The 72,089-nt window shown below is 40.8% G+C and overlaps 1 protein-coding gene across 1 annotated transcript; it reads left to right on the forward strand.

Annotated features, from left to right (window-relative positions):
- Window positions 1-19,777: 19,777 nt before the first annotated feature.
- Window positions 19,778-33,038, forward strand: DACT2 (dishevelled binding antagonist of beta catenin 2). Its single transcript, XM_021544197.4, has 4 exons — window positions 19,778-20,359; window positions 26,207-26,339; window positions 27,773-28,060; window positions 30,461-33,038. Exons 1-4 carry the CDS (start codon window positions 19,787-19,789, stop codon window positions 32,254-32,256), a joined length of 2,790 nt encoding a protein of 929 aa, XP_021399872.4. The 5' UTR covers window positions 19,778-19,786; the 3' UTR covers window positions 32,257-33,038.
- The last annotated feature ends 39,051 nt before the right edge of the window (window positions 33,039-72,089 follow it).

The raw sequence follows: 72,089 nt of genomic DNA on the forward strand, positions 1-72,089 counted from the left end.
TGTCTGTCTAAGTTTTTCAGAAAAACTAAGTGCAAGCTGTATTTAAAACAAAACCATGCCATTCTAATGAAGAAAAGCAATTACAATGCGAAGTAAAATCCTTTATTGACAGAGACATGCTGAAGACACTTCTATATTTCTTATTTGAACCTACATTTGGCAGACAAATTTATTCACCCCTAACCAGTAATTAATAATAAAATATCAGTGAGTATCTCACACAAACTATGTGGAAATGAGTGTCTCAAGAACAGTGGTGACATCTGTTGTGGGTCAGGTTTCTCACATGAATTTCTTAACCATTTTCAGGAGAGAAGCTGTAAAAGGGGGAAGGGGTGGTTTTCTAGGTGAATAGGCACAAAGGAAGGTGGTTAATAGCTCTGGCATCACAGTGAAGTAATTTGGTGCTGTGCAGACAAAAGACGTTGATCACTATCCCAGCTCCCCCTGCCCAAGAAACTGAGATGAAGGAGAGATAAACAGGTCCAGCAGCCAAAGAAAAAGCTTCCTGACATGGTCCTGCCACATGACTGGGAGGCTAGTCCAAGTCTGTTTTGGGAACATTAACTTTTTATTGCTTATTTTCTTATTTGTGGCACCTTAATTATGTATTAAAGAAAATACATTATCCAAACTCACATTCACAATTTCAATGTACTTACATATTAGCATTCACTTATTAGTAGATTACATTATTTTTTAAATTTCATCTCTTATTCCACTCCTTTCCATTCAATTGCATTTCAAATAATTCCTGATCACTTCATAGTACTTTCACTTGAGGCTGAGAAAAATTATTCACCAGATTTAGCATATTCTGCTAATCACCATTCTTGACTTCAAAGGTTTAAAGAGTTTAAAAATTTCTAGCGGCTTATCACAACAGGGTACAAAACTCCCTGGAAGAATAACATCAAATTCTCTGGGGACAGATTAGCAGAGGCATGTTTACATTGTTTACATGTCAATGAACTTCTGTTTGGCCATTTTTTATGTAAACCTGTGAAAGCTGTGCTATAAAGGGGTACCTGGGTTATTTGTTTCTCAGGATTAAGTAAAATTTGCATGTTTATTTAAGAAACGTTAATAAATTGTGGATAGTTTTGATGAGTTGCAACAAATTAATGTGATTTTGACCCCTTTATCAGGAGGGCTGGCAATTATACAACTCCTATCCTTGAACCGTTTGCATATGGCCATGCAAGCAGTTGTCAGCAAATGCTGAGCAAGCCATCTATCTCTCTTAATGGAGTAGGGTGCAGTGACTCCCTGACCGGTTGTATAAGCAGGAAAAGCAAAAATTTATCACCTCAGATATGATCCTGCACGAATGATTTTGGCTACAGTCTTGTCTCTGCACTAGCTTGGGTTAGAACTAGTTGGTTGCTAGACAGCAGGGCTGTCCAACAGCCATACATTCTGGAAGATTTAGTTTTCCTCCAGGTGGGTTAGAAAGAAAACACCTGCATTTTACCAGCAGCTTGTTGAAATGAACACATTATTATAAAATGGTTACACTGGAAAACTTGTTGGATTTCAGATAAAATTTGTTTCAACAAAAAAATCTCTGCTTCTGACAGCTATCCAGCTCCTCTTTTTAAAGGTCCTCTCCTTCCCATGTATGTCTGCATCTTGTACTGTTTCTCCCCTATAATTTAATCCTGGGTATTCGCTATCCTTGAAGCTCATTTTCTCACTCCCAGCTAGTTCCTGATGTACAGACACAGTCTTTATAATATCTGGTCTCTTTTTGGTTGTCTCTTTTAAAGATGCCACCACTTTAAAATGCACCCACTCTTCAGCATGCAAGCAACATCCCTAGCACATCTAGTCCTCCTTCTGTAACTACTATTAATTGCCAAGATCTCACCTTCCTCTGTAAGGAGCCTGTCTTTACATGTCTTTACAGACATACTCACATCTGATCCCTACCTTGGCTCAATTTTGAAATCTTCAGGTGCCTTTTCTGGAAGCACTTCCATCTATCCCTGATAGTGCCTACTCTTAGCTTTCCATAGTTGGCAGCTTACCAAAGTTTTTTCTCTCCACCTTGTACAACCAAGCCAGCCTCCTGATTTCCTTCCTGGCTTTGTTCCTGATTTCCAACAGTCACCATGACCATATCTGCCCTCTCCGTTCTTCCTTCCTGCACTCCAGAAAAGCCCTTGACGAAGTGCAGATACTCCCCTGCAGCTCACTGGAAGTCTCCTACCTCAGAGCAGTATTATAAGTAGCTGTTGCCAGCTCCTCAGAGAAGCAGATAAGTGATTTCAGAGTATGAAGAAGTGCTAGGATCAATAGAGTGTTTTGATCCAGAGCAGAAACTTTTTCATTCCCTTCATTTGAGCTGTTTTTCTCTTCCAGCCACACAATGGTGAGAGATCATTTGGGGAGTCTGTTGAGTCCTTCAGACTGACTTATGTATAAGGTCATGAGATGACAGCAGCTGTGTGGAGCGCTTTAGATATGCCAGAAATAACTGGCAAACTCACCAGCTTGAGACAATGAGTAGATCCTGTGTGACTTCTTACCCCCAAGCCCACAATCTAGAGACAGGGGCTGGAGTAGGGTTGGAGTGCTGACTCCCATGTCCCAAAAAAGGAGAGGAATGCCATATTACCCTGAAAGTAGGGATTCATATAATCAAATCTCATAGGGATTCACTTGCTCCACCAAAACAAACCTAATTTTTTTAGGTGAAGTTTCTCAGCTCCAGAATTAAAATTTTAATGGGGAGAGACAGAAACAGACTAGCCCACCCCAAACAGAATAATGACTAGGACATCCAAGGTACAGAAGAGAATATGGAATGTACATAGAGAAAATATAGAACAAGGATTTAGGGGAGATCAGAAAGAAAGGAATCAAACACGCCTTTACTATAACTTGGGTGTGGGGAAGCACTACATAGGAATATATTAATGATCTTGGAAAGCTCTCAAGGCTTTGTTTCCTCTCAAGACAGAGGGGAAAAATTCAAACCTGAAGGATACAACAGCTAAAAATAAACACAGTGGGGAAAGCTACTAAGGTGTAAGTGGGGTTATAATGCTTGTTATGTTTGTAAAACACTGTAATCAAAGCATTTTAATAGATAGCATTTGCAGACAATTCACTTTAAACCTGTTGTAAGTGGCACCCATATAGACTGCATTTCTTTAATTTCCTTTCACATATTAGGATCCTTTTCTTCTTGTCATGTCACCCTAAAATCTTCTGGAATGTGATCCCTAACCTGGACCTGAAAACACGGGAGGTTATCTGATGTCTTTGTGTCATCTACAGATCTTATCAGTCAACTCACAGCTTTTTTTTTTTTAATTGCACAGAGCACCAACTAGTTTTCATAGAAAGGTTGGTTATAATTCTATTGTCTTGTTCCTAAGAAGTAATAGTGGCTCAGAATCCCAACTCACTATTTTCCTTTTCCATTTTTAATCCCTCCAACCTCCAATGACCTCCAACATCTTATTCAGAATTTCTCTAAATTATTTCCAACCCTTTAAACTTTTTAAAACCTTTTGGTTTTAAAACGGTCCAATACTTAATTACCCCAGCTTCAAAAAAGTGTATCTTGTATATGATGATATCAAGATATGATTATCCCCAAATGTAATTTTTTCCTCTAATATGGATAGGGGCCTTTTAAGAAGCCAACACAATGGCAAGATAATGTTCTTTGTGTTTCCACAAAGAGAGCCTAAAGAGCAGTTTGTGAATTCCCAGGCTACTCCCTGGATGTGAAACTATATATATAATTAAACACCTTCTTCAAAGATGAAGAAAGGGCTAGGGTCTAAAAATGTCATCTTCAGCAGCTGGATACCAAACTCTTTGTGAGATAAAGGCTCCTTGCCTGAAGGCTGGAGATGTTCAGCTGAAAGCTTCTTTGGAGAGCAATCAATAAGCAGTAAAAGGAAGCTTGAGGGTATCCAAAACATTACTTTCCCAGATATGCCAATTTAATAAGTATCTAAGATACTGGATATTAGGTTAAGGTGACATGGTCACAACAGTAACTCATTTACCTTTAAAATTACAGACCATTCATACTTTCATTAAGATAAGGAAGTGATTTCCCAGTCAGAGTTCATACACTCGTTACTTCAAGAAAAAAACAAAAAACAAACAAACAAACAAACAACAAAATTAAAAAACCCTAGCTTATATTCAGCTTGCTGCTTAAGTTGGAATTATATAAAAAAAAAAGGGAAAGCTATTACTGGGCTTTCATGTAAGAAAAATGAATCATAGGGGAGAGAGCAAAAGTGCAGCTAGAGAAATAAATTTCTGACAGTAACTAATACTGGATTATTTCTTTCTCCTATTTATACATCCATTATTTAACAATCAGCAGCTGTGGGGTTCTGAGGTCTTGAGCTGATGGAGGTACTCCAACTACATTTAATAGTCACCAGTGGACCAATCCTTCACGGATTTTCCAGATCTTCTTTTGTCTAACTATGTGAACTTTAGTTTCCACAGACTCCTGTATCAGTAAGTTCTGCAGCTTGTACTGTTTCTCCCCTATCATAAGTATCAATATATTTTCCCTTATAATCATAATAATAATATATATTACCCTATAAAGACTTTTAGGCAAAAAGGAGTAACTAGAAACTCTATTTCCTAGTGTAAAACCTGCAAAGAAAATAATCCTTTGGGAAAAAAATATGTATACATGCCTTTTAGAAATCTCCTTTAAGGAGAAAAGCTAATTCCTTTTTTCTTGATAAATTATACTTACATATTTGCAAGTTTAAAGGATTGCAGGAAGAAAGCCACTTTCTCCCTGGGTTCACCATATGCTGCTCAGCATTAAAGTCAGAACCAATCAATAGTCATTGATATGTCTTAAGTGCAAGTAAGCATTGTTTTGCTTTGTTAATTCATACTGGGGATGAAAAACCTACCTAAAAACTGTATGTGTGCTAGTGCTGACACTCTTTAAGTGTACTGTGCACAACCTACTTACTGCATTTATACACCAAGACACACACACACGCACACATACACAAGTGTATAGATAAAATGCAGCTAGATTTTTCCTTTTAATTTGGCAATTCTGAAATTAATTTCAATGGAATATCATTCAGTGTCCATTACTGCAAATAAAGCACCATCAATGTAAGGTAAACAGGGAAACAGCTGTTATCTTTGAAACTTGTCTTTAATAATGTCAAAAGTTTTCTTGATATTGTTTTCTATTATTTATTATGATATATTTTATATGTTGGTCTCTTACACTTGAACACAACACAAAGTATTTTTTTGCAATATTAATTAATGGTGCTTTTACTGGTACCTAAAAGGGAGTGGACAGATTTCTGATCTAAAATTTTCACAGTCCAAAAAATGATGTCACAACACACAAGTGGTTGAAAATATTTTATGGAGCATATTTGACTAGAATATATTATTTCTTGCAAAAAAATTTCGTTGAATCTTGTAGCTTTTTTAATAGGGGAGATGTGTATGGAAGTGGTACATCACATCAAACTCAAAATGGAATATTTGGGATTTACTCCTTTCTGGAACGTTGTCTTGATTTCTTCCTTTAATACTGTTTAGACTTACTGATAGCTTGTTAAGCTAATACAGTTTGTAAAATATTTTACATTTTAAGAAGCAGCTTAATGCTACCTTTAGACTATTTCCCAGCTTTATTTGGGTAATATATATATATCATAGTATGGCTACAAATAGTGTTCAGTTTAATACAGCATATATGGATTTTTACCCCTGGCAGAATTTACCTTGCCCTGTGAAATAATAAATGTTTGGCAATCCCAGCTTTTTCTCCACTTAGCTCTCCCCAGACGTGGTGCAGTCTGGTGTCATGCCATTAGATGTCACCATGGACCACACAAAAGAAGATGAAAGCATGAACTAGCATCTTCCTGTCTGCAAACAGTAACCCCAGTTTCAAAACAGGTATGCATCTTCAGCGACTGCACCACACCTGAGTGCCCTCTCCCATGTGTACACCTTGGCCTCCACCACCACATTCCTCTGCAGCTGCTGTTCTGACACAACAGCACACAGTGGAAAGCAGGGCAGGCACCATACAGCAAAAACCTGCTCCTGTCCTCCTTCCATTTCATAAAGGAACAATTTCCAGGGTCCATAGCACCATGAAAAACACAGCTGTGGGGTGCCTTCTGGAGGGCCAAAAGGCCATGATAAGCATGGTGTCTGAGTTCAGAGCAAATAAGTCACCAAATGAGATGTATGGTGGATTGGATCTGAAGCAAAAGGATTCATATTCTATTGCTGCACTGGATTTTTATGGCTGTTGGAACTCAAAATGTCCCTCAGACATTTTTGGATGTTCCAGGTCCAGGTCAGAAGCATTTGAGACCCTGGCAGGCAGCTGGAAGCTGCTGTGATTTTGGGTTTAGAATGATTTACCAACCTTGCAGGAAGAACAAGTCACAAAAGTTTAGATATTATAGTAGAAGTAGTCACAAAGTAAAGGGAAGAATTTTTGAGTGCTGTACAGGGGGGTTTTAAGTCCTGTACAGGGGGGGGTTTGGTTTTGTACATGGGGGTCAGAAGTTTTAAGATGTTCTGTCCTCCCTCTTTCTTCTTCCTTGCTTCCATGTTCTTGGTGATGTTGGTACTTACAGATTGGTTTAGGCATCATTTAATATAGGCTATAGGCATTGGGGAAAAACTATAAACATGTAACATGTAATGTACCATATAAAAGATAGCACCAGCCCTGGGCAGGGGGAGAGAAGAAGAAGACGAGACAGAGAGGATGTCGGGGTGTGTGTGCCTCTGCCTGAGCTGCTGAGCAAACCGCAGCAGCCTGAGAGGACAATCTTTTAGATATCTTGCAATAAACAGCCATGAGAGCAAACAGCAAGAGACTGCTGAGCCTTTCTTTGGAAGCATGGTTTGGAGGAGGGATTTTTCCACCACATGGAGCCACCCTTGACCTAGAGTGAGCTCCAGCATATGGCCTCTACTTCCTTTAGTCTTTTTCATTGTTTGGTTGGTTTGCAGTTTTTTCCTGACTGAGTTGTTCCCAGTGAAGCATTGCATCAGTTTGCTGCAACTGCCCCAGGGGAACGGAGGAGTGATGGTGACCTTGATCTCTGGGGAAGCAGTAGCAGTGGCAAGGTGAAGTGTGCCCACATCTGTCAGGTGGATTCTGCTGATGTTGAAATCCTGAGACAGAAAAAACCCACTTATTGACTTCTTGTGGCAGCAGGATCACAGTCCAACTGCAGTTATGGTCTTTCTTACATTCCAAACCATCCAGGCTTGGACATCATGGTATTTTATGCATGAACTGCAGAGAGTAGAGCTGCTGTGTCGTAACAGGAAACATTTTTAAGGTTCCCAGTTTTCCTGCTGATATGACTGTACTGGACACCGTAGCTGTGGAGTTTGGGGCGCATCCTGGAATTTCAACCAAATTGAAAGTACTGCTTGGGGTAAGACTTTTGCCCATTGCCACATAGTTCCACTAATTCTAAGCAGCTCACAAAAGCCAAAGGTGGGGCATCTTTGAAGTACCTTGTAGTACCTAATTAGGTACCTTGAAGTACCTGATCAGATTTATGTCTTTTTAGGCAGAGCACCTCATATTTTGCAGCAAGACAGGGTTGGATTAATTTAAAAGGAAATTAAACAAAGGATTATAAAATTGTAGAGGTTATTAAAGATTCCTCTTTCTGATGGCAAAGGCATTATTCCCTCTTAGAAATCACACAGCATACACACAGAGGTGGAAAGCCAAAGGAACAGGGGTTAGGGTTATAAGATCTGAAGTAAAATTATGTAAGTGAAATTAACTTTGTCTGAAGTGAGAAGCATAGCACTGCCAGGCCAAGAGCTCACATACCAGATATTACAGCCTTCATTGGAGAACTTAGCCCAGAAACTAGTTACATAGAGAAGAAATTCTTATCTGTGCTCCAGATATGAGGACACAGAACACAAATTCCTGGGGTCATGTCATATGGCTGTGCTGTTTGAGGGCATTCCCAATGTGACTGAGACAGACAAAATGACAAGCCTGAATGGAAACATCAAGGAAGCAGGAGTGCTGCAAAAAATACTGGAGAGTACCAAGTCCAAACTGATGTGTAAATATTGATATCAGCATCAGGTGGGGAGTGTACTTTGGGTAGGAGTAAAGCATTTCAAACTGAGGTGATAGGAAACTGATACCTTTTATCTTCTGACTGTTACTATAACCTTAATCATTACAGGGGACAAGCTACTGCTCTAAATGGTGGGAAAAGAGACTGTTAAATTTGCAAACCAGCTGTTCTCCAGAAAACCTCCTCTAGAATTCACATGGTGTTCTTGAAGGCTCAGAGGGTTTGTCTAAGGCAGTTACTTCTCAACCTGGAAGATAGCAAATTGAGGCTTTTTGTCCCACCTTCATTCTCTTCATCAATGTGAGAAAGAGAAGTGAGAACTTTCTCCTTCGTTACATCTCAAGTCCCAACTTCTTTTCTCATTTTCCTATATCCATCTAGGGACAACCAGAAACATACCCCAAATCTTGTCATAGGATAACAAAACCTGAAATCGCCTCTGCACTTCACCTTATGTGTTGGAGAGATGTCATGCATTTCTTCCAAAGGACTGAAAATACAAAGATTTCCTGTTGCTACCATAATTTGATGTGCTGAGAGGGCTGGATTGCTATCCTCCAGCCAAGGTAGATTGGCAACAGAATAAGCTAATTAGCAAACAAAAATTTACACAAAGCAAATTTAAATTTCTGATTTCTCTCTAGGAAAAGCTTTACAGTATTTGCACAAGAATTTGCTTACTGTAAAGGAGATTTGAATATCTAATTTTAAATATCCTATTCTGTGAAGATACAATATTTTTTTGGGTGCCCACACATGTGGAGATGCTTTGGTTCTTTGCAAGTGCTTCCCCTTAATCTGTACTACAGCTGGTGAATCAGTGTTATTTTACAGGTATTAAAAATATTCAGCAGGGTAGCTGTTAGCTAAGGTTTCACACTCTAGATAACAGATGGCAGATGTTCTTCATTGTAGCAATGAGGATAGCAGCTGCCCCTGTGTCAGAAAAGAAAATTAAGAACTTGATCCACACTAGTGGCTGAGAGAGCTGATCTTAGTGTTTCTGGCATTCCTAGCAAGGTTTAAAAACACACTTAAGGTCAGAAGAAGATGGAAAAAATATCTACCTTGCTGCTAATATGGGTCTAGTCACTTTTTCAAGGAAAATTTCAGGGTAAGGTTTTCTGCCATGTATCTATATTCTGTTGAGAAACAGCTGTTGAAGAGCTACACGTACACAGGAGAGAGAGGAAATTTATTGGTGCAGCAGAGAAGAAGAATCTGGGAAGCAGAACTGGAAGCAACCTGGTGGATAATTTCAGCTCAGTAAAAGAGAAGGCAAGAGTTTGTGCTACTTGATTCTACTTTTCTCATGCTGCTGCAGAAGGCATGGATGTGAAAGAGCACTGGTGTCTCTCAGGCAGGCTTGTACAACATTCCCAGGCATGCTCCAGCCATGGCATGGAGCCATGAGCTAGCACTGCAATTACAGACTGGCCACGCCAGGGCAGTGCTGAGGCACAAGGAGCTCAGGGACTCCAACACAAAGGCAGCCCTGCCCACAGCCCTGCTAGGACCTGAAAGAGCACCCCTGTACACAAACTGCACTACTGTAGCAGCTCACTCCAGATCTCCAAAACAGCGCAGCGCTTCCATGGTTAGTGACAACAGAAATAGCAGCAGTTTCCTGAGAGTGAAGAATATCAGATCTGAGAGATGAAGAGCAAAAGTGCAAATAGCATAAGGACAAGCTAGAAAATCCAAACTTGAGCTGAATAATTTTTGGAGGCCCAGTTAATCAAAGTGACTTCAGATTTCCTTTTTTTTCTCTCCATGTCATTCCGGATTCATGACAATGTTACTGATATTTTTTCTATGATCATTAATAAATATCTAGCTCTGGAAACACTTTCAAATAGACACTGCAACTGCAAACCCCTTCTCCGAGATCCAGGTTAAATTAATGTAGTAGGGCAAGCAGTCAAAGCTTTGGCTGAGGTCTAGAAATGCCTGTCCCTTGATGACCTAAAACCATGGCTGCTTTGTAGCAGTGCTATATTTTTCTCATTCTCACACCAATGAATGTGGCAGTGTACCAGTGCACCAGGGCCTACAGTTTTATAAACTTAGCAATAACCAAAAAACCCTTGTGAGGGGTAAATGCTCCTCTGAAATTCTTTTCCCAACTCTTTGGTATTGGTATTTGAGGGAGCACATATGCCCACAACACTCCTTCAATGGGAATTTGCTTACAGAATTGACAGTGGCCACTGTCAATTCTGTAAGATCCTCTACTCCTGTCTATTGAAGCAATCTCTGCACAATACCCTCTGTGGGTGAGTATGAGAATATTCAGCAGGAGGTGAGAGTCAAGATACTTATTTTATAGCTGACACAGGTGGGAAGAGTACCTTGTATCTCTGCAGCCAAAAAAAAACAGCAAGACAATTAAGAGAGGCCTTGTATGTTCACATTCTTACATCAGAAAAACATATGGAGAAAGAATGAGGCCATGTGAGTTTACTGTGGTGAGGGATAAGATGTTACACGTTAGTATGTAGAGAGCGTAATAGTATATATTTCACACAATACCAAAACCTCTCATGCCCAGTTAACTTTGTCATATATATTTTTGCAATCAAATTATTGCAAATTCAGGATTACTTGGGCATGGGATGCTTATATTAATTTATAATACTTACAGTGACCTTAAGAACTCAGTATTTGATAAAAAATTTTAATTATAATTTCTTGGTTCTTGTCTTTCCCAGGTGTTCACATGGTAACATACTTTGCAATCAAATTTGTTTAATTAAAAAATACAATTAAGAATGTAACCAAGGCATCTGATATATTTGCTGAAGAGGAGTAAGTTTTAAAGATGGTGATATGTCAAAATCAGGCCATAGATAATGCGTATGTGTGCTTGCATGTGTTTGTTCACAGCCTATTCACATGAAAATAAAATGTGAACAGAAATGTTAAACAAAGCATGAGCTCCACAGCCTCAGTGGCTGAGGAATTAGAGACCAGCTATGCATCTCCCATTCATCTTCCCCATCCTGGAATGTGCAATATGTGCTTTAGCCCATCCCATTGCTGAGCACACAGTCAGCGTCTCAGCATGCTTACACATTTTCCATTTGTTTTTCCACAGCTCGCTAATGACTTGTAACTGCCCTGTCACCACCCTGCTGCAAAGGTGATGATGAATTCAGCAGACCCAACATGCAAATGGAAAAGCACGGAAAATATTAACTGTTGGTACTGATATGCAACTGGAGTTTTGCAAACCTGCTGGTGTTGCATAACATGGTGAAAATGTAGTCTCAGAAAATAAGCACCATCTTCCTGCCAGCACGGTCTTCTGCAATATGCCTAAGAACAAAGAATCATTGTAAAGTAATTCAGTAGCTAGCTTAGTTAACCTTTACAGGAAAGAAGGACATGCAAAGGAAATAAATATCACTATTTTAATTTGCCACTGCTCTTTTTAGACATGACAAAATGAAGCAAAGACTTTACTGATGAGAGAAGTTTGATATCACATTGCTCCACAGATGCATTTAGCAATACCGCAGTGTTGTGGTGTACACCAGTAAACTTTGCCAATATATAATTCTGAAGCAACCTCTGCTACGGTTCTCTTAATGACTTAGCTATGGGGCCAAGATAGGCCCCAGCTTTAGGAAATGGAGACATAACTTTAGCTCTGTGAATAATTCTTTCAAGGTAGACTCATCAGGAAAGCACACTCTCATGATTTGCATATATCTGCTCCTTCTTATAAACAGGAGCAAAGATTCACAGAAACACAGGATTCAGTATATGGGTTTTCTTATACATCCATCATGGTGAAAGGAAAAGGATTTAACATTATCAGAATGAAAAAGAATTTGATAAAAATTCTACTCCCATCTCAGATGTTGCTGACAATGATGTGCTTTTGTGGGGAAATGCACATTTGCACTTTCTAAAACAAGTCATTTGAGTGAAAACATTTCCCAGTCACCACAGTGATATGTCATTTTTATATGCCATCATACAAATATTCTTCGTTCACAAAGCTCTTAAAAATATTCCCCCTAACCATTCAGGTCAGTAGTCAAAACTAGATCAGCCCCATTTTATCTTTCCTAGAAAAGAGAATGCATTTTAAAGCATGCCAAATAAAATCACAGTCCTTGCAAGCCAGCATGTTTTTGGCTTTCTTTTTAGTGAAAAAATGCAAAAGGAGCATTTCTGTGAGCATCCAGAAAGTTAAGGGTGCAGTGTCTGAATGTATTCAATGCCTGTTAGTCAATAAAAATACATTACTATGCCCTCCTCTGCATTGCAGTCTAACCCTCACTACCTGCACAGCTCTCCAAAGCAAAGATGAACACTAACTAAATCAGCATGCTGTAAAAACATAGGAAGAATTCATCTTTCTTTCTTTTTTCTCTTGATATCCTTAAGCTAACTCTTTTTATTAGAAGATGTTTAGTTCTGAATGCTCTGTTGACCCAGAAATTAGAGGTATATTTGGCAAGATTAAAATTAGTGGGTCTTTAGGCTTCACTTTAGTGAGCTGTTGAAGCCTGTGTCAAAGTTTAAGCATGGAAATAGTGCTTTTGACTTCAGTGGGACAAGTCACCTATTTAGAGTTAGGTGAGTGTTTACACATCTTGCTGAATAGGTGCCTTGGGGCCCTCTAACCTTATGTCCTGAAACCTTTTGCCATCCTTAACTAAGTTTGTTACAGTGCCATGAAAGGACCCTTTTTTCTTCCTCTTTTTTTTTCAGGCATTGTGTTTTGTTCTCATTGCAGAAAGACTCTTTGGGGTTTTTTGGCACTAACTAAACTTTAAGTTACATCTGTCAAGGAAAAAAGATAGTGTCTTTCCTTTATAAGGCTTCAGAGTTGAATTCTGCAGTAGGGCAGGATTTATACTTTATGCTCTGGAACTGCACACTATTTCTTTTGAAAACACACTCCTTTTTTGAAGTAGACTTAGATCTCATATGTAATAGGATTTGCTTTATGTTTCAGAAAAGTATGGAATTTTGAATACAGAAATATCAGAGAATATTATACACACAAAGAATGATGAAAAGACAAATCCACATAAAATGCTGGTTAAGAATGTGATGTGAAATGTACAGTGTTATAAAAAGCAATGGAACAACAATTATGTAATTGGCATAACTAGGGCTTTGAAGGATTAATTTCTTCCTGATGTTGGGCAAGTGAAAGAAGAAAATTATGATCCCTTGGACTAGAGTAAAATTAAAATCATAAATGGATAAATCAACCAAACAGCACCATGATTCAAAATATTTTTAGAAGTCAGCTGTGCAATCCAAAAATATGTCCTATAATAGCAGAAAAGGCCACAAGTAAAAATAAACTGTGTATGTAAGAATGAGAGCAGACCCGGAATGAAGAATTACAAATCACTTGGTGTAACCTGGCATACAAACAGAAGAAGTGGCTGCTTGGATATGCAAACATGATCAGCTATATTAAAAAGCCATTGAAGAGAATGAAGTAAAAAAAGCAATAATGAAGACCAAGAACTGAACTGGGAGGAGGGTCTGCAACTCTACTGCAACACTGATGGAATTCACATTTAATATTAACATACAAGAGCAATCAAGAGATTATAATTAAATCTCCATGTGATGTGAACTTGCTAAGCATTATAATGACAGCAGAAAAATATTGCTGCAAAGCCAACAGGAAATTAGGATGACTAGAAGAAAGTGGGGTTTTCTGGGGAAAAAATGCAAGCTGCAATTGGTGGGAAGAAACATGGAGAGCGGGGCAGCTCTCCATGTGAGAGAATTAGGTACTAGTATCAGGACTGACTAGTAGGCAGTTCTGAACTTTCATCAGTATGCCAATGAGTGAGACCCATAGGTGTTAAAGAAGGCATCACCCAACATGGAAAAACAATCATTATTCTTCCTGGATTCTGACAGAACAGTACCAGGCAGATTGTGTCCTGGCTTGGTGTGCCTGATTTGTGCATTCACCTGCAAACTCTTTTTAGCAGGAGCTGAGGTGGAAAAAGGCAATCAGCACCAAGTGAGCACAATCTAGTGCAAGGCTACAAGCCACCTCAGAGGAGGGTTGGACAAAGCAAGCCAAGGCTACAAGGGCATCAGAATGGTCATGCCTCCATTTCCTCTTTGTCTGAACCCCAGCCCAAGCAGCCAGCCTGGCTCCTTCCTTCAGAACTGAAAAGAGGTTTTGAAGTGATCAGAAAGGTCTGTTGTACCTCTTGGCAGCAAGTTACTGATAGTTCATCTGTGGGACAGCCTTCTGGTCTAGTTCCTCCCTTTAAAACTCTTCTATCACATGGCAGAAGCACCCACCATTCAAATCTGGCATCTCATTCTTAGAGACGCCAAAATTAAACTTTCCTTTATTTCCAAAGAGTCTTACACAAACTCTGTGTCCCTGAACACATGAAGGTGCAGTGGCTCTCTGACCACTAGCCCCAGACCAACTGCACCCAGCCCATGTGCCCCCCAGATACCTCTACTATGATCTATTACAAACATCGATCTTTTCCAATTCAAATTATTTCTTAGTGCTTCACCTTCTTCCCTGCTAATTAGGATGTCAAGGTTTTACAATAACACCAAATTGTATGATGTTTTTTCTGGCTTAACCCTTAGACTTGTGTCCTTAGCCTTATTCTGACTACTGCATGCCACTCTTCCTGCCTGACTGATTCCCTCCATTCTCCTGCATATTCTGTGCTTCTTGAGGACCCCATCTGTTCAACACTTACTCATGTGCCTTCCCAATTTACCTATCTATCCACCAATTTATGGAGAAGCACAAATTTTTACAAAATAAAGACTTTTAGCTACAAAGATTTCAGTTGGAGGGCATAAACTGAAGAGAGACAAGAATAAGCACTTTCATGCTAAGCTTGTGACAGTCCTTAGCAACACCTCCTCCCTCCTCCCTTCCCTGCAGCCCCCACCACTTTGCTGGGAGTGTCACAAGAGAATCAATCTGCAAGCCCATGAAAAATAAACAGAAATAAGCTCAAAAACAGATGGACATGTCTTAATCCCTTGTAGCTGAAGACAGGATTTTACTCATGTTTTTAGAAGATTCCTCCTTCTAAAGATTTCCATCAATTCAAATCAGGTTTTCTCATAGAAGCTGTATACATGAGAGCTACACTCTTACTCCCTTTTCCCTATCCATCACTATGTAAGCTATAGTTCAAAAAGTAATTTTTTCAATCCAAAACAAATCCTCTGTATTCAACAAAGAGCTATTTACACCAGTGATTTTCTTTTTTCTAATTAAATAATCCTCAAGACATCAGACCTTAAGAAGAATGTTTTCAAAGGCAGCTGTTCTGCTAATTAGACAAAACGCCTGAATGATGGCAATTTACTTAGAGTCACCTCACAGAGGGACACACACACTATGATGTATTCCCAGGCACAGAACTAACTCTACTGTTTGTATGCAGCCTAAGGGTTTACTACACTTTCAGGATATTCTTAATGATTGAATTTAACATTTCCAAAAGCTGGCAGAAGGCTCCAACCCACATTTTAACAGAAGCCTGTACTGCTGAGCAGTGCCTCAGTCCTTTTACATAAAAGGATATGCTCAGTACATGTCTTGGGCATACAAGGAACAAAAGTGACAGGTAAAAAAAATGCACTATGCCTTATCTTAAGTAAGATAATGGCTTGTGTTAGACTTTGTTCAATCCACATGTGACTGTTCTGCATCCTCCAACTAACCTTCTAAATATCCACCAGATGTCAACAGCTCAGAAACCCCCTTAATCATACGGGTGAGATCCCCCGCAGGATCACTGGTAGAGTAGAACAACAGGACAAGAGGACAAAGAGGCTGGCTACCAAAGTTAGGATGCTGGTGCATGCACTGAGTTTCTGTCATGTCAAGTAACAGTCCTAAACAAATAGATTAATCCTCACCTACTATCACACATGACAATGTCAATACAGTCTGAAAACAACTGAAATACAAGGAATGAAGCCTAGGCAGAGAAACTTTATATCCCTACCTAAGGAAATGTTGCTGAAAACACCCTCTGGGTGCTGTGAATTATTTCTCACAGCAAAACATAAGCAAATGTGGGAAGCCAACTGCTATTTAGCTCTTGAAGTTGTGTGGTATACCAAAGTATTTTGTGTTCTTTGGACTTCATCCAAAGCAAACATTCAACTGCTTTTTTTTTAAACACATCTGGACATCAATAAATATTATCCTTTCCCTAACATTAGTCTAACACAAACTGTCTAATATACATCCATGAAACAGGGAGTAAAGTAATATCCATGGTCACATGAATTATCTGGCTTCAATTTCAATTCCTGACATAGATTTCCTGTTTGATCCTGTGTACAAGGGTTAACCTCTTTGTACATCTCCATCTGCCAAAGAGGGTAAATAACACCTGCCTTCTTTCTGATAGTTTATGAGGCTCTGAGGCCATATTTCTACCACAGGTGCAGGCACACCCAAGCTGTCTCCATATGAGGTGCACTAATTGTATTTCTCATTTTTCTAGGGATTCAAATTAGAATGCCCAGTATTCAATTTACCAAAGTGCTGAGTGCTCAGAGCTGGAAAAGAAGTTAAAGGGAACTCTGTTTGGAACAATGAGATGGATATATGTCAACCGTGTAACACTAAGTATAGTGGAAAAGAAGGCCAAAGGCATCTCCAGTGGGCACTCAAAATGAATGAGCATTTCTGTAATGAAACACAGTGCCTCAGGTCTTCTCTTCTTAAACAAAAGCAGCTTTATACCTTTTGGGATGTTGTAAAGACACCTTTCATTCATTCACTCATTCATTCATTCATACTGTAAGGCACTTAATAGCTGGAATGCTAAATATAGTTTTAAAACACAAAAAATTCTATTTGCCAAGCACAACTTAAATGACCTGCAGTAAATAAGGCATAGGTTGGAGCATGAGGACAGCGAATGTTGAGCAGTATCTTTCATTCTATACACTTATTGAGGAATAGACCTATGGAACAACACTATGTAATAATATCATATGAATCAGAACTTAGGTTATGTAGACAAATTGCTTTATTTCCTACTGTTTTGGTGTCTGATTTTGTAACAATATCTTTCCTTCACTACAGCTTTTTTCATTAAATTTCTTTAACTCGGGATCTGTAGGTGGAAAACAGAAATTTTATTCCAAGTCTTACATAAATTAAGAGTAATGTTTCTGAAATTAATGGAATTAAAGTAATGTAAATGAAAAGTAAAAACTTCTGGTTCCTGAAAAGTGCAAGCAATATATAAGCATTTGGATTCAGTGTGCTAAAGCTAGGCAACAAAATAAGGAGTTACATATAGACTGCTTACTTTTTCCAAGTAATTCTTAAAGTCTAGGACAACTTTGGAGTATCAATATTGAACATTCTTCTCTGTAAGTAACTAAGAGTAGCAGAAATTTTCTAAGTTCCTGCTATGAAACTTTCACTTTTACCACAACCCTTCCCCCACATAATCACATAGTTTCAAATCTGGGGGCGATTCACACCTTATTATGCTTTCTCCCAGAAATCAGATAACACGAGGTATTTGTTGAGTATTCTGAAAAGATTAAGTGAAATCATAAGGGTTCTATGGAAGAAAGTAATCAGTATAACAGAGGGGATAATAAGGAAGCTGATTAGAATAAAGATACTGCTGTGATATAGCCCATTTGGGATTTCATGTATCAAAAGATAAAAAGATGAAAGAAGAGGAAGAACAAAGAGCAAGGGATAACAGTTCCTTGGAAGGGAAAGAAGAAAAAAAAGAAAAATGTATGACCTTATAATATCTAATTCTCCTAGCAACTATATACTAAATGGTAGTTGTGTTGGTGACTCGTTTTTGGTCATGTTAGAACACGGTTTGAATAAAATAAGGAACTATGCTGTACATCTGTTTTAACAAGTGCCAAGGCAAGTGATTTACAAAAATGCTTCACTCCTCATACCTACAATGGCATTTTGAAAATTCTTGCCACATGCCGCACAGTGATGGTTGTTTGGTTCTTTGCCCCCATCCATCTGAGAGGTGGCAGAATTTCATGCTGTCTTTTGCCAGCACCTTCAAGAGTATCTTAGCATTGAACTCAGTTTTTCTTTTGACCTTGTAGATTAATTATTCAGTCATCATGGCACTGAGGCATTGTTCTGCACAGGTGAGCCCCATGAGAAGAATGGGTAAGGAAAAAAATCAAAAGTATTCATTATAGAGAAAAAGAAATAAAAAACAAACCAAAACAACAACAATAAAAAAAAACATTACTAAGATGATGTCATACAAGTCATACTACATACACACTTTAACTAAGAACTGTATGATCACCAGTCATTCTTGTTCCATCTGCAGCTGGAGACATTTGTGAATATTCCTACATAATTTGCCAGAGTAGGACCTCTCAGGACTCCTTCTGACAAGCTCAACTTCAAAAGGTAAATATTGTTCTCAAATCTTCAGGTTACAGGAAAACTGTTGAAAACGACACAATGAAAGCAAGGCTTGGGTCTTACTGAGACTATCAAATGTATTGCACAGGACTCTGAATAAACACATGAATAATTTGCCCCTCTGCCCCCAGCCAGGGGTGGATTTGGCATTGCTCTATTACTTCTAATAGTCCTAAAGCTGGAAACTGGTACAGGAAAAGATAAACTGGCTGCAGTCTCAGTGGTGGACACAGCTACCCACACATGGCATTGAGAAGACACTACCTGACAAACAGATGACAGAGCAACTGGTTCCCACTCACTCAACTCCTATCCCAGCACAAAGACAAGTAGCACTCAAATTAGAGGTGCTAGCTTTTAAAGATACACCAGAGACTGAAAGCAGGATAACCACGGACAGATGGGCTTTGCATGTGATCTCTGCTTCGTGGAGAATAATACACCTTCCCTGACATTATGTCAATCAAGATCCCTGTGGCACACAGGGATCTTGGGATTTGTAGATGCCTCCTATTTCTGTGTAGGCAGCAGAAAAATTATGTCTCCTTATGTAGCATAGTCTCTACTGTGTTCATCAGACTCTTGCTATGAGGGCTTCTTGTCCCCTGCTGCATCACTACAGATTATTCATTCTATGTTTGCTGCCTGCTAAGCAGCTACCTCTGAAGAAGCTGCAGCTGCCAGTCTTGGGAACTTTAAATGCTAGCATTTCTTGGTAGGAACAGTACCATAGTCTTGAATTTCCATGGCCAAATGTATTTTCATGTCCCATTCCTGAGCCCTTCAAATTACTTTAGGGGGAATGAACTGCATCTTGACCTCACAAGACAGAATTCTGCCCTGCTTTCAAAGTGCGAATCAACAATTCAGTACAAGACAGAGAACTTGTGCAGTGTGATCCCAGATGGGTCGGTTTCTGGAGAGCAAGATGAGTGCCAGCGCTGTGCCTGTGCCTGGCAGGAGGCACCACTAGCCAGAAGAAGGGATAGAGTTAAAAGCGCCACGTTCTTGCGACGGAAGCGTTGTTGTACCCGCGAGGTACAACAGGACGACCGGCTCGGCTCCGGTCTCCGCAGCATCCCCGGCGCTCGCTCCCGGCCGGAATGGGCGCTCTCACCCCGGCGCTCAGTGCCGGCTCGCCGGCCCCTGTCTCTGCCGGGAGAGGGCGGGCACCCTATCCCTTTTCGCTGCTGGGGCGGAGGACGAGGCGAAAGCAGCCCCCCGGGCAGAGGCAGGGATGGGGATGGGGCAGGCAGGAGCCGCCCCCGCGCGGGGCGGAGGGAGCGCTGGGTACTGGCTCCTCGCCCCGCGTATCCACCCGAGAGGTGGCCCCGGCGCTGCCTGGAGCCGCAGCCGCTTCCCTTCGCTCCCGCCCTCCCTCTCTCCCTCCCCCGTCCCCACCTCTCCTCCAAAACCGCCGGAGCCGCTACGGCTCCGCTTCACTCTCTCCGGTGCCAGCGGCGGAGGGGGGCGAGGGGAGCTCAGCGCAGGCACGGCCCGGGCCGGGAGCAGCCCCGCATCCTCCCCGCCGCCCCCCTGCCATGGCCGGTGTCGCGGCCCAGCCCTGACGATGCTGCTGGGCGCCCCACGGTCGGGCGGCTGGGATCGCGGCCGGGTGGGCGAGAGGCTGCAGGCGGCCCTCGCCGGCCTCCAGGAGCTCCAGGTGCTTCGGGAGAAGCAGCGGGAGCTGGTGCGGGCCGCCCTGGCCATGCCGCAGCGGCCGGCGGCCGGCGGAGAACAGCAGCCCCTGTCCGCCCACAGCAAGGAGCACCGTCTGGAGGTCACCCTCTCCGCCTTGAAGGAGCAGCTGGTAAGGGACCGCAGCGGGACGCGCCGCTGCCCCGCTGCCCGGCTGGGCTCACAGCCGCAGTGCCGAGCGCGGGCGGACGGAAGCGCCCCTGGGCTGTCAGATGCCCGGCTCCCCTTCGGCACCGGGGGCAGGCAGGGCGCTGCAGCCGCGGCCCCTGCGCGGTGCCGCCCCGCCGGCCGCGGTTCCTCCGCGGGCAGGGGCGGGCGGCCGGGCCGGGGGCGGCCGGGGCTCGCCCCGCCACAGCCGCTGTAGAGGGCGGGTGCTGCCGCGGCTCAGGCGGGGCTCGCCCGGAGCGGGCAGCGCTGGCGGCGGGCGCCGTGCCAGCGGGAGCGCTGGGGAGAAGTTGTTAACCCGGCACCGCTCAGCGGGCCCGAGGAGTAGGCGATGATTAACTTCAGTAATACAGCGCTGGGCTCTCGATGGCAGCAGCCGTTTGCATAGGAGATCAAGAGACGCGCGGGCTGAGATACACCTTCATAAGCGCCCGGGGGTTTGGGTGGGTGTGTGCGCGCACACCTCTGCGCCTCCAGCTGTGAGCGCGCACCGCTGTGTGCCCGCGCGGCTGTGCGCCAGTGCGAGTCGATCTGCCAGGAAACGTTTCGTGGGACGGGAGTACTTTGTTCTTTCCACGGATTGCGTGATCAAAAGGGAAGAATAACTGAATGCCAGACCTTGTATTTGAAGTGCTGCACCGGCCACTTACACAGGTGGTTGGTTGTTTGGTTTGGTTTTTTTTGTTTGTTTGTTTGTTTTTGGTGGTTTTTTTTTTTGTTTGTTTTTTTTTTGTTTTTTTTTTTTTAACTAAAGAACAATTCTGAATTGTAGCTGAAACACGTTTTATGTGTGAGACAATAATCAAAGGGTAAAGGGCTTTAATCTCTAGTATAGGCAATTACACACTTCAGTAAACTCAGACTTAATTCAGAATCCTTTCCCTCACTGTACTGGTGCGAGTCTTGGCCATCAGTTATCCATCAGGTGTGAAAACAGAATGGTTATTCACTCCCCATAGGCAGCTTTCTCCGGCAGCATCTCAGGATAAAATGGGCTTTAACCTTCAGGGAAACCTAGCCACCACTGTGTGAAGGCACAGAAGCGGGCATATCTTGATTAAATTAAGAAAATACAAGACAAATGGACAGTCAGCCACTCGATTACCCATCATTGATAGTGTTAACTAATGGCTCTTTTTTTTTTTTTTTTTTTTTTTTTTTTTTTTTTAAATTGAGGAAAAGAATTGAAGGCATTTATTGCCTGTTTGAGGCCAGCGGGGTAACAGAATCACACAGAGCTCTGATCATAGTGACTGTACTTCTTTTCATGTCAGCTGTTGTGCTGTAATTACTCATTTGTCATCATATTTTTCAAATAAAATATTAAAATAGAAGATTAATTTGTCAGGATTTTACTTGCACCTTACAAGGCTTTCCAAGAACGTGGAAGAAACTAGCCATTAAAGTGGAAGGAAAAAAAGACTGCCCTTTAATTGCTGCCCTTTAGAAATGCAGGAGTTGAGTGGACTCAAAAATAACTCTGCACACCTCCAGAGAGGGACAGATTTCACCGGTAGGTGCCAGTGCAATTATAGGAAACGTATCTCTTGGGATGCCTGGGAGGGAAGTGTTCATAAAGCTTCAGAAGAATGACTCAGAAGTACATAAATCCAGGTACAGGTTCTTCAGCGAAAATACAGTTGTGTGATTGCTTAAAATAGTAATACAGAGCTCTTCTGATTGACTCATTGCTGCTGGAGGCTTTTCAAACTGTACTGTTCAGGCCTCCTGGTAGCTTTATTGGTTTTACCCCCCTGCAAATAGCAGATGTGTATCTGAGTAGAGGTGCATACCTCAAATTTTCTTAATAGCTAAGTAAACCCAGTTGAAAGCAGGCTTTTCACAGTCATTTTAGAAGTAGTTCACAGATCTAGGATCTCAGTGACCACAGGCTGAAAACTTTCCCAGATACTCATGAGCAGTGTATTGCACTTAAAACCCATGAAAGTTCTGTTCACGATTGCAGGAAATTAAAAGGAAGTTAAAACTGAAAACAACAGAAAATGCAAAGCACAGCATTGCTCAAGGAGTGATATGTCTTCATCAACAACAGCAGCTGTTCTTGTTGGCTCATAGAGGGTACAGTATGTGATTGCTGCTCTATAAGGTTTCAGATTGAGAAACTCATTAACAGTGTAAATGTGACTTTTCCTTGCAGTGCACCTTGCTCCAGATTTCAAGGAGGAGCTTTAGTGTGGTCACAGTTTAATTCATAAAAAGTTTTGTCTTCACAACATAAAATGAGAAAGCTGTGTCAGCTGAAAGTGGCTCAAGGCATCTTAGCAATGGAAACAAAGCAGATAAAAGGTCAAGACAGGCTTCTCGTATAATGGTAGGGAGAGAAACAGGAGAGCAGAGGCAGAAACCTTAAGGACTTGAGTGTGACTAGTGGGAATAATAGAGCAGAGCCATCAATTGCCATAGGCACCACATGTTGATGCCATTCCACAATCTCAGTCTCTTCCCCAACAACACTTACCAGAGGCAGTGATCAACTGGCCTTCTAGGCAGTCTGCTACCCCTAACAGTCATACACTTTTTTGCCCTAACCAGTGGCTCTTTTTGGTGGCTGAAGTATTTTCTGGCAACTGCAAATTGCTATAGTACAGGTGGGGTCAATTCTGTAGCAGAAGAGGAGCCAAGTTAAGTGATGCCACCCACTATCAGAGATCCTGAAAGTGCTAAACTTCTCTTAGCCAGACTGTATCATGGTGACAAAGAGAAAAGAGATGCAAATTCAGGCTAATGCAAAGGAAGAAATCTATGATTGCTGTCAGTGTAGGTGGATATCGAAGGCTGCAACATTCACTATGTTCTCAGCTCTTTCCTCAGAGGACATATTTATAAACCTTATTTTATTTTATTAAATCTGTTTTTTTTTTTTTTTTTTGCAAGCTTTCAGGTGATTTATGATGTTATAAAAATGTGAGAAGGGACACATTATACTGAAGAGATAAAAACAAACACTTGGTACCCTGCATTTTAGACTGATTTTTCTCCTCTTTAGATAATTTTAAATAGAAGAAAACATCTTTTAAATCAGGGATTTTATTTTTCTTTTTTAATAACAAAATTTTGTCAGCTGAGAGAAAGAGGTCCTTCTGCAAGGAATTTACCTTGCTCTATAACAAATGTCTGGGATAGATTATAGTAATTTCCCTCTGAAACTGGCTGCTTTGCACCATCAGTTGCAAAAAGACCCATATGTGGGCAAAACTAGAAAAGAGTGCTATGTTTTGTGCATTCCAGAAGGAAGTCAGTTAATAGAATTATAGAATGCTAATCTACAACCAAGAAGTGTGAACAGCTCCCCTTTGACTTTGAAGAGATTAATAGTTGAGAAGAATAGTCAAGTATGACCAGTGGGTTTTGGTGCCTTGATTTGTGGGGCCCACTTGTGTTGGTGTAAAGGAACCTGAGTGTTCTTCCTTCAGAAAAATGGGTGGTATAAAGATACTCCAGATTTGCCTCCCCAAAACTGTAGTCTATTGATAGTACATGTTGATTGGGAAAGTTTGGTCCCACACTGTGCAGTGTCCAGAAGTCTTCACAGCTGCATTGTCCAAAGCAAACAGATGGTTTTACCTGCGAGGTTTTGTCACATGAAAATTCATGTTGTGAATAGAGAAAGAGTGTATTTAGAGGTTACTGGTTTGAGTGCTGTCCAGTGTGGGTATTGGAGCAATAACAGCTTGAAACAAACACACCAGAAAAGTCATTCTTATCCAAATGGTTTGAGGAATGCCTCTCTTCTTAGAATGCAGAAGTAGTTAACTGAAAGATCAAAGCTGGGCCAGTGGCTGGAAACATGAAAACCCAGTGGTGTGAGGCACCATAAAAGGGTTAAAAACGATGATGTAAATCATGTGTGTTGGTTAAAATGCTGTGAAAGCGCAGACAGAACCTGGAGGTATAATAAATAATGTTTGAATACCTGAGAGCCTTGTGGCCTCTCTGTCATTAATCAGAAACCACAGACGGAGGGATTGGCTGGCCAAACATTAATCATTAAGCAATTAATTCCAGCCATGGAAACAAAACTTTGTGATTTCCTGAGTAGCTGGGATTGAAGAAGGCGCGGCATGGTTTTGCTTTTTTACCACTAAATAAAGTACTGAGAAGGTCATACATTCATCATTCAGATGGAATTGAAAATCTCCTTTATTATCCATTTCTTCCCTTCTTTTTTCTTTATGTGAAACAGGAAGAGGGAAAATCACTATGGATTTCCTTAGAATGTAGTAATGAGTCTCTTGAGTTTAAACCTTTCTAGATGTGTGACTCCTAACAAAAAGGGGCTTTATTTCTTGTGTCTTATATGTTCCTCCAGTCCTCTTTAAAAGCATGCTAAAAATAGATGTTTTTTTTTTCTTCTCAGCAGCATCACCAGCCTCAAGAGTTCTGTTGTGAAACTCAGGGCATCTGTGGGTTTTTTTTTCTTACGGTTTCTAATAGTTTACTAATTACCTTAAGATCTTATCTTTCTTTTCTTTTAGTATTTATAGCTATGGAGAAAGCTATGCAAATGTTAAAAGCTGTATAACTCATACAAAAGGAAGGAGGCAAAAACATGCACATACTGCTCTTGATTTTTTGCATGTAATTTAATTTTAAGATACTTTAATTGGTTCAAGGGACCTAGATTTTTTATTTTTATGTATTTGAGGTTGGAAATGCTGCTAGAACTGCCACTTGTGTTTTTAAATATGAAATGTACACATAAAGAAGCATCTTAATAATGTTTTTCTTACCATTACTGAGTGGAAACCCATCCACTTGAGGCCTTTGAGCACAACTTTACAACCAACTTCAAGAGACCACCTTTCTATAAAGTACTGTAGGATGGATGGTGAGGTGTGATATAATTAGAAGCAGCCTAAATAATGCAGGGCTTTAGATAAATTGCCAGGTGCCACGTGGGAAGTTTGTGACAGAAACCAGCTATGCTTCTTTGGCCAGTACCTCACACCATGACCATCTACCTTGCCAAGCTGACAGCATAAATACTGGGGCAGCAACTGCAGCAGCTGTTACCTCAGATCAGCCTAGTCAATGATTGTAGTAGGCAACAGATCTAGTTGCTACTTTCTGAAGGATTATGCACAAGCTTGAAACACCATTTATTTTAAATACAGTAATTTCCCCACCATATTCAAATACCTTCTCCTTCCAGGAAATGGGTGGAGATATCTGGCCACAAGATAAGCAGGGAAAACCTGCAGTAAAATAGATGTCACAATTCTTGCAGCATATCCTTTCAACTATGAAGATGTGTCATCAAAGCCGAATGTTTTACTGGAGTGGGCATGCTGCCTTTACTTGGTAGGGCAATAAGATACCTCAGCCACAGTGGTTTCCTTTCATCTGGCAGATCTTAAGAGTTCATGCAGACAATCCATAATGTTTGTCTCCTCTTCTGCTCATAGGCAGCATATGGCAAAGTGCAGTGCAATAAGGATATGTTAATAAATTAAAAGATTTCTGTCATATTTAGAGATATACAGTTCCTGTCATGGGTCTAACAAGAAAGCCAAAAAATAAAATAAGTATCTTTAGAGTGAGTTTTGAGAACATGTTTAGCTGGGCAGAAAATAATATATACTAAGAAATGAAATGTTTTTTCCTTGTCTATCAGGTCAGTTTCGTTACAGAGAGCCAACTGTAACAGTCCCTAGCTAAGGAAAACACTTCATGAGAATAGAAACTTGCTGGCATAGATGGCCTGAATTCATGCATTGCTGCTGAGATTCTAACTGTGATTATTCTTCATTTCCTCCTTCTTCCCTTGATTTAGTCTCGTTTGAGGAGACAGGATGTCGGCTTGAAAAGCCATCTGGATCAGCTAGACCAGCGAATCAGTGAGCTGAAGTTGGACGTCAGTAAGACCTCCAGTGAATACTTGGATAGTGACAGCCGGCCCAGCTCAGGTAATGTGCACTTGACTATTTATTCCCAAGAGTATGGTGCTAGGAGAATTGAAGAGTGTCAACTGCTGAGCAAAACTGTCTGTATTATTTGGGCAGAAACAGTGCCCCATGGCCAATGTGGGTAATAGTAATCTGGCACAGAGTGGGCTCACAGAGCTGCTATGAATTTTCCTGAGAAGTTTATTTAGTTGGAAAGTGCTCTCTCATTCAAGCAGTATTCTTTCTGGATTATTTATTTTTTTTTACTTAACCTTGTAGCCACACATGAAAGGAGAAGGAGACATTTACTTATTAATTACCTTGTGCAGTGTAGAATGACCATTGGTAAAATGGCTAGAATACTTAAAAGAAGTGGAGACCAACATCAATATCAACGCTCTGTTTGAATCCAGGAAGGGTTTTGAACCTCACTAAGGCTTTGAAAATCATTATTGCAATTCTCCTGTCAAATGAATTTATGTAGAAGCAAAACAGCACTATTAAAAGACACTGAGGAAAACTATGCCAAGAGAGTAAAGCTCTCATGGACGGAAAGATACTGAGTATCAGGTTTCTGGTCTGATTCACAGAGAAAGCTGTACTGCAGACTTTTATAGCTAGGATGTCTGTCAAAACCAGTTTCTGTTATCTAGTCAGAGACAATTAAAGTAGTTCTTCTAAACAGAATTTTTGCAAAGCCTCAAGTCTTCAGTGACAAAAGGAGATTTTTTTTTTTCTTGAATACAGTATAAAGATTTGTAGCCCAGTACTTAGAGAGCATGTAAAAAGTGCAAGTTTCTGTTGTGAGTTTAAGTTCAGGAGTTGTGCGTTTAGGCACATGCACATAGTTCAAAAGAAAATATTCCTTCTCTGCTATAGAGAGAAATAATAAATTTTCCTACCTTGAATTTCTACAAAGCCTTTTTTAATGCTTTCACAATTACTGGAAAATATCTCAATACCTGGAGAGGGAAGATAGTCTCCATTCTCTGTCCTTAGGCATTCCAACCATCATAGATTTGGCAGCTCTGATCACAGGCTAGTTTTGCTCCATCCAATCAACTCATCCAATCCATGCTTGTATGCAGCTGGTACAAGTTACAACAGTGTCAGAGGTCCCTGTCTTACACCAGTTGCATCATAATCCCCAAAGACATTCCCCAGTGAAGAACTGGGCATGATGATGCAGCACTTCATCTCATCCCACCCTCAGAACTAAGCAGGCATGTGTGTGTGTGTCAATCTGGCTCAGGGCCTAAGTAAATATGCAGAAGCCCAGTAAAGGTTGGTTGAATTTGAGTATACCTCTGCTGATGTTACCTTAATAAATGATCACATATTTAGGTTTGTGGCACATAGCAAATGAAGATTTATTTTATTCTCTGCACTTTTCTTCTACAGAGTATGTTTAGTTGCTGTAAATATGACATACCCTATTTATTTTAACTCTGCAGGATTCTATGACCTGAGTGATGGTGGTTCTTGCTCACTGTCCAATTCTTGCACCTCTGTGTACAGTGAGTCTATCTCCTCCTCCCACACCAGTCTCTTACACAGCTCTCAACACCCTAAAGCGAGGCTCAGTGTGTTTGATTACCGACCCAAGTCTGCAGATGAAACTACTGTGCACACCACCAGCTTCCAGCAGCAGGGAACCTATATCAGCGATGGATGTCGGACTGCAGCTAGCAGAGATGTTTCTGGGACTCCTGCCAGGTCCAGACCAAGGCCAGTTTCCACAGGTAATTGATAGCAGAACTTCAAGAGAAGGGCAGATGCCTGGTTATTGCTCTTAGGACCTTGTTTAGTCATGTGTAATCAATATATAGTTCTCATTTTCAATACACAAAGTGAGAGTGGATCAAAACCACAGAGCCAAACCATTTACTGTCCCACTTCCCCATGTCTCCATACTCCAGATACTTTTAAACAGTAACAAATACTAGAATGAATCAATAAAAATATGTGGATGAGACAGTAACAAATACGAGGACCTATGCATTTAGAAATGGAAATATACTGTAGTGTATGAGATAAAATTATACAGATTGTTGAGATATTTTTTTAAAGTTCCAGTATTTGAAATACCTTGTGTTAAAGTGCAGGGATGTATGAAAGATTTCAAGTAAACTCAAAATTCCCTATTTACACCAATTAATGTTGACTCACACAATGACTCTTTTTCATAACTTATGATGTACAGTTAGGGACAACAAATGCCAAAAGTTTATTGACTATCTAGAGAGCAGTCTTGAATCTTAAAGTGGATCAGCCATAAATTTGCATCATACTTTCAATGAAATGGACAATTCCAGATCTCTTGTTCACCATCTGTAAAGTGACATCATATCACTTCTTATCATGGCTTCTTCCATAGCCTCAAAGCAATCTGATGTTAGAGGGATCCAGCAAGATGGGTAGCAGTTCCATTATAGAAACAGGGAAACTATGGGAAACATCATTTCAGGTACTGTGCCACTCTGGCATAATTGCCACAGATGCTTGACCTGAGCTTAACTCACCTCTGGCTTGCTTGGAACAGAAACAAAGACCACCTATTCTATACTTAGGTGTGTAGACACACCTGAAAGGATGACAGTAATTACAGCATAAAAGCAAAGTCTTCTCAAGGCTTTTCAAAGGCTGGGGATGAAGCTGAGCTTAATGACCCATGGCTTCCATATTCAGATTGCAGACATTTTGCTCTCTCAGAAACTTTCCTTCCTTGAAACATGTTGCTGAGACTCCAGGGGATTTATGCTTGTTTTTTGTTTTTGTTTTCATATAGACTAGCTCAAAAAAGGATACTGAGCAGGGGTGTGGGAGAGATACTGCAGACCTCCTTCAGCCCTTCTTCCTGGCTAAAGCCTATTACTTCCTTCATAGTGAAAAACAAAAGTAGTGGGGTAGTAGTGGGTATAGCCTTGAAGAAATAATTCTTATAAAGTTGGCCACATTGCATGAAGTGAAGCAAGATTTTACTTCAGAAAATTATCTTTTGGAGAAGGGAAGAAATTTCTCTTTTCCTCTCCTTTGAGAAAATTACAAGTACAGACCTATGGCCTTTTTCATTGGCAAGCAGAAAGCTTGCTGAGACATTGCAAGCACAACATGCTTTTGACTCATTCCTGGTTTGTTTGCAAAAGAGCATAGCATTACACACTGCCAACAATTTCCTAAAGAATTTTCTTTATGAAATTAGGTTGTTAGGCTGTCATCCTAACCTTTGCTGTGGCAGGTCTGTGCATAGATAGGACACTGCAGACCACCCCAGAATTTTGTGGTCTTTTAAAAGCTGGCTGTCACAGGACATAGATAGTCATCGTGTGACTATTCACATTGTTTGTGAATGATGTGGTTGAATGTGATGGTTTGGTTTCATGATAGCATGAAGCACCTGGGAAATTGCTTAGCTAAGGAGTTGTTGGCACTGAAATCTGTGTTGTAGTACAGAGAAATCCAAGCTAACTGGTTCCAGAATTCTTGGTCCCAGAGGTAACACAGCACCATAGTGCTCTGTTGAATGATATGTCTGGGTGGAACAACCTTTCTTTGCACTAGAACACAGCCTCTCCTCTCTGTGCACAGGAGATGCTTCTGGGAGGAGGGTGCTGCAGTCAAGAAGAGTAAATTACAGCACCCTTGACTGTACTCCAAAATAGGAGTTGTTGTCTATAAATGTCATCTTCAGGAACTACACTTTCCACTTGCCTGAGTAGTTGGCCTTAGATTTTTTTCCTCTGTGACAATAAAGATTCTTCAGTTCATTCTTCTATGGCTTCTCTGCTAAGAAATAAAAATAATCCCTTGTTTTTGTCTATTTGGGTTCCTGCTGGTCTGTGACATTTTAGAACTTTTTTGTATATGCACAAGTTTACTTTCATCCAAGTAGTTTAAATTTCCTGCAAAGGTAGGAGTTTTATTATTGGCATTAAAAGGCATTTTAAATTCTGTTATGCTTAGGTGATAAAAGCTCTAAAGTAATTCATTTGCCTTGGAAGACTGAAATTACTTTCTTTATCCATGCTACAGATTTTAGTAAAAGCTATCACATCTCTCTGATATAGCACTTCTAGCATGAACCAGGTTGAATGTAATTGCCTGTGATTTAATTAGGTTGTTTATTTTCGTCCACCATATAGGTGACTTGGAAAGACTCGTTCCAGCGGACACTAGATTTCAGAAGGAAATGGATCCCAAATCCATGTTGCCTCTGTGCCATAATGGAGACCTGCACTTGCTTAGCATGGATCCCAAATTCCAGAATGACTTGGTCTCCAAGAATGGCATTGATGTGTATCCTTACCCAAGCCCCCTCCATGCAGTGGCTTTACAAAGTCCACTTTTCTCCCTGGTGGGAACATCCCCAAAATCAGACTTCCAAGCTCCTCCCAGCAAATCTGTGCCTAGTACAACAGGTCCCAGCTTGATTAAGACTAGGCCAACCATTGAGGTCAAGCCAGGGGGTTACATCAGTAAATTGCTGCAGCTGACGAGATGCAAAGGGAGCAGTCAGGCTGAGGCCAGTGAGTGGGTTTCACCAAAGAGCCAGCCAGCCGCAATGCACCAGAGACTCATTATAACCCCCAGCCCTGGTGGAGTGAAAATTAACAGCAGCAGTAGCCAGCTGGATAAACAGAGTTCTCTGGAGAGTAACAAAGCCGGAGGGAAGCTGTCAAGAGAGGTGCCAGAGGGGGAATGTGCCAAGCAGCAGGAGACCACGAGTTGTATGAATGAAGAGCAGTCATCCACTCGGCCTGACACAGAGCCATCAGCTGTGAATAGTTGTTATCCTGCCAAGTCAGCAGCAAGGGGCTCCCCTCTGGCAGAAGAAACAGAGTGCAGCATGGAGCGCAGTTTGTCCTACTCGCAGCTGTGTCAAGAGGACTCTAGCCCAGACACCTGGAATGCTAAAGCTATCCCATCCAAAAAACTCTCCATCAAAAGGTGTGGGAATGCCAAGTTATCTTACCCTGGTGGTCATGAACGAGTGGCACAAGCTGAGTTTGTCCATGCTCAATTTGTCCCTGCAGAATCCCATCAAGTCCGGGTAAAGTTTGCCAGCTCCAAAACAAAGGCAGTGAAGATAAAGAGAAGGAGCAGTGAAAAAGTCATTCGGCCTGGGAAGCAAGCCTTCTGCATGGAGAAGGTGAGAGGGTCTCATGGGGCCACCAAGCTGCCTGTTGAGTGGAATCAACTCCAAAGACCACAAGGAATGAAGAGCCTCATGCGGAGACCTTCGTATTCTGGTGACATGGCTGGCAGATCATGCTCAGAGTCGAGCTTGTTCCCAGTGCAGGTCAGGCTCCCCACTGTGCCATCCAGGCCAGAGCTCTACGGAGCCTCTGCCAATGCACTGTATTCCCTGGAAGCAGCTGCTGTAGACACAGCCAACAGGAAGAAGCAGCGCAAGTGGCAGTCCACAGTGGAGATCTCTGCCAAGGCCCACCCGGCCAGCCTGTCTCACGGCATTGGCCTGGGAGCGCCAAGGCAGCCAGCGAGGAGAGCCGGCATCCCACGCACTGTCAGCATGAGGAGTCACTCCAAGGGTCAGCACCACGGAGATTGTGCCAAAAGTGAGTCGGACCACTCTGAGTACTCTGCAGAGTGCGCTTCCCTCTTTCACTCCACCATTGCAGAGACCAGCGAAGGGGAGGTCAGTGATTTCACAACCAACCGGTTTGGGGACAGTGAGTCCAGTGAAGGTGACTGGGATGGCAGCAGTAACAGTAGCAGCCTTGCTCTTGACTATGATGAGGGGGATGAAAGTGAGCTGATTTGGCCTGAAGGTTCAGTCAGACAATCTGTGACTGTCCAGGCCTCTTCCAAGCATCTTCCTCCAGTGCCCAAAATCTGTCGCATCAAAGCTTCAAAAGCACTAAAGAAAAAGATAAGGAGGTTCCAACCTGCCTCTTTGAAGGTCATGACCATGGTGTAAGGGAGAGCAAGTGTCTATTTCTTTCATCCTGTTGGCTCTCATTTGCAAAATAAAAGGACTTATGTGCAGAGAAAAGGACTTTCTTAAAGGATCTGTGAATAATCCCTGAGTCTACATAAGGGATCTCTTTGTCAATGCCTGGACATAAATATCACTGTATGTAATTCCCTCTTTTGCCATTTATTCTGTAAATATGAAACTCTTATGTATATTATGTTATGACTTTTTTAATTGTCCAGAAGGGTCAACATGATGAAAATGAAAACAACCTCTGCTGTATGATTTTACAGACAGCCCTTGGTAGTTTTTTAACCATATGCACCCACAGTATCAGTCCAGACACAAAGACTTGCTAAGGAGAAAGTGTACTTCCCTCTTGCTGTCTGAAGTCTGTATTAACCATCTAGCTGTTATTGTGGTCATATGGAAAAGCTGTTTTCGACAGTTTTACTTTATTTCAGATCAGCCATCCCATACCTTCTCCCAGACATCAGGAGGGTGAGTCTGTTCTTCCATAAAAGCATAGTATGCTTAATCAAGAAGGCAAGTGTATTTGTGAATAAGAACAAGACTTCAGTTTGCTTCCTTTTTTTTCGAAATAGCATAGGGTTGTTTTTTCAACCCCCCTCTTTATGCTGTTCATATTGTTGTTCATTTGTTGAATGGATGAAAGAACATGAGGGCCACATGCCACAGAGTGTCATTATCTGGGACTGAGATAATAGCTTTGCCCCTGAAATTGCAAACTCAATAAATACTATTTAATGTACTTCTGAAAATTATGCTTTGATGTCTGAAGAAAATTATTCTGGTCTCTGATATGAAACAGTTCTGTGTTTTTATGATCACTGTGCAGAGGGGTTATTTTATATTTTCAGAGGATCACTGTAGTTCTATCAGAACCAGGGTCTGCTCACCCTCTACCTCAGGAAAGCTTTTTCAGCACCTGCTTCTAAATGAAAGGATTTGAAAATTTTATTGAAGACAGGGTAGTGTTTAACTGATGCACTTAAACTGATGCAGTTTCTTCAGAAAAAACTCTTGATTTAAAACATATATTTATGTATACATAATGTGTTTTGAATGCGTTTGAGGACACTAACGTGAAGCTTTGTATCGGTGTCTAAATTGAAGAAGTCCATTTTTTTTGTGTTCAGATAAGCAGTCCTAATTATTTCCTCTGAGCACAGCAATCTAGAATATTTGAGCTGAGGTTCACCCTGAATTTACAAAAGAGCAGGTACCCTCCTACCCTATTTCAGTGCTCAGTCTGAGTACATACCCAGCCTAGGAGATGTAGGCATTACCTCACTCAGCTGCCTGAACTGGATCTGAAACAAAAGGTAAGTGCTTTGCAGAAACTGGGTAAGAGAGTGGTTGTTTACTTACTCCAAGGATTCAGTAGCAAACAGAAATATAGAAAGACAACTTTCACACAATGCCTTCTATATAGAAGCTATTTTATGTTTTGAAACCACTCAATTTTCAAATAATTTGTGGAAATTGAGGAGAAAAGTAAGAGGTATGTAAAGTAGTTTAATTTACATATTCTAACTAGCACATAACATCATCCTTACTGTAACTAGGAAAACATTACATTTTAGTTAGTGGAATATGTTTGAACACTTTTTTATTGTTCCAAGAGTATTGGACATAATCATTCTGGTAGGATTAATTGGAGAATTTCACAGGTATGGCAGTCAGCATGTCTAGCAACAGAACAAACAAAATAGTGATTTATGCTTTGTTGACTTTCTACACCATGAAAGAATTCTTTTTTCCATTTACACAAAAGGCTTCATTTGGGGGAGTGTGTCAAAAATTACATATGATCTTTTAATCCAGGGATTTTCTGTGTTGGGGTGGGGTTTATTGGTTAGATAGGAATTTTGAGGGTGTTTTTTCATGAAGGAGGAAATTGTTCTTAAGTAGAAAAGTGCTCTGGGTAGGAGTGTTCTGAAACCTGGTAAAATGTGCCACCCAGTAGCTCTCTTCCTTTTTATCAGAGTAAGCTCAAACAATAAGTTTGTGGTCCCACAACTCAGTAAATCCTGCTTTAGGGCTGTTAATACTCTGTCAGAAATGTTGCCAGACACATGATGAAAGTGCTGATACAGAATGAGCTCAGGCTGCCAATTCAAATAAAGAAAAGTTATGACTTAATTTTGTACTGACGGGTTTTTTTGCCAGATGAGGTATCATTGCCTCTATGACTCACGCTTTCTGCCAGGTCAGATACTGTCTCTTCTCCCAGAGCCAGCATAAACCCAACATAAATGCATAAAGCTGGCCCAAACATCATCCTGTGCTTTGGCTAATTTGACAGAAATGCGATTATGTGCCCACAGTTGATCCAGGGGAAACCTGTGGTGCTGGAGAACCCCAGCAATGCAGAGAACCTGCTGTAAGGTGTTGAGGCATTGCTGTGTGCAGTGATGCTACTGAGCTGTGACCTTTTCGTAAGGGTGGTGCTTCCCCTCTGTACTGCAGGACATTGGATGTTCTCCCTAGCACTGCCCTTTGGAAACACTGCTTTTGTCTGCTGGGGCAGAAAATGCACTTGGACCAGAGCTCTGGAGGAAAGAAATAGGATAGTGCAAAACAGGGCAGGAGACTTGAGTGGCCAATAGTTCAGGTATACTGACACAAAAACATGATAGTTCAGTGTACTGTAGTTTTGTTGCCAAGTACACCAAGAATTTTGGTAACCACTGGGTAAAAGTGTGATGCCTCTGTTCATCAGAGATTGGGCTAGCTCTGCAGACAGGACCCTAGAATACCTGCCACCTAAGCAAACAGAGCTGAAACAGACTTAAAATCAACAAATGTCAATAAATATACTCTGATGTGCTATTCTTTTGTGTGTAGGTACTAAACATCATAAAACTACCACAAAAATATCATGCCCAACCATGGGATCATGGCCATACAAAATAGAAGTATTCACTGTTTGTTTTCCTTTTTAGGAGAAATCTACAAAACCTCACAGCATCTTGTACTATAAAGGCCCAAGAGAATGCAAAAAATGTCAGCTGGTGATACAATTAGAAGTCTAGCACCAAATCTGATAAACTTTGGCAGTGAGAAGTTTAGCACTTTTACTGTGACTTGATTAGCAAGTGTATAGATCTAAAGGCTGCTTCAGAGCAACTTTATGCAGAGTTTCTGTTGCAGGAGCTAACATCTGTCATCATCACTCCAAGCCTAGTGAAACAAAATTATCTACTGCTGAAATCTATGTGCCAGATCAGCAGTTTCCTTCTGTCCTAGGCAGACATTTACACTTCAGTGTAGGAGCAAATTGCTCCTAGACCACAAAGGAAAGAAAAGAAAGTAAAGAAGAGAATAGAAAGGGAATTAAGGAGGCTTTAGGAGCAATTTGCAGAATAGATCATAATTATGATTTTAAAAACTTTTGTTAATCCTTTTATTGCACAATTTTAGAACTGGATAATTACCAGTTTTCTTGGCCTTGGCACAATCTTAGATTTTGCAGTCCACATTCATGACCCAAACCATGGGATAGAGTCAGAGAACTGATGTTTTGGCAGAGGCACCATCCTTCAAACCTTCATTTGCAGTGACCTCTGGTCAGGCAGGGCAATAGGCAAAAGAAAGGCAGCAGTAAGTCTCAAAATCAGCTGTGGATGATTCTCATGCTGATGAACTTGAGCCCATTGAACATTTTAAGGCTATGCTGGAGTCTTTTGTGCTTTCTTCCCCATCCTAGTCTGAAGTGCTGAAGGAGAGAGGTGCTCCAGGAGCTGCTGAAAGGCAGGTGGTAACTGCAGCTCTTTGGGGAGTGAGTTGCTGCCAACAGGATGAAGCAGGCTAAACATGGCACCAAAGGGCTCTGGTGGTTCCAGCCCCACCAGCCTTTGCTGGGTTCTTTAAGACCCTCTTAGGGCTGTAACGCAGCCCCACCACTGCTCACATGGCAGTGCTGTGATTTGGATGCTGCACTTGAAATATGGGCCACCAGCACCCAAAGCTCACCACAGATCCATTACTCATGAGCTACAAGATACAGGAGTCCAATCCAGAGGCCTTCCAGACTACCAAGTACAAAATCCCCAGATATGGCAAAGAAGTGTACAGCAAAATAATGCATCTGTGACTGCTGTCTGACAGGGAACAAGACAACAGCATGCCAGGGAAGGACTATCCTACTGCTGCTCTTCTGAAGCAATAGCAGTGGCTTTCATTTTGCAGCCCCTTTTGAGCCCTTCTCAATTCCACTGAGGCTGAAGGATTCACTCCAGCTGTGCTCAGTAAAAGAGAGCAGCTCAGCTTTTAAGTACAGCACCCCCACCTCTGCCCTCACACCACAGCAAAGCCTTTGGCTCCTGCAGAAATGTAGTTCCTATTGCTCCCTCATCACAAACTCAGTCCTCCTCATTGAACATGCTCCCAAGGAAGCTGCCCTGACATCAGCAGCTGGAATGACCATGTGAAGGGAAGAACATCATTATTCTGGAAAACAAGGAATCCTTTGTCTGAAACTTGCCTGTGAGGAATGCAAACATCCAATGACACCAATACAGAATCCAGGCAGTTTTCCCATGATCGATCTATCTATCTATCTATCTATCTATCTATCTATCTATCTATCTATCTATCTATCTTCATTTCTTTCTTTCTTTCTTTCTTTCTTTCTTTCTTTCTTTCTTTCTTTCTTTCTTTCTTTCTTTCTTTCTTTCTTTCTCTTTCTTTCTTTCTTTCTTTCTTTTTCTTTCTTTCTTTCTTTCTTTCTTTCTTTCTTTCTTTCTTTCTTTCTTTCTTTCTTTCTTTCTTTCTTTCTTTCTTTCTTTCTTTCTTTCTTTCTCTTTCTTTTTCTATCTTATAAGGAAACCTGGAGTTCCACCATTAGCTGCTACTCTGTACACACAACTACTGTGATACATCACTACAGATGAAGGGTGATCAACAGGAAAATGCTCAGCTAAGGCTTGATTTTTGGTATATATGCTTACGTATTGAAGCCATCACAGTATGCTGCTTATATTGCAATGCAGAACATCAACAGAATAACAGCTGAAATGAGCAGAAGTCCAGCTTCTATCAGTTCTATTAATTCTGTGTGTTATCATGATAATAAAGCCTGGAGACTTTCATTAACTAATACTGATTTTTTTTTTTCCCCATGCATTCTAGTGTTTGTCCAGTCTCAGCATTTGCATCTAGGGGTGGAGCGCATCAAATTCACCCATGACACAATGCCTGGGAAGTCACTAGAGCTGTTCCACAGATTCATTTATCTTCCTCATACTGTTCTCAGGATGTCAGCAAGCGGGCTGATTGGCATAATAGATGGAAAATAAGATTTCAGACCTCACTTTCATTCTTGAAGGTGTTGCGGTCCTTGGAAATAACTGTGTTTATGGCTGTCTTGGCTGGGGAGAATGCTATTTCCATGTCACATCTGTGTTAGTGATGAATCAGGGAAATGGTTAGGGCTTTGCAAAGTGATGGAATTTCATCTTTATTCTGGTTTTCAAAACACAAACTGAAAGAGTATCAGCAGTGTGCTGATCCTGTAAAGCTACAAATCAAGAGGAGAAAGGCCACAGATCAAACTGACCAGGCAGGACTAATCAGGTAATGTTGAACCCAAATTGTAGTCTTAGAAGCCCCCAATGAGGAATCTTAGTTCCAGTAGATTTGGGCAACTGAATCTGCTCAAAAGCTCTTTCAAATCATTCTGGATGCCTACTCTTCAGCCCAAGATGGATATGTTAGGCTAGCAAGTTGCTCTGAGGAAATATGCATTAATGCAAACCTTCACTCCTACATTTACATGCAATATTTTCTCTCCACTCCTTTTTGTATTTGTATTTTGTATTTTTTGTACAAAAATAACTTTTGGTACAAAAAGTTATTCTAAAAAGCTAAATCTTCTGACTTACGCAGTGTGTTATTATGTTTAAGACCCCACCAAATTCTTCTACAATTTGCAAGATGGAATTATATGAATACACTGACTCTGTAGACAACAAGATGTATGCTTCATCAGGAATCTAGAAATTAAACTTGCACTCTGTAAGACAAGCTGTAGCATCAACAGTGAAGCTTTCCTCCAAGACTGTCCTGACCACTATAATGCCAAAACACAAATAAAATCTTACATTTTCTAAGATTATTATCTCCTTCACTAATGAAAGCCAAGAAGTTCAATTATGAAGAGTTTAACCACTGTCTGAGTGTACAGAATTTGGCAGAAAATGCCAGTAGTATGGGCTTTTATGCACTTTCCCCTGTTTTCTACTTAACTTTCCCTAAAGAATACAATTAAGGGACCCAGAAGTTCATTTTCATGTTCTTTATTAGAAGTGTCGTTTAACTTGACACACAGAAGAACAAGAGCAGAGACAGTTGCAGTCAGGATGAAAATTGGTTGTATCTTAAAAATGCAATGCAGAAAGCTACTTTTTAACCTATTCAATGGCAAGAAAGTTAATGTCTAGGGCATACACAAAGTTTCCTATTCTGAGATCATTTGAGTTAAACAAATTCCTTATCTCAGATGCAATTTATGGCTACATGAGGGGCTACATGAAGATAAACCATTCCCAAAGGGAAAATTGTCTTGGTCCTATACCAAGTGTGCTCACTAACTATGTTGCTCAACGTAACCAAATTGGTATCTTCTGTCTCCCTAGTATTTCTATTCCACTGTGCTTTAGTGGAAGAACAAGGTGCTTATCAACCTCTGACTGATCAGAATTTCACCTTGGCACAGAATTCTCTATTCTTCATAAGGACTGAGGTTTATGAAGTTATTGCTTGAAATGGAAATTTGCCATGCATCTTCCTAGCATTAGATGTATGTATAGATATTTGGGAAGAGGCAGTTCATGGAATGGATGGATATGATTATGTCCACAAATGGAATCAAAGCAGAAAGGGTTTTTGGACTACTTTGTGTCTTGTCATTGACTCTGACTGTATTTTCCAGAGAAAAAAGGTCACAAAACTGAAGAGTTTCTAAGAATGAGATGTTGATGATTAAAATTAATACTGTGACTATTCCCCTTTTTTGTTTGAATCACATGTGCTGAAGCTAATGTCTTTGGGGATGGTTTTATTAAATATGTCTTTGGAGTGGGCTGAGTTTCTTGAAAATAATTTGGTGATTTTTTTTGTTACACTAAGATGTTCAGGAAAGCTTCCTCTGTGCTTACCTTATTTATACCTGAAAGCTGATTAATCATCTGAAATGTACATTTAACTCTCTGTTAGAAATTTGTGACCCTTTTACTCCCTCTAACAAAAAAGTGGGCTTATGTTGTACATGTCCAAATTACCTCTAGTAAAATGGATATGATTGCATAATGGCTTTTCTAACTCTTCACACTACATTTAGATTCTATGATTTTGATTATGTTTCATCCTGGGTTTCCTTGTTGTCACTGGGGCACTGAAATTGATATAATACTTGTATGTCTACAACCCCAGCTTTATAACCAGTATTTATAGAGCACAGCCTACTTCTAGAAGGTTAAATAAAGGTAAGTATGAATAGCAAGCCTAATGCCAGCAGGCCTAACTACACTGTACCACCATATGAATTTACATTACAAATTTTTAGAAGCTCACAAATCACAAAAGGCTGAAAACCCACATGTTGTCTCCTAGGTGCCTGAGATGAAAAGAGCTTCAGAACAAATCTACAAAACCAGAAATAGGAAGAAAACCTGGAGAGCTGAGATGAGAGGAAAACAATTTCAAAGTCTGATGTTAAGTTACTACAAATCAAGGGGAAAAACTCTCCACAGATGATGTTAAATAAATACAGAGGACTGACACAGGCTGCAAGATAGGAAGGGAGGGTGATAAAAAGGGACACTTTGAAGCTCTGTTTATTATAGGAGGATTAATAATTTTCCAACACTGTGGTTAGCATATAATCACAGCAGCCTCCCACATTAAGTAATAGCATGTGGTTGTCAGGAAGGTGTGTGCACCACAGAATCATGCCAGGGTTAGGAGCCAAGCATCCCAAATGCATTTGCATCATCTGCAGCCAAAGGCACTCTCCCAAGCCCAGCCTTTGGTGTCAGCTGCCTGGGGGTCACCTTCCCTCTGGGCTGCTCCTGCACCCCATCCCCTCCACCCAGCCTTCATCACCTCCCTGCCTGCCATATGTCCTGTGCCTGCAGTCAAGAACTTTCTTCCTTTCCTCCTGAGGAATTTTTTTTTTTTTTTTCCCCAGAAGAATCATCAAGTTATAAAATTTAACATTAGAGCATGCAGAAAACTTTTTATGAAAAAATGTTTGGCCACCTCACCACAACCAGCCTGCAGAAATGTACTGTTATAGCCCATGTTCATTAGTATGGTTGTCTTGGGTATATGTAATCTGGGGACACTTGATGTTAACTCCCTAGAAAGCAAGGAAGCTACTGCAGAGAAGGATGCAGCTGGGACTAGAAATCAAACTTAAAAGGCAACAGACAGGTCCTCCACTGTCCCTTTTTTCAAGTGCAATCAAATACCTCATGCAATGCAGCCACCAATCTTGGCTTGCACATCTTGGGTTGCACAGATATCTGGAGCAGTGTAATGCAGGGGAGAATGACCCCACTTAACACCATCCCAAAGTGTCCTCACTCACTACATCAGTTCAGCTCTTTGACAAAGGTATGTGTGATCTTCACCTTTACTAACTGGAGGAATATCAAGCCCTTTTTCTTTGGTATGAGATGAAAGCTCCACAAACATCCACAAGAAAGAATAGAAACAAAATACATCTATTTTGTACAAACTGTCCTCTATACCATTACTATAATTACATACTGTAACTCAAGAACTAATTTCACCCACTTTCCCCTTTACACAATGCTTTTCCAGACTTTTCTGAGATGGCCCCTGCAGGCTCAGAGGTAAGAGCATGCCATGTGGAACCAGCTCTGTGCCTTCTTGTGTCTGTCTATCCATCCCAACATGTGCTAATAAGCAGAGACATGACCTACAGTTTCCTTTGTGACAGCAGACTTTGCTTCTTGAGTGGCCTCTCTCTAAATTTGAGGTTGACACTGCCTGATTCTCTGATACAGAATAGTACTTTTTGCATATTCCAACACTAATTTAGCCTAAATTGCACTGAATAAAATCACATTTTATAATAAAATTCATTGTAATAATTTAGTTTGTGGCAATGAGCCACTGTTTGTATTTCCCTATGGATTCAGATCACATCAGCTTTCCAGGTATACGAAATTTTTAGTCTGTAGTCTGTATGCAGACTACAAAGGCTATACTATATATATATATATATATATATATAAAAGTGTTTACTGTGTATAATGTAAGTATACAGACTTACACAAGACTGAAAGGAAGGCAGCTAGGACAATGACTGTCTTCACTAGACATATATTGCCAAGAGGAATACTACAAATAAAGTGTCTATTGTAGTAGATAATGCAGTTATTGTATGTTTGGCCTGAGTAGCTGCACAATGCCACCGTCAGTTTTAATTGCTTTCGCTTACTCAAATGCCCGTAGGAAAAGCGTCTTGTTCCTGTAAAGCTAAAGGGCTGTCTTTGAGATACAAAGTCTCCTATCTATGATTTACTTGGCTTCCATCAATAAAAAGCTGTAGATTAGGATTGTGGTTTCCTTTGAATATTCATCTGAGAAGTTAGAAAACTATGTTTAAAAAAGCAATCAGATAATTAAATCTTCCTCCAAACAAACCTGATTTTTAAAGAGACCTGGAGCCAAAATTATCTCTGTGTTTTACACTCTAGCATTTCAGTAAACATTTGTGAGTTCAAGCCAGATCAAACCAAATATCTAGAAGAATATATTGTTTTTTCTATAAAGACTATAAAGTGAAGTTGTATGTTGTCAGGAATTTGACTCCAATGAAAATTATTCCATTATTGTATTGAAAGACATCTTTTCTTTAAAAGTAACACTTTCTATGTTGTCATTCAGAAAATAAAAAAATCTTTATTGTCTCATGTGTAGTCTGTGGCTTGAATATGCAGGAGGTCAGACTAAATCCCTCTATAATCCTTTTGAGCTTTAGTCCATGAACTTTTTGTTTATTCTGTTTCCTATAAAGTATTTCCGTTTTAAGGGAAGAGCAATGCTTAGATAAGAAAGCAGGTTTAAAAACTTCCCAGCAACCTAGGGGAAGAAGTCTCTTCTAATGCCTTAAAGGCAAATAGCAATGGATTTAGGAAGGAATTTGTTACATCTGTCTAAAGGCATCTGAAATTTAGGAATCTGAGCTAAACCAGTCTCCTAGGGACCTCATATTGCCAGCAGAGTGAACAGCACCGACGCCAGTAAGGAAATTACCTCATTCCAAACAGGGTCTCTCAGATAGGTGGGCTGAATTGCTTTCGGGAAGGACTGACTGTGGGAAGCCAAAATGACTCAGTTCGGCAATACCTGACTTTTGAATAAGTAACATCAGATTAGACAAAGGTGATTTCTGAGGGTGTGGATAGCTTCTCTCGATTGTATATGGCTGTCACTGAGCTATCTAAGGAGTTGTTAGAAGAAATGAAAGAATATTCGGGAGGATTTTTATTAAGAAGCTACTTAGAGTGTGTTGGCACTGCTTGTAATAAATTTCAGGGTAGACATAGCACATAAATGTACAGATGATACAAGTAAGGGCAAGCCATAGTATATGCACAGTATAGAGCTGTGATGCTGTAAATAATCTCCAAATCCTAGATTAATCTAAGAATAAAGAAATAAAACAGGAATCTATAAATCAAAAATTGTAACATTAAAAAATCCCTTGGACTTGTGCTTTTCTTTCTTCCTCTATTTTTGCAGACATAATGAAGTATTTTTTACTTTAGAAGACACTATATCTTGAACAGACTTGCAAAAACTCAGTAATACTTAAACATGTCTGGAAAGTTGCAGCATCTACCTTTTTAGACTTTAGCACATAGTGCTGTGTCCCTCTCTCTTTGGGCATTTAGTTACTGTTTTGCTCAATAGTCTGTTTAAGAATCAAATAGGCCAGATTACCATTCCTGTGAACCTTATGTAGTCACTTAAATCAAATCAAAGGGATTTTGCACATAATTGGTTTTCACAGGCTTTGAAAAGCTCAGCTGATTTTTAAAATGGGTGTTTCTCATATGACTTTACACTGCTCCAAAACAAAAGGAATGAAAACTTCCATTCTTTCCTTAGGGGAAAGAAGAAATTAAAAAAAGGCAAAACACACTTTCTCTCTGAATGACTTTTAAATACCAGACATCCTTTAATTCAGGGTAAAAGGAACAAAAAGTTAAAAAGAAAAAATCTCAGATTTTGATTTTTGTACAAAATCCAAGGCATGACCATTGCGCCATTCTTTACCTATATAAAACTGTTCATTGGAAAGGGAAAGTATGTCTTTGGTAGCCTGGATGTCTACTAGTCCCATATATATTCTATCAACAGGAAAAGTATCTATTTTACAGTGACTCCCCACAAGTATGACTATTCTTTCACATAACAGCTCTGTTTTCATACTGTTTGCAGTAGTCTGAATTACCACCTGTAATTTATCTCTGTAGATTTACCCAAACACACAACTGCATGCAGTGAACTCAGATTTCCTATTGCAAACATCCATGTGAAAAGTAGACTTTAAGCATGAAGTGCAGTATCTCATTTCATTTGCTGATACTAAATGTGTAAGTAACTAAATTTACAATAACGTTTACTCTGGTATGAACACACACTCAGTTTTTGAAGCCCTATGATGTAATTTAGAGTAAAAACAAAAAAGCAAACCTTGAAGAAAAGAAGTTTAAAAGGGAGAAGCTTATGGGCCCACAGACAGGGATTTTACCAGCAGGATACTCCCTTGGGTGGGCTGAATAAAGGTAACAGACATTCTTTTTCTTTAGTAAGAGGTGCACTTTCCTAACTTGTGAGGGAAATTGCTGAATAGTTTTGAGTGTTGCACTGCTGTGTTTGTTTCTGCTCTGCAATGTAATTCGGATATTGTTCGAGAGTTAAAAAAAAAAAACAACACACTTCAGAGTGAGTTCCTGCAAACTCCACGAGTTTCTAGTGTACATATGAATGGGAAAGGACAATCTTCCTGCATGCCAGAGGAGAAGGACAGCTTTTGATGGCAGGTCATTCAGCTATAGGGTGCCACAGGAATTAACTGTATCTTATGCAAGAGATAGCTTCCTCTGAAAGCTCCCACCCAGGGGGTCTGGCAGGAATCTCAGCAGCATTACTATTTTGTTCAGCAGTATTTGGTTGACCTGTTCAATTGCACCTGTTTTCATAGAAACTGTTCTCTTTGTTCAGTGTACATTCCAGCACAGTATTAAAAACCACTGAACATGGTCAAAAGGTCACTGGTTATGTCTCCACATAGCTTATGTTCCATTCTATGAACTGATTCAAAACTGCTATTTCTCTCCAGCCTGCTGTAGAGCATCTAGGTAATAATAAGGAAGCTGCACATACTTGCATAGGAATACTGGGGAAGAGCAGTTTTCCAATCAGTTTTACCATTGTACCAGATGCAGAGTGCCTGGGATAACCAAACCTCAGACCAGTCAGTAATTTATTGTCACATTATAATTATTCCTCAGATGGCTTTTTTGGCTATCTGTTGACAAAGTCCCTGCTCTTCTCCAGAAATGTTGCAGCTGGTGTGATTTCATGCTAAGGGTCTGACAGATTTTTTTCCCCACACTCTCTTTCCCATGACTGGACAAACCTGCCTTTGGTTTAATTAGAAGCTGTTGGATATGCCCAGCCTCTATCATAGTGCTCTATGAGGCCCTGGTAGACTCTGTGTGGCTTTAATTGCATAGTCAGCAGGAGTGGGAGCAAGTCTTTCCTGTATCCAGTCAGGGCTTGGATGTGTTTTATCCCTCACTTCCTCTTCCCGTGTTCTGCAGCTACAAAGAATTCCATACGGCAATAGTCTTCACACCCAGCTCAGTGCTCAATGAGACAACAGAGTTTGAAAAGGCTAAAGTTAAAAGAAAAAGACCTAATAAAACAAATGACAGCAGCCAAACTGCTGTGCACAGAGACTCTGTATTTTCAGAGCTGCTTTGGTAGCTCTGCCCTACCCAGAATTTCTCATGCACTATGAATAAGACAGCTCCTGCTCTCAAAGATCTGTAGATCTCAGCTTCCCTCAAATGCTTGCTAACCTTTTGGCATCCTCTACTTTTCTCATGCATTTCCCTAGCACCTGCCAAGCTTCCTGTGATGTAGTTGGTGCTGTAGGGCAGAGACCCCCTATTCATCTTTGCCTGCATCTACTTCTGTCTTCCTGGTTTTGCTTGTGGCTGGCACATTCCTGCCATCACAGTTTACATCCATGTAATAAAAATAGTAACAACAGAGATTTGATGAAGGGTGAAGAGGCGCTGTAAATGGAATAAACAAACTTAACTAGCTTAGATCCAGCTTGCTGCTTCAGTAAAACTAGCCCTTTGCTGGCATAATAATTTGTATTTCATACTCCTCCTGCACTGCATTTGGTGTGTGAGATCTGAGATAAGTGGAAGATCATTTGTTCACTGTGATATGCTCGATTACCTTGGTTTGCATAAGAATGTACTGGTGTGTCTTTGAAATGCTTATTTGCTTACAAGGTGATAAGGAGGTTGAGATTAGAGTCCTGGGTATGTGTATCTGGTCTGCTTGCTGCATCTCAAAAGAAGAGACTTAGAAGCTATCACAACGACCAGACTCAGACTACATCTGGAGAGTCACGCCTGCAAGGAGAAGGGGGGGGATAAAAGGAAGGTTGGGACAGAACATTTTTGTGCGCCGTTGGTGGAGCAGGAGACTCCCCGGCCGCCCAGCGCTGTGCTTTGCCTGCCTTACTCGCTTGCTGTTTTAAATAAAATTGCTTTATTGAATTAAGACACTTCAAATTGCCGTGTCACAATTTATAACAATTTGGTGCCGTGACTCGGATGGAGAAGTAGATCAGTCGCTACGGGACGATCGGGAGGCGCCCTGCCCTTATGGCGGCCCGGCTGCCCCAGGCTTTCTGATCACTCTCCACCGACAAACCTAAATTGAGTAACGGGCAAAGGAGAACCGGTTACCCCTGTAATCTTTGTGCACGAAGAACCAGCGAAGACGCAGGACGCGTGAGTATAGGCCGGTTTCCTGCTCGGTTTGGGGTGGTTTTCCCGGAGTGCTGTGTGTGAGAGGTCTCGTAGAGACCAAGTGAGTGCAGACTCTGTATTAGTGCGTTTTCCATTCCCCGCGAGGGGCTGGGCCACGAACCAGGGGAGCACGTGTGTGAGAAATTGAGTGCACTCCGGAAGATGGGACAGAGGAAAAGCAAGCCCTCTGGTCCCATGGGAGAGGGGACCCATGCTAAGCTTCCCCAGATTCCCAGGGATAGCCCCTTGGGTTTGATGATAATTAATTGGGATGCTTTCCCATCTAGAAAAGGGAAAGACAAAGTTAAAATGATACATTATTGTATGGAAGTGTGGGGGGGGAAACAAATTAGGGGAGACCATTTGTATTGGCCGGTATTCGGGTCCTTTGAGGATTGGATTTGTCAGGCTCTAAATATATATGTTAACTCAAAGGAAGCCTTTGATTCAGAAGAGAGCGAATATGCTTCCCTGTGGACAGTTGGGGAGACAAGGACAAAACTATTTGCCTTATCAGCCAGGGAAAAGAACAAGAAAAACAAGGAGGAAGATAATATGCCCCCCTACGTTCCTCCTCCATATATTCCTCCACTCCCACCCCCTGCTAGTCAAAATATATATCCCCAGCTGCCTGCGGACCCGGTTGGCCCCGGGGTCCCCACGGCTCCTTCAGACTCTGATGATGAGGCAGAGAGTGGAGGAACAAGGGAAAACAATCGTAGGGTAACTAGAAGTCAGACTAGGAAAAAGGAACAGGAATTGGGGATGTTTCCCCTAAGAGAACAAAGCATTGGTATGATCCCGAATCCCCAAGCGGGACAGGAAGGTCAGCCACCCCAAATAGCAGGGGTTGCCTATGTAACTGTGCCTTTAGACTCTGGGCAAGTCAGGGACTTTAAGAAGGAAATGGGACATTTGTTGGACGATCCTCTAGGAGTGGCAGAACGGTTGGACCAATTTTTGGGGCCCAATGTGTACACATGGGAGGAGTTACAGTCAATACTAAGGATTTTGTTCACGGCAGAGGAAAGGAGGATGATAAGGGAAACGGGTATGAGGATATGGGATGATGAACACCACCAAGGACCCTTAGCAGATATGAAGTGGCCCCTACAAAATCCCCAGTGGAATAACCAGGATCCCTTGCATCGCACTCACATGGGTGATTTGCGAAACATCATCATTCAGGGAATAAAACAATCAGTTCCGCGGGGGCAGAATGTGAAGAAGGCTTTTGGATTACAACAAAAAAAAGATGAGGATCCCATGGAATGGTTAGAGCGCTTAAGGAAAGCCTTCCGCTTGTATTCTGGGATAGACCCTGATACCCAGGAGGGAGAGGCAGTGTTGAAAATGCAGTTTGTGGCAAATGCATGGGTAGATATTAGGAGGAAACTAGAAAAGTTGGACGGATGGCAGACTAGAGGATTAGAGGAGCTCTTGAGGGAAGCGCAGAAGGTTTTTGTGAGAAGGGAGGATGAGAATTTCAAGAGACAGGCGAGGATTATGGCTGCAGTTGTGCGGGAAGGGCCTAACCCTAATTTCCATGCAAGGAATGTAGAACAAAGGGAGAATTGGAAGCAGAGTTATATTTCTAGGGAAGGAAAAGAAAGAGGTCATGAAATTGTCTGCTTCTACTGTGGAAAGAAGGGACATATGAAGAGGGGATGCAGACAACGGATAGCGGATGAGAAGGCCTTTAAGGAAGATTAGGGGTGTCAAGGGCTGTATTTGTTGGGGAAGAAACATCTTAAGGAGCTCTTGGTAAAGCTTAAAGTGGGACCCCAACAACAAGAGATGGAATTTTTAGTGGATACCGGGGCTGAAAGATCCACGGTGCAAGCCTTGCCGCTTGGATGTAAAAAGTCATCTGACACTGTACATGTAATTGGGGCAAAAGGAGAGCCCTTTGAGGTATCTGTTATCAAGGATGTGATGGTAGAAACTGATTCCAAATTTGGTATAGGTTCTTTACTACTGGTACCTGAAGCAGATTACAATTTATTAGGGAGAGATCTGATAATAGAATTGGGTATTAATTTAGAAGTTGTAAATAAAGAATTACAGATAAAGCTCTGCCCTTTAAGGGTGGAGGATGAAAAGAAAATTAATCCTGAGGTGTGGTATACCCCGGAAACAGTGGGGAAATTGCAGATTAAGCCTTTCTCAGTGGAAATAAGTAATCCTGGCAAACCCGTAAGAATAAAACAATACCCTATCCCTAGGGAGGGAAAATTAGGACTAAAACCTGAAGTAGATAGGTTATTGGAAAAAGGGCTTTTAGAGCCCTGTATGTCTCCCTTCAATACTCCCATCCTGCCTGTAAAGAAGTCAGATGGGTCCTACAGATTGGTGCACGATTTAAGAGAAATAAATAAGAGGACTTTGGCCCGGTTTCCAGTAGTTGCAAATCCATATACTTTGTTGAGCCGTCTGGGACCTGAAAATCGATGGTATAGTGTTATTGATCTAAAGGATGCCTTTTGGGCATGCCCCCTGGATGAGAAAAGTAGGGATTATTTTGCATTTGAATGGAAGGATCCAGCAACACACCGACGGCAGCAATTAAGGTGGACGGTTTTGCCGCAGGGATTCACGGATTCACCTAACTTATTTGGCCAAGCTTTGGAACAAATTCTTCAGGAATATAAAGTAGATGAAGGGACAACCCTGATTCAGTATGTGGATGATTTGCTTATTGCTGGGACAGGAGAAGAAACAGTGAGGCAAGAAAGTATTAAATTACTAAACTTCCTAAGCCTAAAAGGACTAAAAGTATCCAAATCTAAATTACAGTTTGTAGAGGAGGAGGTGAAGTATTTGGGGCATTATTTAAGTGGAGGGGTAAAGAAGATTGATCCTAAAAGAGTAAAAGGAATCCTCTCGATTCCAGCCCCCAGAAATAAAAGGCAAGTTCGTCAGCTACTGGGGTTAATTGGATATTGCAGACAATGGATTGAAAATTACAGTCAGAAGGTCAGATTCCTCTATGATAAATTAAGCCAAGATAGCCTAATGAAATGGAGCCCCACGGATGATCAGCGACTCCAGGAGCTCCAGAATGATTTGGTAAACGCGCCAGTCCTCAGCCTACCTGATTTAAAAAGACCCTTCTATTTGTTTGTTAATACGGAGGGAGGAACAGCATACGGGGTTTTAACCCAAGAATGGGCGGATAAATAGAAGCCTGTAGCATATTTATCTAAATTACTGGATCCGGTGAGCAGAGGATGGCCTACATGCTTGCAGGCTGTAGTAGCCACTGCCCTTTTGGTAGAAGAGGCTCATAAAATAACTTTTAATGGAAAATTGAAAGTGTTATCCCCACATAATATCAGAGGAATCTTACAACAGAAAGCTGATAAATGGATTACAGATTCTAGGCTTCTGAAGTATGAAGGTATTTTAATTGATTCCCCCAATTTGTCACTTGAAGTGGTTACCTCGCAAAATCCTGCCCAATTTTTGTATGGGAAACCCTGTGATGAAAAGTTAGCACATGACTGTTTTCAAACTATTGAAAGTCAAACAAAAATTAGACCCGATCTGGAAGAGGAAGAATTGGACGAAGGGGAGCGATTGTTTGTAGATGGTTCTTCTCGGGTTGTAGAAGGGAAAAGAAAGTCAGGATATGCTATAATTGGGGAAAAAGATTTAAAGGTAATTGAATCCGGACCACTAAGTAACTCCTGGTCTGCACAAGCTTGTGAATTATATGCAGTACTCAGGGCTTTAAGGTTATTAAAAGGAAAAATTGGAACAATATACACAGACTCTAAATATGCATATGGGATAGTGCACACATTTGGAAAAATTTGGGAAGAGAGGGGACTTATAAACTCACAGGGAAAAGATCTAATTCATCAAGAGCTAATTGTCCAAGTTTTAAATGCCTTAAGGGGCCCGGCTCAAATTGCTGTGGTCCACTTAAGGGGACACCAGAGAGGATTGGACTTTAGAAACAGGGGAAATAATTTAGCTGACCAAGAAGCCAAGAAAGCAGCCCTACGAACTCGGGGGGACATGGGGCAGAGTGACACTGTATCTGTGGACTCCCCCAAAGAAAAATGGCAAATATATAGTTTTACCACTCAAGAAAAGGAAAAATTACAAAAGATGGGAATTGAGGAGGGGTCTGAAGGGCAATGGAAGCTCCCAGATGGGAGAACTGTTTTACCTAAAAGCAAGGCCTCAGAAATTTTGCAAAGATTGCATGACCAGACTCATTGGGGAACTCAGGCATTAGTAGATCAATTTGCCACTAAATATATGAGTATTGGAATCTATGATTTGGCTAAAAGAGTAGTGGGAGATTGTCTGATCTGTCAAAAAGTAAACAGAAAACATCTTAGGGAAAGGCCCATGGGAGGAAGGGAATTAGCTCACAGGCCTTTTGCCAAAATACAAATAGACTTCACTGAATTGCCTAAAGTAGGTAGATATAAATATTTGTTAGTAATAGTAGATCATCTCACCCATTTTGTAGAAGCTTACCCCACTACTCGGACTACTGCTCAGACAGTGGTCAGAATATTATTAGAAGAAATAATCCCTAGATATGGGATAGTAGAAACAATAGATTCTGATAGGGGACCCCACTTTGTGTCCAAAATAACTGAGGATATCTCACATGCTCTGGGAATTAAGTGGGAATACCATACCCCATGGCATCCCCAAAGTTCGTGAAGAGTGGAAAGAATGAATGGGGAACTAAAAAGGCAATTAACCAAATTAATAATAGAAACAAAATTGACATGGGTCAAGTGTCTCCCTTTAGCCCTATTGTACATAAGAACAAGACCCAGAGCAGATGTTGGGATTTCCTCTTTTGAAATGCTATACGGGATGCCATATGATTTGGAGGAACCCCAAGACCACCCCCGGTTGAAGGACTATAAAATAACCTCATATATTATTGCCTTAATGAAACGCCGCAATGAACTTTGGGAAAAAGGAATCATTACGCAAAGACCCCCTTTAGATTTAAAAATACATAAAATACATCCAGGAGACTATGTGTTAATAAAATCCTGGAAAGAATCTACACTAACCCCACAATGGGAAGGTCCTTATCTTGTGTTACTCACTACAGAAACTGCAATTCGGACTGCAGAAAGAGGATGGACACATGCCAGTCGAGTAAAAGGACCAGTTAACAACACTTGTGTGGCAAGTAACCAGTCCTCCCGGGAACCTGAAATTGAAGTTACAGAGAAACTAATGGACTCTTATCAGATTGAATACACATCAGACTTATATTACTTAGATAGTGGACTAATTAGTAATTCAAGTGTTAGAGTAAAGTGTAAAAATCAAAATTGTAATTGCTATCCTTTTGTATGCTATATCTGTAAGGTGTGTGGGGAACGGTGGTGGTCACATTGCAACAGAGGGTATCCTCCATTAGGAACTTGCAATTCCTGTTGGAACGTACAAAGAGAGATTACAGCTTGGGTACTGACCTGTAAAGTGACTAGAGGGGAAATCCGATTGGAATCTAAAGAGTGGTGGGAAATTTTCTCAAAGGGCATTCATCCAGACTATTACTGCTACCATACAAACGAGCCGAGCCCATTTGTGGCAGAGATCATAGAAGGCCTTTGTAGGAAAGACCTAAAAGGGGTCAGTTGTACCGCACCAGAGGTAAAAGATCAGAATTGGCGTTCTTATTGCATGCGGCAAGGCACCAGAGGGCATAAATCCCCTCCTGAAGAATACTCTTGCTGCCGAGATGGTACACCCTGTGGCTCGAAGCACCCGAGTCGACGGGCGAGGCAGAGGAGTAAACAGCTGTGGAGGAAGGAGCCCTCAGGATGGAATACGCAAGCAATATTTGCGGAACTACCCCGGGACTGGGAGTAACAAAGGCAGAAATAGTTTTTGGGCTCAAGGGTATTTTGGTGATAACCAGCTAATAGAGGGAAAGAAGTCACAAGGGTATAATTGTTGCAGTGTGAGAAACCAGACCCCACATGCCATTTGCTTACTGCTTGTGATTTTCCTTTGTATATCTTGTAATACTGCGTAAGTAACAACTCATGAACCTTTCAAGTGGACTTTAGGAAGATGGGAGGATTCACCAGTTATAAGGAGCTGGAACTGGGGTGGCATCCCTAGTAAATCAACAAAAGGAATTTAAAGCATTAAGAATTTCAGTAGATGAAGATCTGAGTAAAATTGAGCAGGCCATCGATGGATTGGTAAAATCATTAAAGTCCCTATCTGAGGTGGTGTTACAGAACAGAAGGGGTTTAGACTTGCTATTATTACAACAAGGGGGATTGTGTGTAGCCCTGAAGGAGGAATGCTGTGCATACGCTGATCATACTGGAGTTGTTACAGACACCATGGCAGAATTAAGGAGAAGATTAGAGCAGAGAAAGAGGGAAAGAGAGGCACAGCAAAGTTGGTATGAATCATGGTTCACTCAATCTCCTTGGTTAACTACCTTGTTATCCACCCTTGCAGGACCTCTGATACTGATAATATTGGGACTGACCTTTGGGCCATGCATCTTCAATAAGGCAATAAAAATAGTGAAGGGACGCTTAGAGGCAGCACATTTAATGCTCATTAGGGCAAAATATGAACCCATACACGATGTAGATGAGACCCTAATACTAAGTCACCAAGAGTTACAAAGATTCAGTGAACAAAATAAAGATGAACAAGAAAATGGGGGAATTGAGATAAGTGGAAGATCATTTGTTCACTGTGATATGCTCGATTACCTTGGTTTGCATAAGAATGTACTGGTGTGTCTTTGAAATGCTTATTTGCTTACAAGGTGATAAGGAGGTTGAGATTAGAGTCCTGGGTATGTGTATCTGGTCTGCTTGCTGCATCTCAAAAGAAGAGACTTAGAAGCTATCACAACGACCAGACTCAGACTACATCTGGAGAGTCACGCCTGCAAGGAGAAGGGGGGGGATAAAAGGAAGGTTGGGACAGAACATTTTTGCGCGCCGTTGGTGGAGCAGGAGACTCCTCGGCCGCCCAGCGCTGTGCTTTGCCTGCCTTACTCGCTTGCTGTTTTAAATAAAATTGCTTTATTGAATTAAGACACTTCAAATTGCCGTGTCACAATTTATAACAAGATCTATGTTCTGAAGAAAAAGGATCCAGCCACAGCCTGTTTGTACTAAGCTACCAAGAAGCTTCAGAAATCCCATTAATCATTGGACCTTTGTTCCATGTCTGCAGCATCCTGAGGATTCATGCCTCACCTATAGTATCTTCACTTGCTGTCACCCTCCCACTACAGTGAGGAAGAGGACTGAAGTGTCCAATAGTCCCGTTTTGACAAACTGAGGGATAGAAAATCCTTTAAAATAAGTCTAAATATCCAAGTGCGCACAGTCTACCTCTGCACTGTTGCCAAGACCCGCTCGGTAAACACTAGACAGCCCCACCCCAGCTGGGAAAGAAGGGTTCGAAGCTTTTAATGAGTGTCATGGCCATTCCTTCAGGGGCAAACCCAACGTGTTCCCTACTTTGTATCGAGCTCACTGTAGGTCTGCATGGCACAGAGTCTTTTCCAGTGCATAATGGTATGCCTAAGTGGATGCCTGGTTGTTGCTCGTAAATTAAGCGTCTTTTGTTTTTCCACCGGGAATCTTGGAGTGTCGCACTGATTGTCTGTTATCTGTCAAGGCATCAGTCAGCAACCCAGCAGCTCTCTGCTGGAGACTGCCCTGCTTTTACAATTAGCAATAAAAAGCTTTTGTCGCTGCACAATGATGCTTCTGAGGTCTGGTGCAGGGTTTTAGGAGGGTTTTCTTAATCAACAATAAGATAAAAAGCATACATATTCTGTTTGCTTTAACAGTGAACTGGAAAAGAAAATATTTAGCTGAAAGATGAAGAAACACTTCTACATTCTAGAGTAATTGTACTGATGCAGATGAATGAGGTTTCTCTTTTCTTACCTTTTCATGCATTGCCTCGATCTCTAATAAATTTAATGTGAAATGTTTTGAGGTACACTTCTACAAGATACATGAATAACTGAAATGTTAATTTACAGTTATTAATTTACAGTTATTATTATTAAGTTACAATTTAATTTTAATTTTAAGTTTAAAAGAAACTTAACCAGAACAATATCAGCTTCCCTTCACTGTGTTATTTATATAAACAACTCTTTCAGAAAAAAAATCAAGCACTTAATAGACAAACTGGACACAATTAGGGTCACTTGATCCTCCTCCTAAGCAATATTAAGGCCCACACATACTAATCATGAATCAGTCAGGGGATAGCAATGTTGATCCTAATTATGTATAGCTTATTTGAGTACATTAAAACTGCAATTTAAGGCTACATCTGTCAGGACAATTCTAGGTACATTACTAGTTTGTGTGCAGCATTAAGCCTTCTCACTTCTATCAGCTGTGGTCACAGGATCTTGTATGTGTTGAAATATAAGTTATGCAGACTGTAATTCTGTCTTTAAAGAGCCTCTTATTTTGTGAAGGCATAAATTTGTATTAGATATCTGGGGCTGAGGAGGAATTTGACAAAGAGTAGTAGACTTCATTTTCTTGTCCTCTCAATGCCATATTTGTGCAATGAAAAAATTGTGAGTAGAGTGTGTGTACTGGTAGTGTAAATAATGGGAAAAGATGTAAAGAACAAGAATGAGGAGAAGTAACAGGAAAATTTCATGAAGATATTGATAGTATATTGCACCTCATAAAATGGATAAATGGTAGGAAGATGGGAAAGTGCAGAAGAGGAAAGACAGTTTAATTTAGAAAATGCTACAAGACAGAACTCGTGAAAATAAAAAAAAAACTGTCATACTTTTTTTTTTTTTACTTTTGTAATCACCTACAAAAGGAATAGATACAAAAAAATTACATAAAACAATCCTTGAAAATCTGTCCCTTTTAATGGGTTCCAAATTCTATCAAAAATCTGTTGCATTTTGTTGTAATAGTAATAGAAACTCAAGTGAGCAAAAAAAGTGTTGGAGTGCACTGCAGTTATCCAAATATAAAACACTCTGTCAGGATTATAATGAGTTTCCAACAAATGCTGCAGCTGCAGTTTTTAAATCAGCTTGACAGGAAAAAAGCTTTTATTAAACACAGAAAGTCTCCTATAGACAATATACTGCCCTTTCTGGGTGAGAGCCATCACTCATTTTTAGCTTAGAATAGTTACATGTACATATATATACAGACATGTGTATGAGGTCTGCATTTTAACACTTAGTGTTCATTGACCCCCCCAAAATTTGTATAAGATTACTAATAGTTTTCAATGTATTTGTATATGTAAGACAAGTTTATAGATACAAACTACATTTTGTTTACTTACACAAAGATTTTTCTCCCCATGTAGTGGACATGGGGCAAGAAACATTTGATGCAATCAACAAGAAAAATAGAATGTTTAGAGCATTCAGCTGTACATAACAAAATCTCTGTTTCAGTGAAGCTGTGTATTAATTTGGTTTAATTTATTATGTTTTGCCTCTACCATTTGAATATGTAAGTAATATAAATAAGATTTTTCTTACATAGTCTCTAGTAACTTTCAGTCATGCATTGTATGTGATATTAATAGTCAGATTTCCTATAAAATGTACTGTCTAAAGAATATCCTTGGTAATTATGTTTCAGTAAAACTTACTCAAGCCAAGAATTCTATCATTAAATTAATTTCCAGCTTGAAAAGAAAACACCTGATCTGCGTCAGGAAAAGACATGCAAAAAACTCCAACTAACTCATATCAGTATGCCAGTTTTGGGGAGCAGAGGATGTGACCTCTGAGAGTTAATGATTAAAGAGAAGCAGCAAATCCTCAGCTCTGACATGAAAATTGGCCTGACATACATATGCAATCCATACCTATGACCATCTTCTCCTCTTTCCTCACCAGTACTTACCTATCCTTATCTGTTTCTTTTCATTTGTCCTTGATTCACATTCCCCCTCCCTGACCCATCACTGACATGCGTTTCCATATGGGAAACGATTCTTTTGTGTTGCATGTGTGCCTCAAGCACCTGGGGGTACACCACTACTGCCAGCTAAGTGTGGCTGGGAAGCTGCTCTGCAAATTGGCCTCTTTGAAGATCTTCAAGACCTCACCCAGCAGGATGTCTCACCTTTAGCCCTCCCTTTCATGGGTATATACATGAACATATGTATATATGAACATGAACATACAACAGTGCAGTCCCCCTTTTTACTCACACAGTGTGGCAAGGGCACATCCATTTGAATTTCCATGTGCTCTGACAGTAAATACACCAAGGTCTACTTTTCCTACAAACAATGTGGATCCTTAGAGCAGAAGCTGCAAAACCAGGGAGGCTGTCAGCAGTTTTAGACTTGCTTTCCATGTTTGGGTGCAAAAGTTAGATGAATGTTTCAGGCCCTTTAGGATGCCTGCAAGTAGAGGCAAATTATATTGATGACAAGTGCTGATGAAGCAGAGATGCAATGGCCAGGCTCTTTACCTTGTATTGAGCAGCTTTAAGGTAATTTAATGATGATGTGGAGGTGTAACCATGCCAGGGCTGACTTTGCAGCTGGGATTTCCAATGCATTTTTTACAAAGCAGAACTACCTGAGGCTTCTAGTAAATTATTAACTCATAACTGAACAGCAGTTTTGAAGTAGAAAGGGATGATGTTGTCATACATTTTGAGGGAAAGCCAAATGAAAGGAAATAGGTAAGGATCAGAAAAGCAGCTTTTTAATTTTGACTTGGCCTATTAAGAGATCATTGTGTATGTTAAACTACACAGGACTCCTGAATTTAGAATCAATTACTTCAGTTAATTAATATGGCATTAAATTCTCAGTCCTCTCTTTTGTTTTTCTTCATTTTTTCTTCTTTTTAATCTAGTGTAGCAAGACATTTGTGCTAGGTTGTCCTGAGGGTCACAGGAGACTATTGTCTAAGTTCTATCTTTCAGAAATTCCTCTCTCAGATCAATCAGATGTTTTTCTCCAGTAAACAAATAACCTCGTTTATTTTCTATTTCCTTGTTCTAGTCCTCCTTCTGAAATTCTACTGTCTAAGGTTACCCCTGAAGCCAGAGTTTTGGAGAAAGCTACACAAGGATGCTCTGATTTGCCAGGGAAATACTGACTGTGAAGAAGTGGTGTCTGAGAAATGTGTAGAAAAATGAGGTGCAGATGCTGGGTCTCAGCACTTCCCTGCAACCTACCCATAGCAGAGATTGCCCTTTTTTCAATCCAGTCCTTAAACAGATTAATTTATGAGGTTTGCTTGATCAAATATGTCCCATGGTGTTTCTGTGTTGCCTCTCCTCCTGGCTCCTCCTTTCCAGCCACATTCTGCTCTAGAGGGTATTCAACCCCAGGCCAAAGACTAACCAATATTTGTTTCACGTAATTAAATTCACTGAACCACTCTGTTCTTGGCCAAGGTGAGCACTGTCACTCCTGAGTGCTCAGGTCTTCTGCAGTGTTTCTCCTACTTTCTCTGAGCTGAAAATACTTCTCTGTCACTGATGTCCTGAAGAAATTTAGCTAAAATAAGTCCATTACAACATAAATGTTTTGATAAGCTGGCATTTTCCAGTGGAAAAAAAAAAAGTGTCATTGTCACTTATGGTGAGAAGAGAACCTGCTAAATGCAAGTGTAGCCCAAGGTACTGTAATAGTGCACAAGATAACTTCATTTCTCTGTTCTTCTTTAGCATTTGTACCATGCCTTGATCCTGACTGCAGAATTGAGGCTGTGCTGAGCTCCGTAGGAACGCATTTATCTGGTTTGAACATAGTTTTATTGCTTAAGGCATTAATTATATTTGGACAGATGATTATTTTGACTGTACTTACATTGATAGACTCAGTTGCTCTTCAGATTGTTTGGTCACTCAGAGGAAGTGTGCAATATATTTCCCAACGGTACTGTGCTTCCCTTGCATCCTCATTCATGGAGTGGTCCGTGGGTTTTGAAAAGCTTCTACCCTCAGGAACACCTACAATTAAAATGTCTGATTTGGTGCTTATTTTTTATAATGCTTCCTATGATGACCCAGATACATGCAAATACTTCAGCCATCACTGATCATGGATGGCTCTCATCTTCCTCCTTGGGAGTATTTAGGGTCTCAGGGCACAATAAAACAATGAAGCAATTCTTGCAATTTATAACAGAAGATAATGTCCCTGGCATATCCTATGAGATTATAGCCTGTTATTAAGATATTACAAAGAAGAGATATGTTCTTGATATATTCAGGCTACCTTCAGTAATAGTCTCAGACCTTGAAAAGCCTGTGAACTGCACCCAGAGAGCTTGCTGGGAGGGAGAACAGCAGCTATGGTCTGTGGAAATACTTATTTATTCTGGGGAATTTATGTGTTTAATATTGACTTATTTTACTGGGGATTTTTTCTTTCTGCTACTAATGTTTTGTAAGTGGAAATGGAAGTTGCCTCCTTCTACCCTTCATTTAAACAACTGTGTATGAGTTTTCTACATGTCAAATCAACCTAATAGATCAGTGTGAAACTGACTATATAAACTGGATAACTTATCTTTCCTATAACACTACAGCTTTTAAAGAAAGAATGCTCTTTCTTATATTTTTCTCTCTCTGTAGAGAGAAGATGCAGAGGAGTAAAGACTGGGCAGTGTAAGGCCTCATGATAATAAAAATGTGTGTGTGTAATTTGAAGTTGTTTACAGAGTGACGTTGCAGGAGCACAGGAGCGGGGCAATATTCACTGGATTCAAAGTCCAGTTCCTGGATATTGCATCTATATCACCGTATCATCCCCTAGTGCTGTGCAATGTTTCCTCTGCTTCTTCCACACAAAGCTGTTCCCCCTGGGTACCTCCTTATCACTACTTACCTGGTTTGTACATACATGTCCTTGTGTCAATATTGTCCTTTTGTTTAAAGCTTAGAGGGATTATATCTAGGATTTGGTCAGTCTCTCAGATTTCTTTGAAAAAAAGAAGATAACTGTGAAATTCTTATTAAAAATAACCTGGATCAATCGCATTATAATCTTTTAAAGCACACATGGAAGGAGACCTTCCTGAATCAATTATAAACTCTTCTATGGCTGTGAAAGTGTTTTTAAGTTCCTATTTGTGGTCAGGTCAGATTATACCCTACATAGTAGTTAATATTTTATATAAACCTGTGCAAGGTCAGTATTTCTGCTGTTACATGATGCACGCCTTTTTTTTCTCTTCCTCCCCTTTTTTCTCTTCCTCTCTTTCAAAGCAAGTCAATAACAAGGAAAGGAAGAAGGGCTTTAAGACATTTTCCTTATGTGCCCCGTGCTGCTCTATAGCAGAAAGTTTACAGGACAGGCTCAGGTTTCCTGGCACCACCAGATGGATGCCTTGTGTTGTTGGGCTGTGTGATGCAGCCAGGATTTGCTCTTGCATCATCCCTTGTCACTGGTGCCTGCATGCACATCAGTGAGCCAGGCAGGGCCAGCACACTGGCTCAGGCGGAGGTATGTGCATATCAGGCTTCCCAGCTAGGCTTGTTCTCATGCTGGTCAGCCTCTCTTAGAAGAGGGATGGACACATTTTGGGGAGGCAGAATGGGCCAGAGTCTGTTCCAAATAGAAAATTCAGACCTGAAAAACCATTTAGCAGTAGAGGAGTTTAGCCATATGGCCCCAAGCCTTGTGTCCTTTTTCTGGTCTCTTTAATTCACCTTTGAACTATAGGTACTACATTCAACTAAGTCAACATTTGTTCCATCAGCTAAAAAAGTAATTATTTTCTAATTTATGGCCAAAGTTTTGAAAACAGCTGTCTGATTCCACAGCTGCACCTGTGAAAGCCAGCAATGTGTTTCATGCTTGGACACATCACTTTTGCAACCATCTGAGTTTTGGAAAGCATGAAACTGCCCTGAAAGGTTAATTTGTGTTTATCACTGTCTAATTGCAGGCACAGATGTGAAACACCAATTTGCAAAGCTATTCACAGGGGTCAGTCTGGAATGTGCTGCCTTCTGCTACATAAACCTGCAAGAAAACGAAAAGCAGGCCATGTTACATTGCTGAGGGTGCCGAGTGAGTAGATAGGTCAGACACAAGTTTAAGACAACAGTGATTCTTTAACATCTGAAATTATTCTTCACATCACTGCAAACAGCATGAAATCACTCTTCATTCTTCTCTTTCTACATAATAACACTCATGTTCTTTTAAAGTATATATGTACTAAGAGAAACTCATCTGAAATATGACTACAATTAGTTGGTTCTGTTCTTCTGTTCCACTTTATTTAGAACCACTCAAAACTTATAAAATTGTGGCTGAAATCCTCAGCTAGGTGTTCATTACATCACATAATTCACGCACATGAATTTTCAGTACACAGTCATGGTGGTATAGATTTTAGCTGCTTTATATTCTCATCTTCTCCCATTGATCCCTTCACACTGCTGAATTTTGCTGTTAGTTGCACACAGCAATAACTTATGCTTGCTCTAGTGAAATCAGTCATTCTATAATTTCAACAGTTTTCCCTTAGCTGCAACAAGATAGATCTTTATTTGAGAGATGAATCCTTCTGAAAAATTTCAGCAGCAAAGTTCTTTGAAACTTCACATTTAGAGAGTAGTCAAGGTAATCTAGAAACTCACAAACTCATGTGGTAATCTATCTGTCTGAAATTTTTTTTCTGATCTGCTTCCAACCAGAGCTGCATCTGAAAGCCTTGCAAATGTTTCTGTGCAAAATCTCATTTTTTGGGGAGGGATTATCCTTCTTTTAGAAATAAAATGCCCTGGGTGTTTGGATGGCAGAAGTTTCACTGTGTCCACACTACAAAACAGATCAATGCTGCAGATTTGCATTCATATAGACCCAGGGCCAGGTTTAATAATCTGTAATTCAACTGGGATGTGACCCTCACCTGCATCCTAACAGGACCTCTTCAGCTTCAGGGTTACAGAGACTTCCATCTCCCAGAAAAGATTCCTTATAAGTACACTTTTTATGTACTTTTCCATATAATCAGGACTGTTGTTATGGACTGAGAGTGTAACAAGACATGGAGAAGGAGGCAAGGGTCAGCTCTGGTAGTGGGAGGAGGCAGCTATTCCATTTGTACATAACTAGGGATAAGGTTGGCTGCAGATGGCCAGAATATCAAAGCAGAGCTTGGTATATTCAGTAATCCACCAACTCATCTATTTTTTCATCAAAGTGGAAAGCATGTGAGTGTCATGAGAGCGGACCTTTGAGTTAAATTGACAACAGAGCAGTGTTGGCTGAGAAAAAAAAAAAAAGCAGGAGTGAAGTTGTGCCATTTTCAGCTCAGAAACTCATGGCAACTGCTCAGCTTGCTGGCAACAGAGATCAGCTGAGAGGCTGGGAAGCACCTGAAGATCCTGCTCTTCACTGTCCCTTCACTTCAGATCTCTGTCCTTCCTGCCTGAGCAAAGGCTTGAGCCAGTGCCCTGCAGAGCACAGAGCAAAGCAGAGCTTGACAGAGGGCTGGTGCAGAAATCCAGGCTCCCTGTGCTTCATCCTTTGCCAGTAAGATGCCAAGGACCCCAAGCACTCAATAGCCATCTAAAAGTCAGTCAATAAAATGAATATAGTTTGTTTAACTGCAATTTTCAGGCAGACATATATTAATATAGATTTATCCTCAAGACAGTTTAAGGTTGAATTTCCATACTGAGAAATTCTCACTGTGAATTCCTTGCAGCATTACTCAATTTCTATCAGCTCAACCACTCTGCACGATTCAGAGTCAAAAGCACAGCTGTAGAAACAGCCATCACTGACTGCTGGAAAAGTGTCTATATATGCAATCCACTCACAGGCTATCAGTGAGAAAACCAGAGTAAAACTCATAATTTCTGGTGAGGTGCATGTGCTTTACAGCAATTTAAAAGAAGAGCTGCAGTTAATGCTGCTGCTGGGGAAGACAGCAATATCATTGACTCTACATTGTTTAGCATGGCATGGGCTTGGGACCCTATGCATGATCTAGCCACCTTAATTAGAAAAAAATGTGAGAAGTGATGAGTATTCCTGCTAATCCCATTCTGCAAAGAGGTTTATGGCTGCAGTCAATGGTGCAGATAACAGCAGGGACTGGAATTTCAAAGGGCAATGAAAGGTGAGAAGGCACCTCCTAGACATTTCTTTCTCAGCCCAGGAATCAGCCTTTGGGCTATGGCTGATACACAATTTGGAGAAGTAACAGTCTTCTTCATATCGATTCCCTGATTATCAGAAGAGCCAAAATATATTTCCATTTTAAGGGAGATGAAAAAGCTGAGTCAAAGAAAAACTGTAGTAGGATCAATTTTAGAAGTGAAGAAGTTTTATTACCACTAAAATGAAAGCCTCAAGTTATAAACAAAACTGTTAATTTTTTTTTTTTCATTATGTATATTCCTCCAGCAAGAGAATATGAACCAGTCTATTCAAAATCTCATTCATGAAAAAATAGAGGGGTGCTGGGTGGCACCACTACTGTGTGGCACTAATAGTAACTATAAACACAGTCTTAGGAAAAAGACAGTAAACATTTGAAATATCTCCATTTCAGAAAGGACTCAAATATTTCAATAGGAGGCATGTCTCCCTCCTATTTTCACTCAAGTAGTGTTTACTTCAGCTAATGGAAATAGTCTAGCTATGCAGCCTTTTCGTATGCAGGGTGGCGAGTGTGCAGAGCAACTGGGTCAGGGTGTGTCTCATGCCTTTTCCATGAAGTGTGTCTTTTGTTTATATTGTATTGCCAAATTAGTCAGAGAAATTGTGTGTATGTGTCTGACACTGATCGGGACAGCCTCCTCCCAGCCCGGTCCTCTGAGATTGAAAGAATTCTCTTAAAGGTCAGGAGTATGACAACAGGGAAGCCTGGAGGCTCAGGGAGCAGCCCCAGAGATGGATGCTGTCTTCACTCAACACGGACTGAACCATACTGATTTGAGAATCCATGTATAAATATGATAATGTCACTGCTAGACAGTGGATTGCAGGGAATTGACTCACCTCTCCAGAGATGGGGAGAGTTGTTTTCACTGAGGGTTCATGATGAGGTTTTGGGTGGGAGTGGAAAAGAAGGAATTTCTTATCTGCACCTAAAGAGATAACTTAGATGAGGAAACCACTTTGCACATCTTCGGTGAGTTACTTCCAAGTTAGTTTATAATTTATTTTTACAACATCTTCATTGAAAAGATACAGTGGCAGTCTCAATATTTGAAAGTATAATGGAACCTCCATCCAGATTGAAATGGTAGTATTTTCTATAAAAATCTTTGAATAATAACTTACTCTTGTACTGCCCCATAGAGCTTCAGGATGCTCTTCCTGCCAGGTAGCCCTGTGTGAGCTCCCTGTCTGACCCCTCTAGAGGGGTTTAGCTGATCTTAGAAGCAAGAATCAATGAACAAGCATGACCTAATGTGAAGCTTGCTGGGACTTGACTGAATAAGCTTATTTGTCAGTTTCTTTCATAGGCAAGGTCTCATATCTGGTGCATCCAGCCGTACAAGCTAGCAAATGTATTCAAAAAGTATTCAATGTCATATGCCAGAGAGCTTCACAGCCATTCTATAGGGAACATTTCTTCCCAAAGCTGAATACACATGTGCCTTTGTTTACTAATTATCTTTGCTGATGAAGTTATGCCTTCAATTTTTTTTTCCCCTTAAAGGATCCAACATTTTATACCATATTAACTTAAGTCCTGAAACCAGGTGGAGAAAATTCTCCCCTATTTTCTGATGAGACACCACTATCTCATTTTCAGTGATATGGAGATATGCATAAACGTATCTCTGACTATATCTAGTCTGCAGGTCTGCCCTAGTCTTTTATCTATATCTTGGTATGACTGGAGTGTGTTCCATCTAACTACTTGCAGACTGCATGCCTGGGTTTTTTGCTCAGAGATTTGGGACTGTTGCGTATGCCCGAGACCTCAAATTAGGCTCCAAGTCAGGAGTTTGGGTGAGGCTCAAGCATCCACTTCTGAATGCCTTAAAACAGTATTTTGTTGGATCCAGCTTTAAATTTTGTTCAGATCCTGGGTGATCAATCAGCTCCTGAATGTCCCTAAACTCCCAATACTTTCTCCATCAAGCTGGACAAGTTGCATTCTGAGACTGCCAAGCAGTACAGAGACCAGACAACCACCTAAGGTCCAGAAGGATGCTCAGACTCTGCTTTTCCCAATCAATTGCTTGAAGGACAGTCTCTACTTCATCTTCTCAGATCATCTCCCTGATAACAAGCAACTAATGTCACCAATTTACCTCCTAACTTAAAGCACTCTCCTGCAACCCAGGAGACCCCATTTTACCTTGCTCAGAAAGGGACCAGAATACAGATCTGGTGGGAGAAGTAGAATTTAGGCTACAGCAATCAGGTGTGAGCTCTTCCTCTGAAGTAAAGTCCAACCTTCAAGAACAATAAACATTAATCAGATCAGAAAACTTTATAGCATGGTGGTAAAAGTACTTGACAGAGATGCAACATGACAAACCAAGTATTTTCCCTCAATCCTGAGTTACACAAACTGGAAACAGATTCAACCAAGAGGACAGATCATCCAGCATGCAGAAGTGGGGGTACTTCCTGTCAACATGTGAAATTTGGAATCAAGGTCCTAATTCAAAGTCAATGGAATCAGGAATTCCTGTGCATCTCAGGTCTTTGTGAAATAGAGCCCTCCCCATGTAAGAGAGATGTCTCTTTTCCCTTTGAATCCTATATTGGGCTGTGGATTGAGGAATTGCTGGTGAAAATAGCTGCCTTGCACATACATTGTATGCCCACACCTAGGCACCCACTATCTTCTTGACAAATATTCCTGCCTAGCTTTGCAGGTTCTTGCCCTGCTTGCTGGGATCTCAGTGAAGGACTTCCTGCCCTGGTACAGAAATCTCTAAGAAGCCATAGGGAGCAAAGCAGTCAAGCTTCAGCACTCACCAGAGAATGAGACCCAGCAAAATTCCCTCTATTTAGACAGGATACCTATTCAGTCTGCATAAAGCAGAGCTGCTCAGTAGATAGGCTGAAGCAAGCCTAGGCAAGTGTATGCATTGCAATGTACAGAGTCCATCTCCACCTGCACAGCATATGAGGAGGTACAGGGATAGGAATTTTTCCAAGTTTGAGGCATGAAGCATCACAGTGTCACAAAAGGCTGTGTGTCCTGGCTGAAAATGCAGATCTCTCCAGGTCCAGCTGATTTACCAGCCTTCTTCTCCATGTGGCTATATGTGCATGGCAGCACAATGTTTTGTTGCCTTCATGGCACTCACTCATCTGCTTACAGGGATGTGGGGAGAAGATGCTCCTGCTGCCTCTGTGTGGCTTTGGACAGGGGGTGTTGCCTGTCACATGCTGTAGCCCCACCAGGATGTTTTTATTTATGCACTGGGGATGGGAGGAGCAGGCTGGCATGTAATTTGACAGATAGAGCTGTTAGGAAGAAGAGCTTTTGAAAACGAAGCTCTTTACAATAACTAATCTTCCCAGCTTCTTGGCAAACAAGAATGTAAAGAAAGGTTGGAACAATTGTTGTCTAGATTTGGACAAGAACTCCTCCAGATCCTGCGAGCAAGCATCAGGCTCTCTGTGCCAGGGCATGAGGAGCTGGGTGATGCCCCCTCTTGCACAAGCTCTGACATTGCTTAACTAACAACTGTACAAGGGCATAGGAGTGACTTTGAGCCTGAAACACAAATTATAAATAAAGATACTTCAGAGGGACTTTGATTAACTTTCATGTACAGACACACTGAAGGGTGTGGATACACACTGGGAGAGTTTGCCTGCCTTCACAGGTCATTATAGCCTGGAGTCAATCACTGTTGTCAGCCTTCTTTTGTCAGAGGAGACAACAGCCATAGGCCATATATTTAAAATATCTTGTCTCAGTGATGATATTGCCTCAGGCCACCTTTTTCCTGCCTCTGTGCTCCCTCTCTGCCCACTGGACACAAAATCTGTCTTTCAGTTGAAAGATTAGCTCAAAAACATTGGCGAATCAGAGTTTGGTGATTATTTTTAGTCTATTTTTTTAAAATACAAAGTTCTGTGATGATGTGTGTGAACCTTCCCTTCCAGTCTTAACCTCAGACACCCATGTGGGGTGCTCAGGTGGGCATGTGCCGTGTTTCTGTCCTTCTGACTTAGGTTAGCTTTCTTCAAGCCAGTTCTTAAGTCAGTCCTCAGAGACAAATGTGGGGAATAAAAGAAGAAAAGAAAAAAAGCCTCTCAAGATTTAATCATCCCCAAGGGTGAAGCAGTGTGCAATTGGTAAGAAAGGTCACTGAGGGTCAAGAGGATTTGGGGAGGAAAGTGCCTTTCATGAGGAATTGCAAATGTTTACTTTAAACAAGTATTTAAAAAGTCAAGATCCTGAAAGAAGCCATATGTTTTGATTTTGAGACCAATTAGTCTGCCTCATCTGCAGTTTATTCTGTGGACTTTTGGCCTTCCACTTCTGAAGGCAAGGAGGCTAATTGTGAGCACAACTGATAGGCAAGGGAAAGTTGGGGCAGCTGCCTGAAATGATTTTGAGAGATGCACTTGAGAATGGTTTTCAGAAAGGATACAAAGATTGACTGGGCAAAGAAAGAGGAATTTAACTGTGCCCCTGGTGGAGGAGAGCTCTGGCAATCACACATCTCAGCACTGATCTGTTTGTGTTTTATAATGCATTTTGATAATGAGAGTCTTTAAGAATTCATTAGGGTTTTGTTGGCATATGTTTGCATATATAATCACTCCATTTTCTCTATTTCTGCCTTTCCACAAGGATTATTTGATTTTTTTAACTTCAGGAAGGTGGTTTTTCACAAGCAAAATGTCAAGAAAAAATGAAAACGTGATGAATAAGAGGTGTCACTCCACCAAGTCACCTAGCAGCATTATATTTGACCTGGCCCCTGTCAGAACATGTAGCCTCTAAAAACAACTAAAGACAAGACAAAGCCAACCTGAAACAATTGCTCTCTTCATATATAGATGTTTCTGTTACTCTCTTCACCTGGATCAGTGTTCATGTGTACCACAGCCAACATTTAATGCCCTGGGAGCAGGAACCATGGCCAATTGCTGCTCTTAAACAGTCCAACAATATATAGATACACGGTATACATCAGATGATTTGTAAAGCAGGAGTGGAAAATTCCACAGCACCAAGCACTTAAGCATGCTGCATCATCACCATTTCTTCAGCAAAAATATTCTAGGATTGAGTGGCAGTCTTGGCTGTAAGTCTCTTCAATCCAGCTATCCAAATTCAGCCATTTTAATTCATCAGGACCCATTTAATGAATACAGCTGTAACTCAAGATTGATTTAAAGTCTTGGTCCCACTCAAATCCACAATAAAACATGGTAGAGCATGACCTGGGTTTCACACAACATCTCACTTCCCTGACTGCCAGTCTTGTATCATATGTTAGGTTGCACTTTACTACTCAGAATGATCACCAGAGCAAGGACAAAAATCATGACAGATTTTGAAACCTCAGCATTTAAAAGGTTTGCTGATGTTAGAGAAAATAAATATAAATGACTCATTTAGAGAAGAAAGCATGTGAAATCTCTGGCTTTCCTCTAGTTTGGAATATTTGAAACATTACCAAATTAATACTAAAAAAGTGGAATGTGTTTTATAGGCAAATAAAGGGTAAGGATTTGTCTGAAATATTTAAATTCTCATGAAGCAGGAATCCATGTAAACTGCTTGTTTGTTCTCACCAAAATGAAAATTTAAAAAATCCTTGATTTTTTCAGTGCCCAACAAACTGCTTGTTTGTTCTCATTAAAATAAAAATGAAAAAAATCCTTGATTTTTCAGTGCCCAGCAAGTATATGAGACCTACCAGTTTCTCCATTGAGAATTATGCTCATATTTTTTCATCTGAGGAATTCTGAACTCACCAAAGCTTAAAATCCCATATATCTATAAATTACTATGTGAAAGAATTCTTCCTGTAAAACTGATATTTATTACCAGTGTAGAGACAGCAAAATGAAACTGAATTAAAGGAACAGCTCAGACTAACATTAAAGAATATAGGATTTTTAGCTACAGTTCAACTCAGCATTTTACAGAGTCTGACAGTATTGAGGACTGAAATGAAATGGAACAAAGTAAGTATTTATTAAAATTCCAGAGAAGTGAACAGAATAGTGTACCATTACCTAGACGTAAGTATTTTGTTAAAATAGGGACAGATCGTCTGGAGAGGCAAGGAATCCCCCAGGATCTTCTGACAGGGACATACACTTTTAATTGCAGTATCTATTTCATCCTAGATTCACCATCTTATACCTCTTAAAGCAATGGCGTGTCTGAAACAGGAAAAAAGCCACCATCTCTTTTAGTAAAAAGTAACTTGCTCTGACATATTTTTCTTAAACGGATACTGACTTGAGGCTTTCATTTATTAGGGTAAAATTGGGTGAATGATTTTCAGCTTAATTGAAAAATAAAACAATTTATTGCAGAAAGATAATAGGTTCATTGGTAACTCAATAAATTAAGCATGAGAGATTATTTTTCTCCCCAAGTCACTTTACAATATGTTCTGAAGCTTGCCCAGTTCATGAAATTGTATCATAAATCCAACAGCTGAGACTTCAACTTCAAGGGAATGCTGTTGTATAAACACTAAATATGATGGTGCTGAATAGTGCATGACAGCTCCCTAAAGCAAAATATCTTAAGGGTTCATCATTTGCCGTGGTCTCTGAGGAGACCTGATGAAGTTCCTGAATGTGACATTGTATTTTGGACAACTTTTGTTAAACTAGATGTTTCCTAACTTGGTGTGACACATTTGGAAGATGCTTCCAAATTTCTGCACTTAGTTTCACAATATTTCTGGGTGTCATGGGTTCTGTCCTTCAAATTGTACAGAGCAGACCGCAGTAGTCCTTCCACAGTCAGAAGCAGTTTTCCCATGCTAAGGTCCTGTTCTGTAATGCTTCTAAAGGGACCAAAAACCCTCATACAAGGGTGTTAAGTAGGCATTTGGAACTGTGAAATCTTATGCTACAAAAAAAAAAAAAAAAAAAAAAAAAAAAAAAAAAAAAAACAAAAAAACCCCACATATATATTATTTAATATAAAATAATATGAATTGCAATGAGTACAAATTCCTTGGGGCTTGAAATGTGATCATAGAGATTGAGGCTGCAAAATGAAAAGGTTTCTTCCCTTATCCTGAGCCTTTCTGTTCATGGCAAAAGGATACACCAGAGATCAGCCAAGTATAATTTTATGCCTGCAGAAACTTTTTTGTCACCCTCTCACAATCATGGGCATCAGCAAGGCCAGGAGCATGGTATCTGCATGCTGCAGCAGCTGAGCAGTGCATGCCCGACCAGCACAGCCTCGAACATGCCAACAGAGCAGCACCACGTCACACACACTGTGGTCTTCAGTCCAGGCTGCTGGGTGCCCACTAGCCACGACAGCCAGATGTCAAGGAATCTGGCAGATCATTCCACTGGAAGAGCAGGGGGTTTTCACTGAGTGCAGGAAGTAGCTGGCAGATGGTGCAGCTGGTACAGTTTAGGAACAACACCATGATCTATCAGTGACCAAAGCCAATTGCCAAAGGTGAACAGCAGTGATCCCAAGTGTCAAGTGCTTGCTGCCTCCCATCCAGTTTGTCTTTGCTGTAACTATCTGCAGTATGACAGGAGTCCAGATCAGCAAGATCTTTCTGGTCACTGTGACAGCACGTGCTGGAGCATCCTGAGTGCCATAGCCCAGTGAGTACTTCTGTTGCTCATCTGCCCTGAAGTACTTGTGCTCCTGATTTGGACTGAAATTAATACTGCTGTCAACTCATAGTGTACTCTTCTGACCCATAGCTCAAACTGCTTTACAGGGACAGAAGTGAAACTAGGGTCTTCATAAGACAGGAAAACTGGATTGGACGAATGCACATTAAACTTATATGGTTAATCAACCGTTCTCTGCTTATTAGTGAGAAGATGGAAGTTTATATACACTTCTGTATAGTTTATAGTTTATGAAGGCACTCTCATTTGTAAGCTAACATTGTTTGTCTTTGTCTTAAGGTGGACTAAACTCCACACTACAAACTTCACACCCAGAAAGTCTAGTGCTTTATATTACACCTTAATATAATTTCTAACTGTGCCACAAGCTCTTAATTTCTAACTGTGTCACAGGCTTGAAGGCTTTACAATGCCCAGATTTGAGGCCTAGACTGGAGTAGTTCAAATCCCATTCTAGACATAAATCATGCCCTCCCTGTCTCAGAAATGCTGCAACACAGAAGTGTTATTCCATTTTACTGAACGATTCATGTAAGGTATGAGGTGCTGAAATGACCTGTTTCCATCACTGGCAGGAAGGAAATCAGCCCTTCTCTCCTGAGCTGTAAGCCTTTTGCTTTCTCTGACAGATCTCCCTGCCCAAGCTGTACTTCTCACAGCACTGCAGTGCTCAGATTCTATGTATGAAGCAGTAAAGCCCATAAAATGAATGAAAGCTAATGTGACTACTTCACTAATGACTGTTGAAATTGCTGATGAATTACAGACAGTCTCTGTAAGGTCTAGAAGAAGAGACAAGTTTTTAGCACACACTCCTCTAGTTTTGGCATACATGTGATGTGCATGGTGTTGGATTCATTGCATGCTGCTTTTCTTTGAATTCTAGTAGCATCCTTGTCAACAACCCTAAGAAGATATATGCAGATAATCTTTGGAGAACATAAATGTCTTGCTCTTGGTTTTGAATCTGTCCCAATGCTTAGATATATAATTATGATGATTCCCTCTTTCATATTTCCCTTACTTTCCTACTTGCCACTACAACATTCATCTGCCTCTTCTCTTGCATAGCTCTGAGCAAATCCAGCAGTGGTTTACCAGCCTCTTTTGCTCTAGTGAGTGTAAGAAGGTGCAGGGGCTACTGTTGCTTCTCCACACCTTGGTGCATGGACTTGCCCATCATAGTCATATTACTCCTGACAGCCACTATTTTCTTCCCCAGTCACTTCTGGATGACAGACCTGTTTTCCTTGCTATTCCCAGCTGAAGAAAGACCAACTGCTCAACTGGTAAATCTGTTTCACTCACAGCTTCTGCTTACGACCCTCCCTCAGACACTGAGACATGACAAGCACTACATTTTTTCCCCCCACTCTTCCATTAGGCACATCTTCCCCACCTGGTGTTATTTATACAATAAACTTGCAGCCAAGGGTTTCCTTGGAAACACACATGCCTTCCTGCTATCTATTTTACAACAGGCTTGAATTGTCCCACAATAGCTTAGAGGCAGCAATTTAACGCAGCTGGTGGCACAATACTTCTATTCTGAGTAAACGTTTCCTCACCAGCAGTAACTCCTGTGCTGGTAACTGAGCTTTCATTCATCCATAAGGGCAAGTAAAGGAACATATTACTCTGTGAAAATAGGAGTGAAAGCACGATGGGAGCAGCCAGAACAAAGCATCCCAGGAGCTGCACTCATTTTGTACTGCAAACTAATCAGTTACTGAACAGCAATAACTGAGGTACCTAAGTTTATTTCTTTTCATGAATGAAAGAAGACTTTGTGCTAACTCAGCTTGAATGAGGGCATGATAGGTCTCTACTGGGTACTTATGCTACAACATCATCAATAGTTATACTTGTTGTAATTTTTACCTTTTTTTTTCCCCTCTGTACCTTTGTTCATAAGCAAAGCAAGGTTGGCAAGGG

This window comes from Lonchura striata, chromosome 3, assembly GCF_050655825.1.
Source record: "Lonchura striata isolate lonStrDom1 chromosome 3, ASM5065582v1, whole genome shotgun sequence".
NCBI classification, from domain to species: Eukaryota; Metazoa; Chordata; class Aves; order Passeriformes; family Estrildidae; genus Lonchura; species Lonchura striata.

Excerpts from the sequence above, each read along its gene's own strand:
- DACT2 (XM_021544197.4), top strand. The coding sequence starts at position 19,787 with ATGGGGATGGGGCAGGCAGGAGCCGCCCCCGCGCGGGGCGGAGGGAGC. Across the intron at positions 20,360-26,206 it reads CCGCCTTGAAGGAGCAGCTG|TCTCGTTTGAGGAGACAGGA; the intron begins GTAAGGGACCGC and ends CCCTTGATTTAG. Across the intron at positions 28,061-30,460 it reads ACCAAGGCCAGTTTCCACAG|GTGACTTGGAAAGACTCGTT; the intron begins GTAATTGATAGC and ends TCCACCATATAG.